At 38.7% G+C, this 71608-nt stretch overlaps 4 protein-coding genes across 26 annotated transcripts in view; 1 reads left to right on the forward strand and 3 right to left on the reverse strand.

Annotated features, from left to right (window-relative positions):
- The window catches only part of REPIN1 (replication initiator 1), an 8059-nt gene extending 2193 nt beyond the window's left edge, over positions 1–5866 (reverse strand). Inside the window, exons 1-4 of one of the 5 annotated variants that reach the window (XM_074267512.1) lie at positions 5691–5866; positions 4197–4302; positions 3801–3878; positions 1–3081 (exon numbers count right to left, since the gene is read on the reverse strand). The exon at positions 1–3081 is cut by the window's left edge and continues 2193 nt beyond it. In XM_074267512.1, the coding sequence (XP_074123613.1) occupies positions 1271–3081; positions 3801–3878; positions 4197–4302; positions 5691–5795 (2100 nt within the window). In that variant the 5' untranslated portion in view covers positions 5796–5866 and the 3' untranslated portion in view covers positions 1–1270. Of the gene's footprint in view, positions 3085–3800; positions 3879–4196; positions 4509–5060; positions 5326–5690 lie in introns of those variants that run through there. The other 4 variants (XM_074267511.1, XM_074267515.1, XM_074267516.1 and 1 more) reach the window with 4 other exon arrangements.
- A 7419-nt stretch (positions 5867–13285) lies between these two features.
- On the forward strand, positions 13286–18945 carry RARRES2 (retinoic acid receptor responder 2). 2 transcript variants are annotated; one of them, XM_074267547.1, is made up of 6 exons: positions 13286–13405; positions 15205–15430; positions 16513–16617; positions 18106–18204; positions 18414–18541; positions 18761–18945. In XM_074267547.1, the coding sequence occupies exons 2-5, from the start codon at positions 15233–15235 to the stop codon at positions 18528–18530; spliced, it is 519 nt and encodes a 172-aa protein (XP_074123648.1). In that variant the 5' UTR covers positions 13286–13405; positions 15205–15232; the 3' UTR covers positions 18531–18541; positions 18761–18945. The 2 variants fall into 2 exon arrangements, with proteins under 2 accessions (XP_074123648.1, XP_074123649.1); XM_074267548.1 differs by lacking the exon at positions 13286–13405 and adding an exon at positions 14543–14564.
- Positions 18946–23143: 4198 nt separating this feature from the next.
- On the reverse strand, positions 23144–37436 carry LRRC61 (leucine rich repeat containing 61). 18 transcript variants are annotated; one of them, XM_074267535.1, is made up of 5 exons: positions 37083–37223; positions 35925–36001; positions 26102–26152; positions 25028–25216; positions 23144–24523 (listed from the first exon to the last, which is right to left on the reverse strand). In XM_074267535.1, exon 5 carries the CDS (start codon positions 24303–24305, stop codon positions 23526–23528), a length of 780 nt encoding a protein of 259 aa, XP_074123636.1. In that variant the 5' UTR covers positions 24306–24523; positions 25028–25216; positions 26102–26152; positions 35925–36001; positions 37083–37223; the 3' UTR covers positions 23144–23525. The 18 variants fall into 18 exon arrangements, with proteins under 18 accessions (XP_074123636.1, XP_074123633.1, XP_074123630.1 ...); XM_074267532.1 differs by lacking the exon at positions 37083–37223 and adding an exon at positions 36815–37076; XM_074267529.1 differs by lacking the exon at positions 37083–37223 and adding an exon at positions 36775–37076.
- Positions 37437–51532: 14096 nt separating this feature from the next.
- Positions 51533–71608, reverse strand: part of LOC141542865 (uncharacterized) — a 22265-nt gene continuing 2189 nt past the window's right edge. The window contains exons 2-4 of the mRNA XM_074267510.1: positions 67586–67709; positions 63893–65935; positions 51533–53564 (exon numbers count right to left, since the gene is read on the reverse strand). Coding sequence (XP_074123611.1) covers positions 52720–53564; positions 63893–65935; positions 67586–67709 — 3012 coding nt within the window. The 3' untranslated portion in view covers positions 51533–52719. The remainder of the gene's footprint in view (positions 53565–63892; positions 65936–67585; positions 67710–71608) is intronic.

Consider the following 71608-nt stretch of genomic DNA (forward strand, 5'->3'; position numbering starts at 1 on the left):
CTGAATGGCTTCAGTTTGCCCTCCTAGAAAATTATCACAACCCCTAGGGCTGAAGTCGATGCATTTTTTAGAAATTCCCAGGCATAAGAAACTGTTAAAAGCCTAGTGCACTCTGGAACTCCTAAAGCAGGGGACCCCATTCTCCTTCACTCATCACTCTAAGTCCCATTGATGCTTACTTTCTTGTCTGAGTTACCTCTACACACATTTCCCTTGGAAAACAGCCTTCTCAGATGCCAACTTTTGCAATTCAACAAAGGAAGAGAATATGTTGTAGCCCTAACTGGAAATCTGTCTTATTCACTGGGACTTGAGGGAACCAGACTTACTTTGTATGGCTTGATTCCAGAGGACAGAACTAGAACTAATGGGTAGAATATAAGGAAATGCCTTTTCACTTAATGTAAAAAAGAAATTTCCAACAATTAGATATTCAGCAACAGAATGAACTACCTTCAAAGGATTCTCCATTCCCATCACTGGAAGTGTTTAAACAGAGGCTGGTTTGTTAAATATATGAGATGAGATAAATTCCTCTATTAGATGCAAACTGGATGAATTCAAAGATCCATTTCAACAAGTTAAGATCTCTTCCATGCCTATCCCATTCCTCTGTGTCTGTCTGTCTCTGCAGTACAGTAATGAAAGCTAGAAGAGTTAAAAGAAACTAGGGATTTAGACAAAGTCTTGATCTGGGAGGGAAGGCAAAAAAAGATGATGTGTTAAGAATTCAAAGCTGAAACTAGTTATGGGTAGAGAAGTTACATATACATTAAAAAAAAAAAAAAAAAGTGAAGGAAAGGGATAGATTTGAGCTGGGAGGCAGAAGAGGGTAGGTGGGAAAGGAAGCGTGAAGGGGACCAAAGAAATCAAATGCTGCCAAAAACTGACATCACTAGGGCATTTCCTTCCCTGGACATGTCTAAATAAATCCAAATGCTGCCTAACATATTGGAGATCTCTGCTTATGTCCCAGATGTTCTCATTTTCTCCAGCTGCTGATGCATCTTCTTTTCAAATACTTCTTCCCCAAGGGGCAAGAAGAGAAGAACTTCCAGGGAGGTGGAAACAGCCTGGGGTATCTGAAAACTTCTAACAGACGTGCTGGGGCAAGGATACTGAGTCCTTTCTCCTGGGTCCTGACCAGCTTCCAAGAGAAGCCTCCCATTGCTTACCCCATTACCATCACTAACATCCTCCATCATGACACCTTTGTTTACTCCTCAAAGTTTATCTCCTCTTTTGTCTTTGCTCTCCCACTCCTACTAGGTCAGGCCACATGCTTCCTCTGATGAGTCAGGAGCTTTTGCTCATGACTGAAGCTCTCACCACAGGTGGCACAGATGAATGGCCCTTCTCGACCATGGCTCTTGCGGTGTGTGATCAGGTTGGATTTCTGACTGAAGCGCCTCTCACAATCAGGGCAAGCATAAGGTCGCTCACCTGTATGGATGCGCCGGTGGGACACAAGATTAGATTTCTGGCTGAAGGCCTTGCCACAGTCAGGACAGGCATAGGGCCTCTCACCTGTGTGGATGCGGCGATGGGCTGCCAAGTAGGGCTTGTGCCTAAAAGACTTGCCACAGTCGGGGCAAATGAAGGGCCGCTCTGGGGCATGATCACGACGGTGGGCTGCCAGGTGACTTCCTTGTGAGAAACGGCGCCCACATTCCAGGCAGGCAAAGGGCCGCTCACCTGAGTGGATACGGATGTGGGCCACCAAATGGGTTTTCTTACTAAAGTTCTTTCCACATTCACTGCATATGAAAGGACGTTCTCCAGGATGAAGTTGCTGTTGACCACGCAAAGACTTTCGGTTCCGAAACGTGCGTCCACACTCATCATAGTTATAAGGGACAGCAGGATCCACTTCCTGGTCCTGCTGGGGATCCAAGACCTGGTCCTGCTGGGAGTCCATTTGGCCTTGCTGAACATCTGTGGACTGATCCTGTTGGGATTCTATGGGCTGTTCCTGCTGAAGGTTCATGGCCTGAATTTGCTGATGATCTACAACCTGGTCCTGTTGAGGGTCTGTGATTTGATCTTGTTGAGTCTCCAAGAGTTGAGATGGAAGCTGGAAACTCCCTTGACTACTGGTGGCCTCCACAGAACCCTGAGGGCGCCGGTGAATCTTGCCATGAGACAAAAGGTTGGGTTTGTGCCGGAAGCGGCGCCCACATTCAGTGCATGGGTAAGGCTTCTCACCAGTATGAATTCGCCGGTGGGAAGTTAAGTAGGGCTTATTAGTGAAACGTTTTCCACACTCAGGGCACTGGTGGGGACGTTCACCAGTATGTACACGGCGGTGAGCAATCAGATTAGGCTTGTGACGGAAACATTTGCCACACCAGGCACACTGGAAAGGTCGGTCAGCAGCATCACCGCCTGGCTGAGCAGCAGTAAGTGCTGGGCGGCCCCGGGGCCGCGGTGCAAGGGCTTTTTCTGATGCTTGTGCTTCAGCCACGTGTATCTGCTTGTGGGCAACTAGCTCAGCCCACTGTGCAAAACTCTGACCACAGCCACTGCAGATGAAACGGCGAGGTGGTGGAGCAGGTGGGTGGTTCTGTCGCAAGTGTGCGCGCAGCTGGGAGGCTCGGCTGAAACGTTTCTCACACTTGGGGCAGGCGACTGCCCGGGCAGATGAGGCATGAACCTGGCCATGAAGTGCGAGGGCTGCCCAGCTCCTGAAACTCTGCCCACAGACTTGGCAGAGGAAACCTGTAGCAGGTGGTATGGCTGTGGCAGCAGAGTGAGCCAGCCGGTGTAAAGCCAAGAAAGGAGCATGGTGAAATCGACGGCCACACTCAGGGCAAGGTAAGGGTGGACGGCCATGATGCCGACGAGTATGATGTCGCAAGGCTGCCCATCCAGGGAAATGTCTCCCACAGCGGGCACAGCGGTAGGCACTACCCTGGAATAGGCTTCCATGACTAGCTGCCACATTACCTTCTAATTTAATCCTACGCGGATCCTGATCTGACCCTTGGAGCGACTCCCGAAAGGATCCAGAGAAAAGCCGAGGCCGAGTTGGACCCATAGCAGAGGGTCTCCTGCAACGACGATCCAGCAGAAGTCTTTGCCCTGCTGGGGAGAAAGAAAGTTATTTTTAAAAGGTACTATGTGATCTAGGGAATTCTTAAATGACCTCTCTGGAACTCCATTTCCTCATCTACAATCACCTTTCTTAAGGAGCTGTTTCACTCTAAATACCATAGCCACCCTCAGAGTTAGAAAAGTTCTGACCTATGACATAATGGTGGTCTGACCCCAAGCAAGGTCTTTAAATCTTTCATGGTCCAGCCAGCATCACAAAGTATCACAAAGACCAAAAGTAGCTGATTTTTATTAGGAGGATAGCTCTCTGCACAAATGTAATCACAGGTCCAGTCCCCCCAAAATATAATTTTTCTTTTTGTCTTAATCATTTCATACCTTCTCTCTTTTCACAAAGTCAGTCCTGAACATTCCAAGTTCCAGTGCTTTCCCCCAGATTTTAAACTCAGACAACAGTGACTATCTACTCTGATCTAAGTAGCACAAAGGAAAAGCCAACACCAACCCTACTGCTTTATAAAGAAATAATCTCCTAACTCAATTAAGCACCCTTGAAAGTAGTCCTTTAAAGAAACCTGGGCCAGGAATAAGTCAGCATTCAGGGAAGTTCAGGCCTATCTTTCCCACTCTTTCCCTAATCCAAAAGAGGAACAGAACACCAACCCTCCAGGGCCACAGCAAGGTAGCAGAGCAAGAAGGTGCTCAAGACTCAGAGGACCAAGGGGACTGAGCAAAGGGACACTTACCTGTAGTGTTCCGGAGCACCCTGCCCCCACCAGAAGGGAGCTGCCCCCCACTGCCACATGGCTCCTCCCCAAAAGATCCTATAAGAAGAAAGAGCCATATTGAATAAGGGGAAAAAGTGGCAGGGACCTCGATTCTTAACAAGGCTTTCTTTATTAGGGTTCTTCCAGCTTCCTGCCTTGTCATCCTCTCTGTGTCCCTCCCTCCTCTGCTGCTTTTCTAATTTTCCTTTTCTATCTAGAGAAGCAGAGAATTGGCCCTTTCCCATAGATGGAGCAGTTGGGTACAAGATTAAATCCATCCCCACTGTAGCCATCATTTAAAATGTGACTCCCCCCCCCCATATATGTAACCCTCACCAAGCACAGGAGGGATCAGGAAGAAGCCCCAGACCCTACCCCTAGAATGCAGGAACAGTCGGTTCTCCTTCCAGCCTCGTTTCCGAATGAACCTACTTCTCCCTGGAGAAAGGTATCTCCGATCCTTTCCAGAATGTAGGGACGCCTGTAACAACAAAGACTTCCTCTACACCACTGCTACCACACTGAGGCGGTCAGTCCTCCCAGAAAGATTTGGAAGAAGTGTTTTTTGTGAAGCAGCTGCGAGTTTCATTCACAAGTGGGAGACGGGGAGGCACCTGAGGGACTCCATTTCTTGTGAATCCGGTTTGACATCACAGCCAAAAGCACCAAAGGCAATCTGAAGTGGAGCTAAGAGAGGAACATAAGAAGACATAGCGGACAGTGTTTTCCCTGGGCGAAGCACACCTGGAGAATTCCGTCCGCTCTGAGCACTCCCTTTGAGGAGGGAAGCTGATGAGTTTTAGCAAGTGCAATCAGGAACCCGATTGGGATGGGTCCGAGCTGCAGGACGGGCCCCTTACAAGAACTACCTGAGGACTAAGGAGAGTTAGCCTGGAAACTTAGGGAGAGGCCGGAAATACCAACGGCCTTATGGACACAGAATTATTTACAAACAATATACCCCTTCACACGTGTACGTGCACCTGCTTATACACAAGCACACAAGTTAATCTCTGAATTATGGGCCGTTTTCTTTTCTCTCCCCACATGCATCTGAAGTCCGCCCCCGGAAGCGTGCCAGCTTTTGGCTTCTGCAATCAAAACAAGTCCGTCCTCCTTCCCCGCAGTACTAGCCCGCACGTCCCTTAGACTTGCTCTGCTCGCCCCCAAAGGTCAGCAGTCACACTGGGCTGAAAACTGCACCGGGCAAGTTTCAGAAAGATGTAAAAAAGAAAACACCTCCCGCGCCCGACTCTGTGCCTGACGGAGGCCTCCCAGTGCTGTGTGCGAAGGGGACTCTGCGTCAGGCTGAGGGGGTTTCCAGCCCCGGATAATGTGGGCTCCGCCGAGGCTGAGGGCCGCCCCACGCCAAGAGTCTCTTATATGTCGTTTTCCCTAGGTGGTCAGAAGGCCAAGCCTGCCACACGCTCACGGAGCACCCCGGGGCGGGGGTGAAGAACAAAGGCCGGGCGGGACGCGGGGCACACCTCTCCCACGCGGGGCGTGCAGGTGTACGTGCGCATCCGCACATCCCGGGCCCCTCCCCCCGCATTTGCGCACAGAGATGTGTGCGCACACACTTAGGTACCCGCGCGTGCTTGGGTCTCACAAGAGTCGCAGGCGTTCTCTGCTCCCCATTCCCGTCAATACCCCAATTTCCAGCGTTCAAGACCCCACTCTCCTTCCTTCCCCCCCGCCCCCCAGCAAGCTCACAGCCGCCCCCTCCCTTCTCTTCCGGCGCATGCGCCTTCCCCGGCCCCGCACCCCAGGCATTGGTAGCCGCCATTCCCCCCCAACCACCAAATTCCACCCCGCTATCCCGCCATCCCGCCCCCGCTCCTTCTAGAGTTCTCCCCCGAAGGGTCGTACCTCCCGGTCTGTGTGCTTGTATGCGCGTCTCCCATCCATGTACGGGGACACTGGGGCCGCTTCCCCGCCCAGCAGCAGGCCCAACCTCACCGCCGCCAGGCCCATCCCCTCCCCACCACCTCCCGGGCTCCCTCGAGCGCTCCTTCCTCCCCCTGTCCGCGCTCCGACCCTCTGTGCCTCCCTCCTTCCCTGGCAGAGCCCGGCACCATGTGACTACCGGAGCTGGCGAGGGTCAGTCCCCGTGCTCGGGCGCAGGGCGGGGAGGGGCGGAGCTGCCAAGGCCTCTGCAGGGGGCGGGTGCGGGGCGGAGGCGGCGGCGGCCTCCCGAGCTCCAGACCGCCGGCCTCGGCCGGCCCGGCCACGCTCGGACTCAGGTGGTGCCTGCGGGTGTCCTGGCGTTCAACGCGAGCTCTTTACTAGGGCCCCGCTCCAGCTTAGCACGTGGGGAAACTGAGGGCCTTCTCCAAGGTCACGCGATTGGTCACAGCGGGGGTTCCAATGCGGGTCCTCCGAAGAAGTACAGGTGCAAGCTGCTGGGGGCGGACTCCAGGGTCCTCTTAAACCGTCTTGTGGCCGGAAAAAAAAAAAAGACCCCGCCCCCGAACTCAGAGCCAGATACCCGGGCGTTTTATCCGGACGAGTCCCTATGGGGCCTTGGTTTCCCCATCATCTGGCGCCACCCTTGCCATGCCCTTCTTACGCGGTAGCCCGTGGTTAATTACTTAGTGGGCGCCTGGCACTGTGGTCAGCCCTTGTTCTCCAGTCGTGACCCCACGGGGCGGTGTGCTGGCAAAGGTTCTAGAATACTTTGGCATTTCCTTCTCCAACTCCTTTTACTAATAAGGAAGTGAATTTGATCGATAGATACAGATCTACAGACTCTTCCAGTATGATCCGGGCTCCTCCTGATTAGAAATCGTTTCTTTTTCTTTCCCGGGTCAGAGTATAGAAAGCACAAGTAATTCATTGAGTGATTTGGTTACTGTCAATGAACAACAAAACTATATGGACAGAGGGACTAAATCCTTCCTCATGGAACAGAAACTAGGAGTTGGGTCTGGCCACGGAATCGGGGGAACGTGAGCAAGTGATTTTTAAAAGTTCCATCAGGTCCTAGAATCTGTTTTTCAACTCCTCCAATCTGTCTTTCTGCCTGTATTCTTGCTCATCCCTGGATCCTAAAGAGGCCCATACCTTCCCTCATCTCCGAGGCAAAGGAGCATAATGCCCAGAGATGAATGAATGATGGATAGCGTCCTGGCTAAGCATACATTAAGAGAGGAGGAGGAGGCAAGATATTGGTGATTGACGGGCATTAGAAGAGAGACTTTGGAGAGACCAGGCCCCTGAGAAATCTGCCCAAGGTTATAAAGCTACATAATTGCAAAACCCAGACATAGGTGGATGTATATGCATTGCAAGGGCCTGCCTTCCTTTCAAAGACCATCTTTGCTTCCTTACTACAGATTCCTTTCCTCCTTCCTAATCTGAAAATCACACCTTTAGATTCAACTATTAAAATCAGTCTTCACAAATCACCCCAAGCCACATGTGGCTCTAGACAACCCCAACTGATTGGGCAGAAGCTCTTACCTTTTTCAGGACAGGACACTGCCAAATATCTAGATTCATCCCAGAGTTTCAGAGCTTTAGGCGGATAGGGATTCCTTCATAAAATTACCGTCATCTTATTTATCTTCTTATCTCTAGGTGATATGACCTCTAAATCCAATACAGAACCAGAAAGGATCCTTTTCTTGATCCTCATCCAAGTCTCAGCCAGTATCTCCTTACCTTTGGGAAGTGATGACCTATAACCTCTACAGAAGTGATGAGCTATATATATATAAAAAGACTTCCCAAGGAGAAGGCAGCACCTGAATAGAAAGGATGTCAAATGATAAGATTAGCAGAAGGTAAAGGAATCCTTCCTTTCTTGGAACAGGGGACAGCACATGCAGGGAACAATACATGAGGACAGGGGAAAGAAAAGGATCATGGCATAAAGCTAAAGTAGGCTACAGTTAGATCATATATAACTTTATACAATATACAATATCAAGGAACTGAACTTTTTGGATTAGAAGTGTGATATGATCAGAGAAGTGCATTAGGACTATTACAAGTCTTGAGAAGTGAATAAACCAGCTGGATTCAATCCCATCTGGTATTTTCTTCGGTTGTGGACAACATCCTCCAGCTACTTGAGTAGAATCCCTTTCTGTATCTCTCATTACTATTTACCAGTGCAGAGTTTCAAGCCCCCCATTTTTTCTATCCTTAAGTATGAATACTTCATCTCTCCATTTCTTTCCTCTTTATCACCTAATATAGAGAATGGATCTTTCAATGAAAAACCTGCTTTGATAATTTGCCTACTAGAAGGAACGTTAGCGGCTATTCAATCCAACTTCCTTATTTCATAGACGAAGAACTTAAGATCCGGGAATGAAGAGATCTGAAAAGACACCTCTAGTCATCCTTTGTGGAGATAGTAGATCCACAGATATCACATACATATTGTACATATTTGTTAAATGAGTCTCTGGGAGAGGAAGGGATACTTGAAATAAAGATGATGCTGTAAAATAGAACTGTCAACCACTCTGTCCTGCCGGAATTATGGCCCTCCCCAGTGCAGCTAGAACACATTAAAATGTGTTTTTTTTGTTTTTTGTTTTCTGAGGCTGGGGTGAAGTGACTTGCCCAGGGTCACACAGCTAGGAAGTGTTAAGTGTCTGAGACCAGATTTGAACTCGGGTCCTCCTGAATTCAAGGCCAGTGCTCTATCCACTGAGCCACCTAGCTGCCCCCAGAACACATTAAAATATAATGGGATGGGGAACTAGATCAAGTGGATAAGCACCTGAGGACCTGAACTTAAATCTGGCCTTAGATGATTTATGCTTACTAGCTTGTGTGACCTTGAGCAAGTTACTTAACCCCAAATGCCTTGCCCCCCTGCCTCCCAAACTTTAAAAATATAATTGAGAAATATTTAACACAACAGAGGATGGTATTATCAATATGTAGTTTTCGAAGTTAATGTGCTTGCTGCCTGTAGGGATTTTTCTATATGGTTTAATGGATCAGATTTCTACTTGAGTTTGACAACACTGGTTTAAGAAATAGAATAAATAAATCAATAATTTGAAAAGAATCAATAATCCAAAAAAAAAGAATCAATGAAAACTTTTTTTTTTTTTTAAAGAAATGGTATTGCCAAACCATGATGGATAGAGAACAAGCTTAGAATCAGGAAGCCTTAGGTTCAAGTTTAGACTCTGACACAAAGGGTGAATGAGTTTGGGCAAACTACTTCACCCCTTTGTGACCCCAGGCCACTCTTAACATCAGAAATTGCAATGTGCCATATTGCAATAATAGAGAGTGCTTTCTCTAAGTCCCCTATGAAAACACAGATTTCATCCTGCAAAATGAATGGAGACAAATAGTTATAATACAAAGAGAGGGAGATAAGTATAAAGAAGAACGATTTCTTTCTACCTTAGCATATGACTTTTTAATTGGATAGACAATTACATCGTTCTCAACTACAGCATCATGAGGGGAAGCGATTTTTTCATTTATATATATCCTGTTAAAGACATATTTAGGATAATTGTCTGGTTTAGTTGGGAAGCATTAGAGCATTTGGAGGTTTTACCCCACCCAACCCTCAATCACTTAACTTTTTATGTGCCCCATTGGCTATTTCTGGGGACTTCAAGACACAATTCTTTCACATGGCCTTAGAAATTTGGCTTTAGAACCTTCTCTCCAACATCCTTTCATTTAGCTTTCCTCTTCACCCTTGTTTTCATACTTTTTTTTTTGGATATGGCTAAAATGAAAATGTATTTTTCTGAACTAAACATGTTTTTGTTTCCTTAGCAACAGCTTTTTACTAAAATGGCAAAGAAAGAACTATAAAATTATAACTATAACTAAAGAATATATTTTCACTTTCCTCCTCCAAACTTGGATCCACTCTTCTTTCCAGACACACAGAGTTCATGAGAAGAATGAGTAAAACTTAGACTTCACTGATAATTAAGCACTCACACAGGAAAAGAATATATCCAAGGTTACTCATGCCTCTGGTACTTTCTCTCTTTAAGGTGCCATTATGCAGATTGAATCTAGCCTACCTTTCAGGATTTATCCCCATCACATGTTTTGCTTTTCCCTGAACTTCACATTGCACCTCACAAGCTGTCCTACATGCCCAGAATGTATTCTGTCCCCACCTGCTTGCCTTAGAAGCAAACCTAGGCTTTCTCCAGCACTCTTCAGGTCTCACAATCTATGGCGCTTCCAGAACATCCTGTTTGCTAATTCAGTCCCAGACTCCAAATTATACTGTATTTACTGTCACCACTAGGTTGTGCTGTTGGAGTATACAATTGCCCAGTCAATCTTTTAAAATTGAGTCTAAAAGACATCAACAATATCTGAGTCCATTCTTGCTGTCTACTCAGGCATCTAGAGTAGAGGTTTCTAAATCTTTTGTGAATGTCATGGGCCCCTTTGGCAGGTTGAAATCTATGGGTTACTTCTCCAAATAATCTTAAAGTGCATAACATAAAATAAAGAATACATATTTTATTTTCATTTATTAATATATAAATTATTAAAATTTGTTTGGTAAACAGCAACACTGGAACACATGCAATATCATGGTATAACATTTCAAGATATTTGTAACAACTGTAATATGATGTGAAAAATATCAGTGACTTTTACTGGTGACAAAGTACCAGGCACTGCTAATCCTATCATGATAATCTGCCTACATTCGTAATGGGAGGAAAAGATTTCCCTTAGAAGTTAGGGAAAATTTTAAAAAATGAATTTTCCCCATACAAGTTCAGGTTGTCCAGAAATCTCCCCACAGCCGTGGATCCCAGGCCAAAAAACTCTTATCAGGGACATGCATGTAAATTGGTCTCTTAGCTTGTGTACCCACTACATTCTTTTACATGTCAATCAAAAGCTTCTGCCCCTTTAAAACTTATTCTCTTAGTAAACAGTTTAATTATATTAAATAAGTGGGTGGTAAAAAGCGGAAAGATTACTTAAATGTTACATAGATTACCAATTGTCATTACTTCCCATATCTAACTCTCCAGGCTCTTTTCTCCATTCCTCCCTTATCCCCTTCCCCCAACCTTCATACAAACGAAAATACTTGGGGCAGTCTTCTTTTCTCATCAGTGGCAATTTCCTTATTCAGTAAGGATCTAGATTTTAAAATTATAGGAAGTCACTACCAGGTCACAAACACTCCAGCTCTTGCTACAGCTTTAGACATAGGGGAAAACCATCTAATGTCAAAATCAGTGCAGAGTTTAAAGTCTGGAAATCCCCTTCTGTAATTCCATCTGCTACTTTCTTCCTAGGGGCAACTTGATGTCTCCTTTTCTTTTCACCATGGCCATTTTAGCTACTTACCCCTGCTGCCAGGGAACTTTCTCTCTCTCTCTCTCTCTCTCTCTTATCCTTTAGTTCACTATAATTAAATTCCTTTGTAATGTTTTCATTTTTATTTTATGCATCATTTATCTATCTATCTATCTATTTATTTGTAACATATTTTTTTGACAGTACATATGCATGGTTAATTTTTTACAACATTATGCCAGGGAACTTCTCTATCCTAGCAGCTTGGTCTTAATTGAGAATTAGAAATGTTTACATTTTCCTGCAGCTGTATGTTGGCAGAGGGACCAAAGTGGCTGCTGCTTTTTGTCCCCTACTTTACTTTCAAAAATTTTCCTGAATTCAATTGATTGACCTCTTATATCTGTTAGCTGTTATCAGTCTTGAAACTCAAAGGGCCAGTGAAATTATACTAATGAAAAAAGGAGCTGCTTTGCCTTTCTTTGTATCTGCAGAACTTAGCACAGTGTTTGGCACAAAGGAAAAGTATAATAAATGTCTATTGACTTCTGCTTGTTAATTGACTACAATTGTTAATTGCTCAGTTGTGTCAAACTTTTTATGATCCATTTGTTTTTGTTTTGTTTTGTTTTGGCAACACACTGGAGGGTTTGCCATTTTCTTCTCCAGTTCATTTTAAAGATGAGGAAACTGGGCAAACAAGTTTCATTGACTTGCCCAAAATAACATTAACTATTAAGTGACTGAAGTCAAATTTGAACTCAGACCTTCCTGACTTTTAGAACCAGCTTGCTATCAACCTTGCGACCTAGTTGCTGATAGACCAGTTAGGACATATGCAAACTAACCACTAACCTGTGGTCAGAAAAGGGATTAGGAAGGTGGAAGTCATCTAGATTTGAGAGTCTCAGTTTGCCATGAACTTCTGCTATATTGCTCTTGATGGGGTTGAAAGGAAAAGAAACTTCCCCTTCTCCACTCCCCATCCTTTGCTGAATTCTTCTTGCACCATATTCTGAGGAACCAAAGAGAGAGCTCTTACAAACCACACTATTCTCTAGCAAAAATCTGTATATAATCCTGCTCCAGGAAATCACCAATTATTTCACCAATTCCAGGCTGGGGATCCAAATCGGAGGAGCTCACTGTCCTTCTGCAAGTGACACGGATGCACCCCATTCTGACAACACTTCAGTCTAGGAGTATGTTGGTAGATGATATTTAATATATAGCTTCCCAAAAGTAAGCTTGACACATTTTAAAATTTAATCAGCATTAATCACATTTCCTCCATCATTTTCTTCAGTCTAGACAATCAAACAACACACCAAGTCCTGATTTGTTATCATTTGCCAATTTCTGAGTTCTAAGTATTCACTTTAAATTTAGCAGCTCCTTTTCATAAACCATTCATTCCAATACACCCCTGGTCTAGATGCTTTAATTTCATCAAGTTGATTGAGGGATTTACTAGGCTGAGCAGAAGCTCTCCTAATCAAGCTCTAATTACACCAGAATTATCAAGGGGACTAATATATGTCTCTTCTATAGCCTTTATTTGTTTAAATGTATCCTTATCACCAACATGGAATATAAATTCTTGAAATCAGAGATATTTACTTCCTATCTCCAGTGCAAGCACAGAGCACATAGTAAGGGTTCAGTAAATGTTTGTTGTAAAATCAAGGGATGGATGGCTTTAGAAGGAATTTTCTGATTAGATAGATATGTGTAAGATCCTGGAACTGGCAATGGAGAGGCAAGATAAATGTGATGTGTAAAGGCAGCCCTGTCTAGAAACAAGGAGAGAGATCAAACACCTGGTCAAAGTCTGGACTAGGTAAGGCTGATGTGTGGCAGGATTTACCCTAAAGGTAGGTTCATGGGTACAGAATTCCCTTTTGGATGTCATAGCCTAGTAGAGGAACTCAGCTAGCTGCCTGGACTGCGGTCCAGCCAGCTGGCCAGCTTCCCTGAATTTGGAAATGGGGGGTGGGGTTAGGGAAAGGGAAGAAGAAAAGGGAGGCTTGGGAGAGGGACAGAGGCCTGGGCTGCTGCTTGGGAGACCATTTGGATCTTTCAGAGTTAGGGCAGAAGGGCATCCCAGGAGTTGTGGGAGTAAGGACCTAGAAGGATTGGATGATGGTAATGGGGAGGGGGGTGTCATGGAGCCAGTGGTGGGAGGAGATGGGGGCAGAGACCAGATGCAGGGGAGGAGCTGGGGAGGCGGAGGTTGGGGGTTAAGGGGAGGAGAGGCAGACGGCTACCGGGAGCTTAAGAAGAGAGGTCCAGCAGCCCCAGCAAAGAAGAAGGTGAAGTGGGAAAGAGGTGGAGGGGAGTTTAATGAGGGATGTACAGGAGGGTGAGGAAGTAGAAGGGTGGGTCAGAGGGGAGGTGAAAAGCAGACTCTAGAGTCCAGTTTTATATCCCCATTTTTCTGGATATCGGATCAAACTTCGGAACTTTTATCAGGGATAAGGGGTCTGCCACAGTGGAACAAGTAGGGGGATAAAGAGCAAGGACAACCTGGTTCCCAGAAACTGGGAGAAAGAAAAAGAAAGCAGAAGTGATTTGGGCCCAGAAAAGAAAATAAAAAGGGGAGGCCTTTAGGGGAAGAGAAATAAGGAAGCCTTTCTGGGAAGGAGCTAAGCTAGAAAAGAAGCAATGTTTGTAGGAACCAGGAGGCTCTGCAGGGGGAAGGGGAGCTGAAATCTTGTTGAGATCCAAGATTTCTTGGATTGGACAGCCCAGTAACAGGCCCCAACATGCTGAGGGCTAAGCCCCATTGGACAGCCCAGGAACAGGCCCTAGCATGCTGAGGGTTAAACACTCGCTCAGTCCTTCTTCGGGTGTTTACGTCCTCCCCAAAATATTCATCTTCAGTGTGTGTCTCTCCTCTTCCCTCTCTATTCTCCTTCCCACCCAGGCCTTCTCAGTGCCAGGGGATGGGGGTGGAGCTAAGACCTCGGGGGAGCTGGGAAACTCTGGGGCACTGACCTGACCCCACAGGAGGGAGGGAGGGAGGGAGGATGAGGGAAAGGAGGGTCAGAGAAGGGAAAGGGGGAGGATACTGAGTGGAATGAACTGGGAAGAGAGACAGAGTTGAGAAAAAGGGGTGGCATGTTAAAGTAGAGTGAATAGAATGGGACAGAGAGTGGGAGGGAAGATAGAATCTGTTTCCAGGGCCTTAGGAACCTGGCTCTGGCTATGACGTCATTTCCAATTTCTGGGAAACTTCAGAGCAGCTCTTCCCAATCAGTCCTGCTAGGAAAGGGAGCTATTAAAAAGAGAAAGCTAGAAAGGAAAGAGAAAGAGAGGTTGCTAAAGAGCATCCAGGAACCCACATTATCACTTTCCAAAAGGACTCGAAAGAAGTAGCTCTTTTTGCATACCCCCCCCTCCCCTTACTCCACATTTAGGCTTTGATGAATTCAGAACTGGGAGAGATCTTTAATCTAGGGAAGCAAACAGGTGAGGAGGGGTATCTTAGGATGGTGCTAAAAACACCAGCTGACAGCCCTGCCCCTCTCTATTTCCATACAAACTCTGTCTGGTTCCCCAGCTATGGTTCAGTTGGTCCTAGGAACTGAGTAGCAAAGGACGTTGGAGAGCAATCACCCTTCCTCATTTTATTAATTAGGAATCTAAGATCCTAGTAAAACAACTTGGCCAAGCCCACTCTAATGAGTTTGCCGAGTGAGCAATGCTGAATTTCAAATCCAAGTTCTCTGATTACAAATTCAGCAATGGGCTACATTAATTGCTCCTCATTTCATGAAAGATGTCCTAGTTTTTAATTTTATTCTGTGTTCACTTTTCTTTTCATTAGGTAGAGTATATTTGCCCCCCTACTTTCCCACCTTCCCTGAGGATGTCCCCATCTAAGGTTATATCAATCTCTGCCTTCCATCCCCAGTCTATTACTTCTTCCCCATTGGAACCTGCTTCTTTCTGCACAACTGAAGAATGACTAAGAGCAGACCAGCAGGGACTGGCAGGGAACTATGACATTGAGTTTGGGCGACACAGGAGAAGAAACAGGGCTGGAGGGAGAATAGAGAATGTGGGATTTGGTGGGGGAATCTTGTATGGACAAAGTTTTATCTTGCAGGTGCCTGGCCTGGATCCAATTGACTGTGATGTGCAGAAAAGAAATGAGGCAGTTGCTATTTCCCTTGGCCCTGTGGCTCAGTACCCTGGGGCCCACAGGAACCAGAGGAGATGAGCTCTCAGTGCCACAACAACGTGGCTTGCAGGTGGCTTTGGAGAAGTTCCACAATCATCCACCTGTGCAGTGGGCATTCAAGGAGATTGGTGTGGACAGAGCCAGTGACATGGTGAGTAGGGGGGATCCCTTTGATTGTAATGAGAAAATTCTTAAATTTGCTTTGGGAGGGGATACATTGTGGGATTTTATTCCACAGATGTAAATATTTCTCCAGCAGGCAAGTTTCTTATTGTTTTTGTTTTTATGTAAAGGCAGTTAATAGAATAACACAGTAAAAACAAGTCACAATAGAATATTACACTCCCCCCCCCCCATCTAAGAAACACTATTTCACAAATACATAAAGAATTCATGGAAATAGTGAGCACACACATAGAGAAGTTATGGTCAGGTCACATGTGTGGAGGAACAACTCGTATTTATCAATGACACCTTCTGGTAACAATACCTGATGCCCAACAAGAAAGTTTGAAAAAGATTTGGGAATTTATAAGCCTCCAGATACCAAGAAAATATTATAGGACCACAGATGATGCAATTTAGTTCAATAGTTTCATTTCATAGATGAGAAAACCAAGGTCTATAGAGATAACCTCATGTTCAAGATCACAGAAAGTGGCAGAGCCAGGATTTGAACCCAAGATCTTCAGTTGCAAATCCAATACTTTCCATTGTGCCACACTGGGTATCATCTTCTCACAGCCATCTCACTTAAGGGAAAGCAATGCACTATAGTTGGGCAGGCAGGTAGCATAGGAGAGTGAGTGCTGATATGGAATCAGGAAGACCCAAGTGCATAGCCAGCTACAGGTATTTCCTAGCTATGTGAGCTTGGACAAGGCACTTAACCCTCTTTGCCCCTGAAAAATGAGTTGGAGAAGGAAATGGCAAACCATTTAAGTATCTTTGCTAAGAAAACCCTAAAAAGGGCCACAAGGAGTGATACATGCTTGGAAAACGACTGAACAACAATGGTGCAATATAGTAGCATTAAAAAAAAAAAAGAAAACCAGTAGAATGCAACCAACATTCATTAAACACCTCCTGTTTATGGAAACCTGTGCTAGGCAAGGAGTGGAGGGTGGTAAGATAATGCCTCTAACCCTAGAGAAGCCTACAAACCACAAGATAAAGGAGGTGAACAGGTTCCAGGAATGGTAGGAGTTGGTTCACCTTTGTGTCTATCCTCAGTCATACCCTGGAGGGACATTTGTCCGACTGGAGTTTGGGCTCCAGCAGACCAGCTGCAGAAAGAAGGACTGGAGGAATGCTGAGTGCAAGGTCAAACCCAATGGGGTGAGTGAAGGTCAAATGTCCCCTCTGCTATGTATATGTATTTGTGTGGTTTCAGGGACATAGATCTGAGTCTCTATGTACTTAAATATATACAAGGAAACACTTCTGTCTGTATGTAATGGGACAGAGGAATGTATGCGTTTGCATTTATAACTGATCCCTGTGTCATAATGTGTGTATATGTGATGAGATATTATTTTTGTATTTATAGACATAAGCCTTTGACTGCATCATGTATATACAGTGGAACTTGTGTCTTTTTGTGTGTTTAGAAGTATAACAGGACATGCATTGCATGTATGTGTAATAGAGAAATGGGGAGGGGTTATCTGTATAATAGAATACGTACCTCTTTTGTGTATATCAAAGAGATAGGGCATGGAAACCTGGCTTTTGTGTGTGTGACAGTGTGACTTGGGGGAGAGGAAGAAGAATAATAAGCCTCATCTTGGAAGGCAGTGACAACAGCCCCATAGTGGGAGTGGGGAGGGGTGGACAGGCAGCTTTCTGGAGGTTAAGCCAATTGCAAATGAGTTGCTTCGATGGATGAGGGTAGGAATGAACTTAGTCTTCAAGAATAACAGTGAAGAAATATGATTGTTTATATAAGGAGCAATTTTGATGTAGTATGGGACAGGTCCTGGGTGAAGCTTTGCTTTAAGGTCCCCAGAAAGAAAGATTGATTCTACCTACCACTTCTATGTTTCAAGACATTAGATAGACCAAAAGGACAGGATTTGGTTTCAGATCTCCCAAGACTACTGAATTCCCTAAGCTTCCTTGATCCTTAAAAATGAGGTACTCCTAATCTAGCCCCCTGAGTAAATCCAAGACAGAACTAGTATAGACCTAAATACCACAGCTTAACTAGAACTAATCAAGCTTAGGGGAAGTGAAAAGAATATAGGACCAGATATCTATAGACTTTAATTCTAGGCCTAGCTCTGTAGTAACCATAACAAGTCACTTTATCTCTCTGGGTCTTAATAACCTTTGGACTTGTAAAATAGGGGGGTTGGATTACATTATTTCTAAGATCCTAAAGCTGGAGGATGGAGGAGGTTATAGGCACTAACTAGCTTTAGTGTTCCACTTATACCAACCTGTCATGGATAATGCCAACATCCCCTTAATTTCTGGTGCCTGTTAGCCAAGAAATAAGCCCATTGTCCCCAGTGCTCTCCATCTCAGCACAGCTGATCCCATATGTCTTTTCCCACAATTCCAACTTGCCATGTCCTCAGTGCATTCCATTCCCTGGCACTAGCTCATCTATTATAGCCAATGTGGCATAGGAGAAAGACTGCTGGATTGGCAGTCAAAGGACCTGGGTTTGACTTTTATCCTGGCCAGTTGCTACCTGAGTGACCTGACCTGGTCACTTCTTCTTTGGGTCTCAGTTGCTTCATCTGTAAAATAAAGAGGTGCCTCAAGATTCCTTCCAGCTCTAGCGCTACAATCCATGGACTGTTGTTTCTATGATTCCAGCGGAAGAGGAGCTGTTTGGCTTGCATCAAGTTTGATTCCAAGGACCGGGTCTTGAAGCAGATGATTCACTGCCCTATTGGGCCCCCATGGGGTCAAAGGGTAGGCCTTGATGTTGTATTTCTAGGGGGGAAGGAGGAAGGGAGAAAGAGAAAAGGGAACTGTAAAGCCTGAATTACCAGAAGGTACCTGGGTGAAAAGTGCAGAATTGGGTAGAATGGTGAGAGAAGAGGAGGAGGCAGGGGCAGAATAGGAGGAAGTGGTTTTCTATTTAACCCTGTGGTTGAGACCAAGCCTAAGTGTACCCACAGGATCCCGAGGGGCAGCAGGAAACCCAGTGCACTCAAGTGGAAAGAGCCGGTGAGGAAACGCACAGCTATTACTTTCCTGGAACATATGCCTTTTCTAGGAGTCACAACTCTGGCTAAAGCCTAAGCAGGTAAAACTTCCTTTGGGAGGCAAGAGGGAAAATGGCTGTATACTGGGCAGGGAGAGCCAGGGATAATGGGTTTAAGAATTGGGAATAAGGCTAGGATTTGGATCTAAGACTGAGAATGAAGTCAGAGTTAGGCATTGGGAAAGTCCATTAGAGGTGGCAATGGAGTTAAGAATATCTTTTTCATCTTTAACTCAAGAATTTCTCTTCTGTTCCCTCCAGGGTGCTACATTGATTTCATTGCCTTTGAAAATCAGTGAATAGTTCAAAGGCTCCCAACATCCCTCCTTATCCACCAGGGCAAGCATTCCCTATCCCACCTCACCTGGGAAAAAAGGCCAGGTTCTGCTAACCCTGTGCACAGCACCTTTGCTCCTTGTTGTGTTAAATAAAACTTCTCGAAAATCTCCGTGTTTACTTCCTTCCACCATGTCTTAGAAGTAAATGGGCATCATAAAAAAGGCATCAGAACTTAGACAAATGGCAGTGGCCCATTTCCAGTCTTTGGGACAGAGGATGAAACTTGCCTTTCTTTTCTCTATAGTGAGGTGGTGGCTTATCAGGGTGAGGGAGGGAAAATGTTGCATATGTTGTGAAATGACTTGTTTTATCAGCTGGTTTTGATGAATTGTCTTTCTTTGTTACAAGGGAGGATTCTCAAGGTGATCAGAATAGTATATATCAGGAAGTAATTGCACTTTTAAAAGTTGAGGTCACAGACCTGTGTCATGAGGTATCTCCAAAAAATTTGCAGACTTGAACCCATTTCTAAGTTAAGATGCAAAATTTATTGTAATTGTAATGCCAATTGAAGAGATCTAAATTCCAAGAGAATTTAGCAAAGAAACAGGAGACACATTTATCTAGTTCTTCATGTTATAAATACGCTAATTTTATAGCCTAGGGGTAGAACCAAGGAGTGGTCTCTAGAATTTGGTTATCACTGACCAACAGACAGTAATGTTTGTAGGACTATTCTAAAGCCAGAAGACTTGAAATCATTGGCAAATTGTTAGAACAATAGTCTCAGGATTACTAATATTGAAGAAGTGACCTGAAACTCTAAAAATCCTTGAAGGAGAAAATCTCCCTTAACTCTGCCTCAGTGAGGGACCCTGCCCTGAGAGAAAGCAAACAAGACAGTTTCATTCTGTTATCTAGGTGGGGTCGATTCATTCCTGAAACTCATTGAATTCTATTCAAATTCCAGCCCAAGCTGAAACCCAGCTTGTAGAACTCCACCCACAAGCCCCCTTCAGCTTTTAGCCAAAGTTCCTATTATAAAAGAGCCAACCTAAAATCCTCTCTTTGCAGAGGTTCCAAACATGCCATGCTGTGTCATGCTAGGCTATACCATGCTATAACCAAGGAAACCTCTGCCCGCTGGAATAATATTTTCCAGTGTTATCCTCTCTTTATTCTCACCTATTTCCCTAACCAGACTTTATGCCTCTCTGTCAGGATTTTTAACCTTACTTCCCAATCCCTATAATTAAACCTTTTATCAATCTAGGTTTTCGGGTCTGTAAATTCCTTTACAGAGAATCTCTGCACCACCAAAAGGGAGTTTCCCCAAACTCTCTACCTTTGTGCCAAATCCCAAGGGGGTGCAGGAGAGCCAAACCTCTCCATTTGGTTCCTTGAACCCTGAACCTGCCACCAGACCTTATCATTTAACTCTCTGACCACCAGCAACCCTAATCTCATTTTGGTTCCCTAAATCTAGACCTTATCATTTGGTTCCCTACTAAAGGGAACCCCAAAACCTAAATCTCATCAATATATCTTCCCTAAAGTCTAAGAGAAGAAATATTATTATATTCCTAGTCCAGAGGACTTTTATAATTATTGACAGAACTCTTAGGTCAGAGGGCCTCAGGATTACAAAGCCAAAAGATTTAGAATCACTGACTTGTTAGAACAGGAGGCCCCTAAGGTTAGGGGACCTTAAAATTATTGCTGTCTCCCCTAGAAGCTCTATTACATCAGTATTAATGTTCCAATAAGGGGAGAAGAAACCAGTGTTCCTTCAGAACATTAATGTCTTCAAAGGATGCTGAGCAAATTAAATAAGAAATCCAAAGGTCCTGGGAGAAGAGCTAGTTCTACTTTGAAGGTTTGAAAAGGGAAGAGAAGGGAATGAGTATTTATTTAGAGTCTACTATGTGCCACATTCAGTGCTAACAGCTTTGAAAATATTAAGGAGAGGAGCAAGAAGGAGAGGTGTGGAATTTTGTATTTTTCATAATTGGGGTGTGTGAGAAGAAAAGTATGCAAATGTTGAGGAAGGGATGAAAGGAGCAAGTATTCAGGAGGATGAACCTTATTCATCAATTATTATTATTATTATTATTATTTTTTTTTTTTCTGAGGCTGGGGTTAAGTGACTTGCCCAGGGTTACACAGCTAGGAAGTGTTAAGTGAGATCTGATTTGAACTCAGGTCCTCCTGAATTCAGGGCTGGTGCTCTATCCACTGAGCCACCTAGCTGCCCCTAGATGAACCTTATTCTTAATTGGAAATAGACAAAAGAGGGCTAAATAAACACAGGGTTTGGCATAGAAATATACCAAATTCAACTGCAAAACAAATAGGGATGATTCAAAAAGGATAATATAAGTGAAAGAATAGCTGCAGGCAAAACTAATCTGATCCTTGAAGAAATAGTATATGGGTAAATGCTCTAGGAAAAAAATGTTTATGGAAACTTTTTTCTGGTTATACATGTACAATCATTGCTTTTACACATTTTCTTATGAATCATGTTGGGAGAGGAAAATAAAAAAAAAAAAGGAAAAATCTGTAGAGAGAAAGAAAAAAAAAGGGAAAACAAAAATGAACATAGCATGTGTTGATTTATATTCAACCTCCATAATAAAGAACATTTTCAAATTTAGTCTGCATTATTAAAACATTTTCTCCATTACTTTGTTAAGTCTAGAAAATCAATAAAACACCATGGAAATATGTTGAAAAGGTTTGTACATATTTATATTGGATTGCTTGGGGAATGGGGAAGGAGGGAGAAAACTTTGGCATACAAAAATGAATGTCTTACAAAAAAAGGAATATTGAAAATTATCTTTACATATATTTGAAAAAAATAAAATACTATTGAGGGATAAAAAAAGAGAATCAACAAAACAACCAAGGCCTACATGAAATGGAATATCGTACTCAATCAACTTTTCTGTTTTCTGCTTTGTATATGGAGGTACTGTTTTGAGTGTTCAACATAAAGATACTTTTAAAAAATAAAATCTCCCAAATAAAAAGTAAATTAAAAATAATTACAACTTTTCAAAAGTTCATTTCATATCCTTGGAAGTCTTCTAAACAGAATCTGGATAGTAAGTTTTTTAAGAAGACTTAAGAGATCTCCATTCAGATACTGAATAGACATTTCTTTCCTATTCTTTTTTTCCCTTTCCTTCTCTTTGCTCACATAGAATTATCCACATACCCTTATCTGCAGGTATTCTGTCCAAAGAAATATAAATCTTTATTTTCAAAAAAAAATTTTTTTTTTGTTTTTAGGAATGTAAATTGCTGAAATCTCTAAATATATCTTGGGTTCTATGGGCTAGCTTTCTGAAGGGCAATGCCTTAAACCCAAAATCACTCTGGCTCTCACTTATTGGCCAACAGTAGGGGACCAGGCCAAAGTCCTCCTTGGTCATTTTTGGGGCCTCACTTGTTTCTGTTTTGGCCAGAAACCCTGAGGGTCTTCCCCTACCAGATTGATTTTTTTTTCTTTTGAGTAGGTAAAAGAGGTTATTCTCTGCCTCATTTCTTATCTAGCCTTAATTGCTTACTAGGTATTCCCTCAGTCCAATTTGAGACCTGCTAAAAAAATCTTAGCTTAAATTAAGGTCAAGGAGCTTAAATTAAGGCCAAGGTTTCCCACTATATCCGGGTTCATCACTAGTCTTCCTGATCTGTATCTGGCCACTGGACTCAGATGGCTCCAGGGGAGAAAGTGAGGCTGGTAACCTTGCAGAGCCCTCCTTCACTTCAATTAATTTGCATGTCATGGCATCACCTCCCTGATGTTATGGTCCACTTCAAGAAGGACAAACAAGAACAGATTGGACTAGATGTGCTCTGAGATCCCTTCTGGTTCTGAGGGTCTGTCATTCAACTTGTAAATCAACAGACATTTCCTGGGTTTGTATTACATATTCAATCTGTTGGGATGATGAATCAAGTCAGTTCCCTTTAGAAGTGAAACAAGGCAGAACTATACAAAACAGTAGATAATTATACTCTCTGCTCTGCAGGTTGTCTACTATAAAATTTAGGAGAATTTTAGAGAAGAGAGGGTGACCAATGAGGGACTATGCTGGTCTCTGAAGATTTCATGGAAGTGTGACTTAAACTGGGCTTTAAAGGATGCATAGACTTTGGATAGGCAATTCTGAGAAAATCTTAGAAACTTAGAAGTCTTTCCCCTCCATCCCCACGTTCAGTTCTCTTTGTCCCAAGATGTATCATCTTCTGTCTCAGTATCTTAAGAAGGTATGGCCAATTTCCTCCACACCCTCAAGTCTGGTAGGCAGGCAAGCATCAGATAGGTATAAGATACCAAGAAGACAGAGAAACTTCTTACTAGCATAGTATATTTTATTTTTTCAAGAAGCCTTTACATATCCCCACTGGGGGTTAGAGAATCAATTTAGGTAAAAGCACCTGCTCTCTTGGTATCAATCTTGTGAGAGTGGGGGTGGAGGTAGGCACAACATACTCTGGAAGAGGTCTGGAATGTTTGGTTTCTCTATGAGTACATACAGATAGAAAGAAGGAAGAGGGTTCAAACTATCTCCACAAGAATGAGACTCTAGATTTACTTTTCCATGAGAATATGTAGGAAACATAATAAGGGAGACAAAACTAATTGGATACAATTTGTGGGGTCAATAATGATTGTGATTCTTCAAAGCCTGGTGCCCTGGGGAACTTCCCTCTCAACACTGGGTATTGGCTGGGCTTAGAAGACAAAGGAAGTTGTGTCTCCCCTGGCAGGTCTAAGAGCTTCTTCCGCCTGGGCTAGAGTATCATCAGCCTTCTGGCTTAGCTCTTTGCATTCTTGTACTGTGTCCTGGAACTGGCGACACGCTTCTTCCAGAATGGAGTTGCCCTGGTCCTTGGGTGGCTTCCAGTAGCTGGGCTCTACCCAGGGCTTAGCCTCAAAGGGAGGGACCGGCCCCGGGCTCCGATGCAAGCATTTGTCAAGGTCCCGGCACAGCTGGTAGAATTCACTTCCCTGACCTGACACTCGCTCCCCATCAATGACTTTTAGGCCAGGCAACAGCTCCCACACCGCAGCCCTGTAAGAAGGACTCTTACAGAGTGGGTTGCTAAGCCGTGCCAAGGAGTCCTGAAGCCTCAGATGTTCCAGGCGCTGAAGTCCTGCCAGACACTTCAGTTGGCCCACCCCAGCCAGCAAGTTACCAGCTACATTGAGACTCTGCAGGTTCTCACAAGAGGCCAGTGGTTCTAGTCCTGTCAAACGGTTGGAGGAGACGTTGAGTACAGCTAGCTGCCGGAGAGAGGATAGGGGTCCCAGGTGGGTGAGGGTGTTACCAGACAAGTCCAGCCACTCCAGTCCCAAACATTCTCCTAAGCAGCCCAAGTCCACCAGCCCTAAATCACAAAGTTTCAACAGCAAAATGGATTCCAAGGAAAATTCACCTGACCAGGCTTTAAGCATTTGGGCTGTAAGACGTACCCTATCACCCTCTCCTGCTCTCTCCCCATGGGACTCCATGATAGCTAGGTGGCAATGGTTGGAAGCCAAAAAAGACTTCAATAGGCTGGAGTCTGGTTATTTAGAGACAGTTGGGGTGAACTGGGAAAAGTATTAGTTGGTGGAGATCTGTCTTCATCCAAGGGTCAGTTCAGGTATTCCATCATGATGTACACTGTCCCTTGCATCAATAATCACCTTGATGTAGGCCAAGTCCCACTTGATCTGTTTCAGGGTCCCTGAGATAAGAAGACAATCAACATGTTACTGAACACCTACTACAGAAGTAACTTAATGTGACAGAAAGACCAACAGAAGATGTAGTTTTAAAATGTAACTCTGATGCTTGCGGTATGATTTTTAATAAACCACATCCTCTCTCTAGGCTTCAGTTCTTATCTGCAAAATGGAAAACATCTCCATTATGTACCTCACAGAATTATTATATGTTGTTTAGGCTCTAAGCACTATACATGACTTTAGAAATTGGAGAGATCTGTGTGGGTTGAAATAGCCCTTTCTTCAGAAGTTATGTTGACTTTGGGAGCAGGGGTGTATATCTGAGGAAGGATATTTCAAGCTGGGAATAGGAAAAAAAACAAAAAAACAAAAACAAACCCAGTGTAAGCTAACAGCAAGAGGAAAGAATGAGTCATGGGTGGAGAGAAGAAATAGCAAAGAGCCTGACCTGGATGGAGGGAAGGATTTGCACTAAGGAAAAAGGGTTGGAAAAATTAAAATACCTCTGCTAAAAGACACACTCCAAGCTGTTCCTTCAATGCTCCCTTATGGCCCACATTCTCTGCATAGTTGGACTAGTTTCAGTCTAAGATACTCAAGCTGGGTCCAAACCCAAGAGTCCTGGGCTCAGCACAGAATCCTTAATCCTGGTGGCTTCATTAATCTTGATAAATTAGATGTGCCCCAAAGGCCTGTAAAGGAATCAGGAGTGGCTTTTGAGTGGAGGGGAGGAGCCACTCACCCCAGGAATTTTAGAATCTGTGATTTCAAATGTGGCCACTTCCCAAGATATGCTGCTATTAATTACAACAGTTACCACCTTGTGAGCCATACCTAATCTCCATGGAAACCAGGCCTTCTGCCAAGGCAACCAGATCCTCCCATACATTTAAAGGGCTAGATTCATACCCAAGTAGCAGTGCAATAGGGAAGACCAAAATCCATCTCTGAGGCAAAAAGCTGGAAGGCATGTTCATGAATATTTCTATAATTATTTTTCCTTCCCTGCTAGTACCATTGACCTTGGCAAACACCCTCACATTATGAGATTTTCAGCAAGATTCTGTTAGCTGACCTATTCCCCTTACCTAAAACATCTACCCCATAACAACACAACTCACAGTAAACACATAACCTCTCTCTTCTGCACATAACTATTCCTCTCTCCATTTCTACATCTAGTCTAAACAAACATTTATTAAGTCACACCAGTGCTGCCCTCTTTCTAAAGGGTCATCTCTTCTATGAAGTCTTCTCAGACGCCTAAATGCAATTTAATATTATTCATCAACACTGTGAGGAAAAAGTCAGTTACACTTTAAAAGAAGGTTAAAACGTAAAATAAGTGATTTATTTTAACTAAAGACACAAGCCATTGGAATCCACTTTTACCACTTTTCAATTTTTACCTCACTCTCTATTCATTTTTAGATTACTCATGCTATTGCATATACCATGCACCCTGGAAGGGATTTGAGAGGTCATCTAGATCAGTCTTTCATGATGAGGAAGCTGAGGCACAGGGAAATGAAGTGATGCATTCAAGATAATACATCAAGTTAGTGGCAGGGGCATACCTGCCAAAAGCCCAGGTCTACCACTTCGGGTTCTACCTGTTGTGATGGTTCCTGGAAAAAAAAAAAAGATGCTTCTCAGGAGGGTTTAATTGAGATATTTCAAGTCTGGTTGAAATAAGGAAATTTCATTATTATCTTTAGGCCAAAGTTGAATTAAATTTGAACCTAAGTAACTCCATCTTGCTTTTAAGTAACTATAAACAGCTACAATTTACTGAGGAAGTACAAATGCAGAACAATGTTACACTCCATGTAACAATCCCTCACTCCATGTGAGATAGACTAAGTTTTTTCCTTAAAAGGTATCGAGACCATCTTTAAGTTTTGGTTGGCTCAGGCTGTTGACATCACTGAATGATCAACTAAACACAAATTCGAAGGCACTCTAGGAGCATTCTAATGCTTTACTCGTACATCAAGATCAAGTCTAAAACAAGAATTTCATTCCTCTGAATCAACAAATTGTTAAATATCTTTCTTTGCTATAAACAAATCTATTTATTAACTTGCTGAATGAGCAATAAAATATGATTTTGCTCCAAATTTAAATCTAAACTACTGGGATGATCCCAAGTCAGACCTTTTCCAGAACAAATTGCATTGATGAAATATCTTGAACTTTTTATCTTTCAGTAATTCTCTAAACAAAGTATCACCTAAACAATGTATCACAAGACAGATGTCTTATGAGCGGAGGTTGTTGCTACTATATATCATTTATATATTTAAAAAAATTATTTCTTCACTGAATTTGTTTTTCCTGTATTCTCATATATACTTGTACCTTCTTAGTGAAGCCTATCAAAATAAACCAATTCTCAAAGTGTGGTTCATTCTTGGGGATCCCTAATACACTTTTAGGAAGTCCAAAGAGGTCAAAAGTATTCTCATAATACTAAGACATTTTAATTTCTGAATATCAATAGATATAATCCACATTAAAAAAAAGTTCTTGAGAGGTCCTCAAGAATTTTAAAGAGTTTATAGTAGGATGCTAAGACAAAAAAGTTAAAAATCATTGGAACAAACATTTCTTTTGATTGCTGATTTTCTGTTCAAAATAAGTCATATAATAAAATCAAATTGAGCTTGTACACAATACTGTTCATTAAACTTGTTTGGAAGTAAAAGGTAGTATATTTAGGCAATTATTTTATTAGAATTTTCTTTTTTGATTTCCACAATAGATCTAAGTCTCAGGGGGTTAGTGTGTGGCAAGAGAATAGCATACTGAATTTTAAATCTGAAGATTTTAGGTTGAAAGTCTTGTCTGACATTTACTATTATGGATCATGGAAAAATCACTTTTGAGCCTCAACTTCTTATCTGTAAAATTGAGATAATACCCACCTTATAAAATTATTGCAAAGCTTAACTGAGATAATATGGAATTCACTTTGCAAATTTTAAAAATGTCATGTAAATATTACTGTTATTATTACTGTTATGTGGTCTATAACAGGGAGGTTTGGGAATCAAGAAGCTCCTGGTTCTTGTTCCTGTATTAGTTGGTTATGAAGTGGTTAGGTCATGATGCTATTGGAGAAAACAGAGTCATGGATTCAATTTTTGAATAGGTAAATTGGTTTTTTCATAATCACATACTACTAGCCTCAACAAGACCTGTATAGATCAGTACAAATTTATCTAGCACTGAAAAAAAGCTCAAAAGTACATATGCACTGATGGTTGAACAATAGCACTCTCTCTATATTAAAAAAACAGTATTCTAGAAGGATCTCAGTAGCTATATGACAAGGGATAGAGCCTATTTTACTTTCTGTACAATGAAGACAATGATTCCTGCAGAAGTTAGTTATTTCACACAAAATAATCTAAGCATAATCAATATAATAAAAATTAAAACTGTCTTTTAAATGTTTTGTTTCCTACTTTACAAATGAATGGCTTATGTCCTTTCTTTATAGGGAATCTACACTGGGGAACTATATGATGTAGTTCCCTCTCTGAGTCCCAATTTTCCTATCTCTAGTATAGTGCCCACAATATTATTTTTGATCTGTCAGCAAGAGAAACAACCAGCACTAAGAAGGATGAATCAAGATCCTCTCATATTCAACTGGTCTTGAGATAAAGGCAGTTAATCTACAGAGCCATGTGTGTGTTGGGGATGATTTCTATGAATGCTGCTACTCCTAGAAAACCCTTCAGCCCTTTTCCTTTGACAGGTTTTCCTTCCTGAACAGTCACCCACAGGGGAAGCAAGCCAGCCTAGCTGAAGCAGCACCTTACCCATCATCTTAACTCAAACCCTGATGGAAACAAGATTTTAAACCTCAAAGTACTGGGAATAAAAGCATCCCCCAGGCTACCAGACTTGCTTTGAGACCAATACCTTGAGCCACTGCTGAGGGGAGAAATCATCATGGAGAAGTCCATCAATAACAGCAGCTGGTTAACTGACACCCAAAGAGAAGATTAGTGCAGGAGTCCTGGATGTGGATACAATCATCAAACTAACGTGAGTTTTGTCATCACAGCCAATAAGCGAGGCAATGTCTATACAAATGAGGGCAACCATCTTCAGCCAGCACTATTTCCCTCCAGACCCTGTTGAACACTAGCGAATTCTGAAGCCAAGAAACTTTGGAAAAGAAATGCTTCTATTCCAGAAGTGGATATGATTTTTACTAGTGAAAATGACTTCAAAGAAACATTAATTTCCAGCTGCTTAGTTGCTGCACCCTAGAAACCTTTCTGTCAGATTTATAGATGAAACTTTCCATGTATGTTGTTTTCCCGTTAGAATGTGAGGCTCTGGAGAGCAGAGAGTATCTGACTTTTAAAATTCATGTCCCTAGAGTTTAACACAATGCTTTGCAGGAAGGAAAAACAGGTAGGTTCAAGGGAGAGTGGGAGGAAGGAAGGAAGGAAGGAAACAAGGAAGGAAGGAAGGGAGGGAGGGAAAGAGGGAGGAAGGGGAGGAATGTAGAAAGGGAGGGATGGAGGAAGTTAGGAAGGCAGGAAAGAACAGAAGGCATATGCCCTGATTATTATTATTTTTTTCAATCTGAACACATTTAGAGAAAGGGACCTTAAGAAAATTATCTTCTTAAGCCTACAGGTTTTAGAACTGCAATGGGCTTTAGATATCATCTAGCTCAGTGGTTCTCAGTATTGTAGGGGTCCTGCTGGGGGTACCTAAAACTCTCTCAGGGGATTCTCTAAGCCAAAATTATTTTCAAAATAATACTAAGACATTTTATCTTGCAATACAAATAAAATTTGATAGAAACAATAAATATAAACACATAAACAAAAGCTCTTTGGGGAGTCAACATTTTTTAAGAGTGTAAAATAATTCAGAGACCAAAAGCTTTAAGAACTATCGATATAGAATAATCCCCTAATTATAAGGGATACTTGCTCCAAGCCCCACAGTAAGTAGTAAATAGTAAAGTAGGCATTTAACCTAGGTCTTCTGATTCCAAATCCTATGCTCTTTCCATTATGCCACTATTGCTTATAGTAATATAACTATCCATATATGAACATAAGCATACATATACACACAATTTTCTATCTATTAAGGAGGTGGTGAAATATCTGAGTAGACTAGTGTTCAAAAAAACCCACACATTTTTAATGAACACATTACCTCAAAATATAAAATGAATTTAGTATAATGAAAAAAAAACAACACATGGCCTTGGGAGGCCCAATTCTGTATGAACAGAATGGATTAGGGGGCTTGAAAGGTAGGGTCTGGATTCATTAACCCATTAGAGCCTGTGTAGGGTGGTGAAAAGAGCTTTGATTTGAACTTTAAGCGATTTTAACCCAACTCTGTTGTGAGTTCATCGTGAAAACAAGGAAAAATAACTTCACCCTTCTTAGCTTTAATTTGATTACTCACATCCAGAATGAGGGAATTGACTGGCTGGTCCTTCAGGTCTCTTTTAGTTCTGATAACGAGGAAAGGGAAATGCATCCCCAAGGCTATCTTCCTTAAGCTACTGGACCATGTTATGAAGGCCTTTGGATCATGCCCCACCTCATTTTTCAATCTTCCTCTCTGCCTTTTAGTACTGTCTATACCAGATGCCCTAAATCTCAGGAAGCTAGTCAGAGCCCCATACTTTGGCTGGTCTTCCTAAGCTATCTCCAACTTTCTCTTTCTTTCCTTAATTCCCTCATCAAAATACACCTGGCTGGTGACCCATCCTTTTAGGGCCTCTCTTATTGAGCAATATGATTCATATTAACATAACAAATGAGTTTTTCTCACTTCTCCCAATTGAGGACTTTCCCCTTTAGTAGTTCTCATAAAACATACCATCTTAACCTGCTGTTTTATTTCATTCTACTGAATACTTTCTTTTCAGGATGCACTGTGGTGTAGTGAAAAAACAAAACAAAACAAAACAAAAAAACACCCAACACTGAATTTGGAATTAAGAGCCTTGGAATCCTAGGTCCATCCCCTGGGAGACAGGTCTTTTTTCTTAATTCCAGTTCTCTCACCACTAAAGAAAGGAATAGCCTGCCTCCCTCCTCTCACCCAACTTGTTTTGGCAAGAGTGACTTATGATTTCTCTCACTTTATTCTACTTTTATTAATATGTCATATTGTGCCTCTAACTATTAAACTATAACCTCCCTAATATCAAGGTCTATATTTCATTTGTGTATTTCCTTGTATACAGTAGAAAACACTAAAAAGTCATTAGATTCCAATTGATCACAAGAAATGAACTTTATGGGTCAGATTGGTGGGGGAGATACTCTGTGTATTGGGTAGCTCCCAATGTTTACCATTTAGGTTGTAAGTGCTCCCAACAATCTCGAGCATAATCCTTTGCAACTTTGTGGATCCATGAAGACATTAATGGGTGAATACATTAGAATGGGGTTACATATTTTCATTTCCCTTTAAAACTGGTACATTTTTAGAAGGATTCCTAAAGTAATTTTGAGAAATTCTCTGTTGGCCTACATCTATTCTTATCATGCAAAGTACCTCTTTGCTGTTGCCTGTCCCTTTATTTGAATACATCTCCTATGATACTGAAATAGCTTGGTAGATATATGCTTGAAAAGCTATATGATGCAAGATGTCAACTGCTTCTACGAAGTAATAAAAATCACACAAAAATGATACAAATATTCCTACTCATATGTGATTGTTAAAGTTATAAATTTTAAGTGATCAAAAAAGAAAACTGATAATCTTCTGATTAAGCATGGAGATAGAAGTCTGAAAGCCATTTCAAATTTTCATCATATGCGTATAAAATTTCTGGTGTTCCCACCAGAGGGAAAGGGCATAATTCTCAGAGATTAAGGTTCTATCAGGTGATACTGATCAGAGCTGAATGCTCTGTGCTGTCCTGAGCTCTCTGAATTAGCAGAAGTAATACTAACAGCTTCCAAATCCTCTAGTCTTTCCATGTCCTAAACACTTAAGCTGGCTATGAATGCTGGGCTAGAAAGGGTCTTCTCTTCCAACTGACTATGACATCCCCAAGGTTGATCAAAAGCTTGTTCTCTGAAAAGCTTAATACTCTTCATCTCCAGGGAAAGTCTCTGGTTTAAGATGACAGGACGATTTGGGGAGTAGAATATGCAGAGAAGATTCCAGAAGGTGGGCAGGACAAGCAAAAGAAGGCTAGCAGGGCAAGGGTTGGTCACATATTTTTCCTTAGTGGAACAAGCCCCCCTGGTCTGGTTTCTTGACCAATTCTCTGTAGAGAGGGGGCTCCACTTCCAGGGGAAGCTAATGAATATAGTAGTAAAGAGGTACAGAGCTGCAACAGCACAGAAAGAATGATCTTCCCATTTTCCTGAGCCTGAAAGTACAAACGGATCTTCAGGAAAGTATGCAGAGAGTACACTTGTGGCAGCACCTGACTCATTGAGGCTTTGGGCACTCAGATTATCATTTCAAAGGGCTACAGGAACTTCAATAGACTTTCTGTAAGGCTCTAAAATCCTGGGGAGAAGATCTTCACCCCTATTTATCAAGCTAATACCTTTTGGTCTAATTATAAGAATGGTGCTTCTGTTCTACAAATCATTTTACATGTGAAAAGTGGAGTCCTAGTGACCTGTCTCTCTCAGTCATGGTATCATGGTGGAAGGCTACTCTTATCCTATAAGGACTAGAAGGTGCAAACTGAAACAAGTTGGGCCTCTGATAGAAGAGAACAAGATGAAAATCCATTAGGCTTCCCTAGAGTCACTTCTAAGCTGGGTGAGACAAGCCATCTACATAAAAACAAAGTTAATTCAAAGATTCTCATGTATGATAAAATTGTCATTGCTATTCAGTTATATAATGCATTATATGGATTTTTTAAAAAAAATTACTGCTAATTTACAAGTTTAGTTATATTATTTTTTGGTTAATGATAAAATTAGTTTGCCTTCAAGTAGAGAGTAAAGCAGTGCAAGAAGAAAGTCCAAGATTTAAAATGTTACAGTTAATTCATAAGATATATTTTTAAAAACTCAAAAGCTTCTTTTTTTGTTTGTTTGTTATTTAGGAATAATAGAGTATTAACTAGGTTACTGACTCAAGTTCAGGTCTCTATATAGTAAGAATGAGGATAACTTGACAAAGAAATGAGATGAGAGAAATAAAGATAACAAAAGAATAAGAAATAGATTGGGTAATCCAACTTCATTTATAAAAACAGCAAAGAAATTAGTGTTAATTTGAAAAAGAGCAGATCTAATATAGCTGTCAAGTAGATGAAAAGAAGACAAAATTATACCATGGAAAACCCATGAGTGCTTGAAAAGAATGAGTCAGAAGACCTGAATTCAAATCCTAATACTACTATTCACTGCTTGTATAACTTTGGACAAATCATTTCAAATCTGTGGATCTTAGTTTCTTCATCTGTCAAATGAAGGTCTTTGACTTGATGTCTTCTTGAATCATTTCCAATTCTGAACATAGGAGCCTCTCACTTTGAAATGGGGAAAAAAGAATTGAAATTATATCGAGTGATTGAAATTAAATATAAAAAAGTACCTCCCAACACAAAACTGCTAAAAATTGAAGTGTGCCATTCCTTCAGCAGGTCTCAGAATCATGTGATTTTAAGATGGCTGCTGTGCTTGTTATTTCTATCAAGTAGGATAGATCAAGGATGGTAGGTCATTGTTGGGAAAATTCTCCAGCTTGTTCTTTGAAAAGTAGGAGAGGAAACACTAGATGATCTTTGTTTTGAGGGTCTTGAAAGGGAAAGATCCAATACTTTCAAGTCTATTCCTATCCCTAGCTAATACCTATCAAGTCTATGAGGGACTTATTTGAATATTTAGTGTTTGTTTAACTGCCTATTTCCTCAATGAATCTTTCTCAATATCTCCCTCTTCCAGTCCCTAGTGTGGTATATCAGAAAGAATGATGAAATTACAATCAGAGGACTAAGGTTCAAATTTCAGTTTTGCTGCTTTCAACCTATGACCAAGAACAAATTAAAAAATAAAGAACTAAAAGATCTCTAAGATCCCTAAACTTAAATTGTGGTTATATGAATTTTAAGCTTGTAAACCTATGAATTAGTGGTAATCTCTTTATGCTATGGGCATTTATAATACTGTTAACATATATCATGCACTTATCTTTTATTTTATATTACAGTTACTTGATTTATATTCCCTGCTAATAGCTCACATTTATATAGAGGCTCTAAAGCAGGGGTTCTCAAACTGCAGCTTGTAGGCCGCATGCGGCCTACTGAGGACGTTTACATGGGCCCTCAGGGTTATGGCAAAAGGACTGAGGGGTGGAGACAATGTGAGTTTTTGTTTTTACTATAGTCCGGCCCTCCAACAGTCTGAGAGACAGTGAACTGGCCCCCTATTTAAAAAGTTTGAGGACCACAGCTAGGTTACAAAGCACTTTCCCTACATCCTATATGATAAATAGTATAAGTATTATTATTACTATTTTACAGTTGAGGAATGGGCTCAGAGAGAGTCAGGGCCATGATCACAGATAGCAATCTCTAAATTCTCTGAAGACAGAGAGTAATCTTTATTTACTTCAGAATCACCATCAATGCATTGTTGATATTATACACTGAATTATTTGTTGAACTCAAGTGTAAATAGTATTATTCTCTGGGTTTGTAGGGAGTGAGATACCAAAGAAACTAAAGATCACATCCCTGCTCAAGAAAGATGTCAGAACATGAGAGTTAGTAAGGATTTTAGGAGTTATCTATTCCAGTCTCTTCATTTCACAGATGAAAAAAAAAACTGAGGCCAGGAGAAATTAGACCAATTACTCAACATCACACAGTAGATAACAGAGCTAGGATTAAAATCCACAGCTGGAGGATCTAAGTCCTGAGTTTTTTCTTTAACACCATTATCAGATAGAACCTAAAGGAAGTTTTTGATTTAAATAAAAAACAACTAAACAACTACTGAGACTTTCTCACTTATCACAAAGGAATGGGAAAGAGTCAGGGTATTGGTTACCTCTCCAACCCTGTATTCTAGAATCATGATATATTTGTTTGCCACAAGTTAGACCCCTTTTTGTAAACTGTCTTTTAGCAATCATGTAAATATGTTTGCCTGTATTTCAGTGTTCACAAATTTTATCTGCACTATATTTATTGGTCGTCCATTTAAAATTGCTTTGTTCTTATTATCTTTTTCAACATGAATATATAATATCTTCCTGAATTATTTTCTCCTCGAGGGCAAGGACTATGCTTCTATTTGTTTTACCTATAGTCCGATCCCAACTGTCCCACTGAAGGGCTTTGGACAGAGTGAACACTGTTAAGCTCTTTGCCTTTTGTCTCAGTCCTCCTTATTTAACATTTGCTTATTGTCATACTTCCAAAATCTCAAGGCCCCAGCCTAACAGTTTCTAACCAGAGAAACATAGAATACTAGATTAAACAATTTCAGCATTCCATCTGAGGCATGAAGCCCCTCTAAAATGTTTGACAAATGGTTTTCCAACATATACCTGAAGATATCTTTAGTGCACAGGGGATTTTGAAAATTGTGTGTTTTGTGACATTCTGTATTGCCAATTGTGACAGTAATTTGGCCAATTTGTGACAGTAATAATTAATATTTATAGAATTTTAAACTCTACAAAGCAACTTTCATAATTTTATGTGGTAGACAGAATAAGTATTTTATTTTATTTTATTTATTTTTTTTTTTGCAGATAAAGAAAAGGAGACACTGGTAACCTGTCTACAGTCATACCACTAGCATCCTAGAATTCAAATTGAAGTCTCCAAAGTCCAAATTCAGAACTACATAAGTATAAGCCTACTTACAAAGGGAAGAGCATTTAAAAAAATGAAGAGGCAGAATGGCTGAGATAGTGAGTGCATTCACACACATAAAACATATATCTACATAACAGGCTGAGATAACAATAACCAGTTACTTTTTTTCCATTTAAGAACTTGTCCTTTATAAAGTAAAAATAAGCAAAGAAGAATATTTAAAATCACAAAATCAAATATACCTTGGTTTTTCATTAAATTTTTATTTTCCCTTTAAATATGAACCAATTACATCATACAGTTTTTTAATCATATCTTTTTATGATAACCCTGATTATGTGCATATATATGCACATATGGGTAGGTGTATCTTTACTAATCAGAGCTGTGTGACCTCATCAGGATGGGTACTTCTTTAGCTAGAGCTTAGCAAACCCATTTCATAGTTTGTGAGTTTTGTTCAATTATATCTTTCTGTGAAGAACATACTGAAACACTTCCTCCAACCTTTTCATTATGAGTTCTACCAATGTGGTATTTGAGTTTTTCATCTGAGGCTTCTCACTCTTTCGACATTAATGGCTTACCTGATTTCTGCGAAATTCATTCTTCTTCCACTTTGTCCTTCCAGTACTAACAGCTTAATAGGATATCTTTAATGTAACTGTTGTAAGGGATGTGGGGAAAGAAAAAGCAATAGCTTTAGAGCAGATGACAAGATAGCATCTTGGTTCAGCTATGTAATCTCAGATAAACCTCTTCACTAAATTTCTTAATCTGCAAAATAAGAAAGTTGTACTAGATAAACTAATATCTATTTAAACTTAAAATCTTGTGAATTGTAAATCTTATGGTGTCAGAGGGCTAAAGGCAGACAAAAGCATTTATAGAAAATCCCACTTGGGTATGATTTTTTTATTATTTAAGTCCCTATTCTCCATGTGTAGTTGGGGGAAGCACTATTATGATTGGAAAAGACAATAAACTAGCAATTCGGAGATCTTGTTTTTTTCTTCTGGTTCACAATGCCTGTGTGATCTTGGACAAAAATTTATTAATAAAAGAGTTTGGGAATCCTCCAATCCAACCTTTCAGCCCAATGAGGAATTCACTTCTATAATCCTGGTTATCTAGCCTTTCCTTGAACATTTCCAATGAAACATCACTACCTTAAAGGTAGAATTGGAATCTCAAAGATACAAATGTGTATGTCTATGTGTATGTGAAAAGCGTTCTGCCAACCTTAAAGTGCTATATAAAAGCCAGCATTTATATATTGCTACATTTTAATCATATAGTATATAGCATAACATTATAATTTTTTATTTTATATGGGCTGGAAGACAGTCCCAATACAATGACAATTACCCTTTTATTTTACAGATTAGGAAACCTAGCACCAGAGAGGTTGCCCATGGTCACACAAGAGGCACTCACTTGTCACCTGAGTATAATCCTCGTTCCTGCTTCACCTTACCAATAGCAGGACTGTGTGAGTGCAGAATGGGCTCAGGCCGTGACGATGACTCTCCCGGACTACGAGTCTCGTGTACCCTGTCTTCCTGGGTGGGCAGGATACGCCACAGGCCACTCCTTTTGAGCAACCCGGCCTTAAACCACTTCTCTGGTCCCTCACCGCGAGCACTGAAAAGGCGTCAAGGAGAAATAATGCCCAACCTCTTGCCCCGCTTCCCCTAACCGTGACCCCAGCCGTAACTCGGTCTCCCCGAGCCAGGGGCCCTTACCCGACGCAGCTGGGGAAAGTCTCAGTCTGGGCGGTAACCAACTGCATCCAATCCAGTCCGCCCACAGAGGCGGGCCCGACCTCGGGAGCAGCTCACGCCCCACTTTCCCCGGTCTAGGGCGCTCTGGGGACGCAGCCACGACTAGCCTATGATGAAGCTTGGAGGGAGCCGTAGACCTGGACCGGCTCATCGGAATGTAACTGGGGGGGGGTTATCACTCAGAGATACGAGAGGGGTAGTTAAAAAGAATTGAGACCGAAAAGCCAACCTTTTAAGACTCATCCTCCCCCGAGAAAATAAACAGGATGATACAATCCAAGTGGAGGATTCCCCCTTCCTCCGTTATCTTGCAGTGCTAGTGAGAAGCGCATGCGCTAGTTGTCCTGTTCTTCTTTTCCCCAGTCTCTGATCTCGAGCCTCTTCTAGTGAGTGATGCTATTTCAAGTGGTCTGGGCTTGCACCAAAATCCTGTTGTACAAAAATGCCCTTGGTTCTTTCAGTAGAAATGTTTGAAATTAGAATATAAAAAAGTCTCTTTAGAAAATGTAAGGTCAGTGGTGACTGCCGCTTGGAAAGTATTTATTGTACGTTATTATTCACCATGTTCTCCACTAGCAAAATCTGATCCAAAGAATAGCTTAGAACTTCAAAAACAAAACACGGTTTCTTTATTATTATTTTTAGTTGTTGATGAATTGACTTAAGTGTTTATTGACTGACTTTAAAAAAATTATGCTGGTTACCAACAGTGTTAGAAAGTTGAATTGGAAAAAATTAATTTTTAAAAAAATTTTTTGTTATTGTTTAACAAAAACACAAAATCTTGTTAATGAATGGGAAATAACCAAGAAAAGAATCGTAAAAAATTGGAGGAAAAGATCAAACTACATGATCTCATCCTATGACCATGAAATATATATGTGAATGCACATGAAGTAGATATATGAATGCACATGAAATATGCAACTTCCAACTTGCAAAGAAAGTCTTATAAAAGCAAATTGAACAGAAAAAAACTAGAGAGATATAAAGGAGAGCAATTCTAGTGGACTGGGGTTCAACTGAGGAGACTTATTTGAAATAGTGGATGAGGATTGTGGAAAAGAACTGGAAGAGACATTTGTATTTGGGAAAATGCCATAAACAGAGGTACAAATGTGGAGTTTAGCCCATCTAGGAATGGGAAAGGGACAATCAGGTAGAATGAGCAAAACACCCTGAAATTCAGTAGAAAAGATGATATAAAGAGAGGGGGAAAGCTCAATACCATGTTACTCAATAATTTAGTTCAACAAATACTTTTCAGCTCATCTGCTAAGCAAAGCCTTAGAGAATTTGGAATCTGAGCAAATGGATTCCATTGTAATTCTAAAGAATGGCAGTGGAAAACGTGTTGAAGCTGAGCAGCTGTGGTTGTTTTGCTTTGGACAACAGGCTCATTGCATAGAACAATCTATTAAGCTTTCATCTAACACCTGTGGAGATATAGTAAAAGTATTCTTTTTGGTTCAACTAAAAATATTAAGAAATATTTATCCAATCTTTCTAGACTTTTCCTTTTAGAAAAAAATTTTAAATACAAAAACAAAAGGCCTAGGAAAAATAGATTAAGAGTGGAAATCAAACTGAGAACAAAAATACCTCCTTTCTTGTTAAGATGTTGCCTTCTCTGTCCCTCAAAAGAACTGGTATTAAGATTCTTCTACAGTATCTTCTTTCCCATTTAAAAGGGATGCAGGAGCTTAGCAAATCTTGCCCTTAGCCTGTTTTTACAGCCCCCTTGATTTAGGATTATTTTTATCTTTTAAAATAAAGTTATTTATTATTAAAACAATATAATATTATTATAATAGTACATATTATATATTAATGCATTATATCAATATTAATGATTATACACAAGACCAGTTTTATCTATAATATTCTATATTACATATAGTATTATTATAATATAATAATTATTATAAAATATTTTTAGTTCTCCTGGGTCTACAATGTATAAAAATAGCTGGCTAGCCCTCCACAGTAGTTTGCTAACCCCTAGATTAGAGCAATGGTTGTTCTGGGATATCCATAAGGGTTCTAAAACCAAGGTCAAATTGTTTTCAATATAGTATGGTAAATATTAATAGATATAACATACCTAAACAAAAACTTTTGGGGAAGAGTCTTCAATAATTTAAAAATTCTTAAAGAGTCTTGAGATAAAAAAAGTTTAATAAGAATCACTGGAGAAAAGTATTGATCACAGAGAAGAAATCCTTTTCCATTGTTGAGGATAATGGTCATTTAATTCCCCAACCACTTAATTTGTTAAAAGAAGATTAAGTGATTATTCTTCTATTGAAGTAGAATGTGTTAAGGTGTCCCCTGAACTTATTTTGAGTTGTCATATTTTCTAGAATCATTGGATCCTGCAAAAGGCCCTGAATGTGTCAAGGACAAAGCCCCCTCCTGAGCTGACATAATTTGTTGTTTGTATCCCAAGCTGAATTCCTGTGTGTCCTTAGAAGGCAAGACAGACATCAGCCAATCTGTACCAGGCTGGGAAAATGCTTGCTCAATTGGAGTCCATTGCAGATAAAGTGGATAGTTCTATATTCATAGTCTAGCAGTTCCCAAGGAAAAGAATGTGGCTTTTGCCATCTTTTGTTGCTCCTCCTTTTTGAGAGGAGTTTTGTCTTTTTCTCACCTTTACTGCATTTTTTCCCTCCCATATTGTTCCTTTTTCCTGGTATCTCCTCCTTTCTTTGTTCTACTGTCACAAATATGCAAACTTCAGTATGAACTGTGAATGCTGAGTTTCACATGCATATTCATTTCTCTTGTAATAAACTTGGTTTTCACATTGTGTTTGACAAATGTTAAACCTAAATTATATATTTAGCATATTGTGACTTTCCCCCTGTTTTGAGAGTCCTATATACTTACTTCAAATTATCTTGCAGTAAGAACATGCCTGAGGCAAGTGAGGATTCTTCCAATTTGGGACACCCCTTTCCTCCTCCCAACAAGGAATGCTTAGATTTAGACTAAAAAACATTAAATTGTTAATATTAAGAATTGTTTCTGGCAGACTTGTGCCTGAAATGCAGAGTACTCTGTGTGTGTGTGTGTGTGTGTGTATGTGTGTGTTTTTTCTTTGATACTCTCCCCAATATTTTACAGTGGAATATCATGATGTGAGAAATGGATGGGCATTCTGGTTTCCACCATTTTAAAAATTAAATTGGAGAAATGAAACAAATTAGAAAACTGAAATCCACAAGGACATCAAGGAATAATCAAGGGTGGAGATTACCTTCCTCCAAATGAAGGTAAACTCCTTGGGGGCAGGAACTGATTTTTTGTAATCAGGGGTGGTAGCCTGAGATTTGAAAAGAATCTTTTAGTCTTTGCCCTCATCCCTCCTCTGTTAATCCCCCCCCCCCTTCAAGAATGGAAGCTCCTTTGGAGAAAGGACTGGTTATGTAATGAAGGGTGGAGATTCATGTCATGTAATATTCAATTAATGAGGAATCAGGGGAGGAACTTGTGCTTCAGGGTAGGAAATAAAATGTTGCCTTTGGAGTTTCAAAGGTATGTCTACTCACCCAGGGACCCATTCTTGCAACAATGTAAAATAAATCTTTCCTGCACTCATCAGTAAGTCAGTGGAGTTCTTGATAACATATTTTGTTTCCTATAAATGGGGGCTCATCTGGGATCCATACATTATGAATTCAGACCTGTTCAAGCACAAGGGGACTCCTCCCAGTCATTTCAATAACCTTATGTTTCAGCTCAGGTTTTCCCCCTCATAGCCTGATCCCAAGATCCCAAGACCACGTTGGTAAATAAGGTTGCTGATGAATCTAAGAATCAGGAAGAAAACTAGATTTTGCAGCAGCCAAGCAAACTGTTCTCAGACCAAAGGTCAGAACATGGACTATTTAGTATTGTCTTTGGTAGCTGAGGCCATCTTACAGGGTTCTGAGGTGTCAGACAAATTAGTAAAATAGGGAATATAATGGTATCAAGGAGTAAGAACTCATGGGACATTCTTCTCATTTAGTCCTAGGAAAGGGTTGTCAGGAAATCTAGAGCTGAGTAAATATTAGTGAACTGGGATCACTGGAGTGTGGAGATCTCCATAATGGGGGGCAGGAAGGATCTTCATGAAAGAAATTTACAAGAAACTCTAATAAAGAAAGAAGTAGGATAGTTTTCCAGGTAGTAGGGAAGGAACAACTCTGTACTAGACAGAAAGAAAAGAAATTTAAAAGCAGTTTGTGTTTGTGTGTATGTATGTATGTTTTGTCTTCAATATTTCAGGCAGCTGAGTTACAAAGGGAAAAAATGTGGCCATTTTGGGATTTAAAAGCACTTGTAAGTCATCTTGTTGCAAATTTGCTGAATTTTTCTGAAGCTTTCAAGGTTCTCTCTCTAGAGGAGATTAGGAATGACCAAGGCCATTGTATGTGGATTTACACCTTGACCAGCTTTTTCAAAGGATGATAGGCTCCACCAAACCCCATGCTCTGAAGTCAGCCTTGGTTTTTCTCTACATGGATTCTATGTTCTCCAACCCCCTCCCCAGAGTCCCCAAACTCTTTTCAGGGGACTCTGGATTCTGTAAGAGGGTATCATCTATTTCCATGTGGCTTGGGGAAATCTAGGGAAATCCACTTTACATTTTAAAATCTTTTCCCCTTCCCAATACAGTGGTCCACATAGGGAAGAGTACATAATTTAGGTAGGGGGAGATAGGTTCTATTGCCATTTTGTTTCCAGGGGCCTGTGTCTGCATCTCAGGTTTCAAATAGTTTACTGCCTTTTCAAAGATTTCAAGCACTCTAGGAGAATAGAGTTTTGAGGAGGAAAGAGTTTTCTCCCCAAAATGTGACTTTATTTACTGTGTGTTTAAATTTAAATGGTAATTTAAATATATTTATTTAGCATATTAAATATATTTTAAAATAAATTAATATATTAAAATAATATTAAAATATTTAATAAATATATTAAATAATATAGAATTATTTTCAATTGTTGCATTTGGGATAAGATTTTTTAAAAATGTGTGCATTCATGTTGTAGTATTGCTACTAGAAGTTTAACTATGTATTTGATTTGATTTTAAGTTTAAATTCTTTTAGGGTTGTTTTTCTTTTAACTTTGAGCAACTCACCTTCAAATAACCATCACTAGACAGCTGTACTGGCCAGCTTCAGGGATCTCATTCAACCCACTGGATCTTCAATTAGTTCAAGCCTCTTCAAATGAGACCCTATAGGATGACCCAGTTCAATGCCCATTCTCAGCAAAAAGTAGTTTCAAAAGATGAGATCATTTCTCTATACTCCAAAAGACTTTGGGCACCATTTGTTTGGGAAGAAACTGGAACTGGTTGATGAATAGACCTCAAATTACTCAGTGTCTAAGTGAAAGGCGTCTAGCAATCCTGTGAAGAGAGGAGGCTATCAATGCTACTCCCCTGCTACAATAGCAGTTGGGACTTAGGATGGTGACATCAGATTAAGATTTGTGTTAATATTGTTGAAAAAGGATATCCCTTAAATAATTCAATTTAATGCTTGCCAAATTATAGAATTGTAGAGGCTTGACTATCCTTGACAAATAAGTACAACTGTGTCCTAATAGAGAAAGAGGAATTTTTGAATTGCTGGTCCAATTTGGAATAATGTTTGGTTTGCTACAAGGACTGGATATTTAGAAAATGCAGATCAAAAAGTAAGTTGGTAATACATTAATAGGTATAGATCTCTTAAGAGGATTTGGAATCAGATTAAGGATTTAAGGCAAGTGATAGATACCAATGCCTGGGTAGAATTGGTAAAGTACTTTGTAAAAAATCTTTACAAAAAGCATTTTCTATGTCTATACTATGGGTTCCCCAAGTCCCGATAGAGTATCATTCCCCTTGAGTATGGAAAAATGAGAGTGAATTCCTCCTGTTCCTAAAATAACATCTCTGGGGAGAATTGCAATGCATTATACTAGCCCCTTACTTCTGGAGTAATATATATTGTCTCTGATGGCAGGGTAAAAGATACCAAAACCTAGGGACTTATGTGGCCTGTACCTGAGTCTGAAATGTAACTGATGGTAGTTTTGACAATTTCTTGAATGAGCATACCCCAAGCATACCTTGGATGGTATTATGGAAACTGCACTTTCAAACCTGCTTTATTAAGGCGGCACTTGTGCACTGATCTAATTGACTATTTCTTTTACACTGGCATTTGACTGAATCAGGAAAAATTAAATCAAGGACAGTAACTGATGAATTCAAGGCCAGAAATCTAGTTCTGGAGTTGGGTTATTCCTACTGTGATGAGTAAATATTATTGGATAAGTTAACTCAGAGAGGCAATGAAGGGAATAGCAGAATAGTTAGATGCCACTAGCAGAATGACATGGGAAAATAGAATGACTCTAGAAAAGTTATTGGAAAAGAAGGAACATGTGTTACATTTGGAAGTAGTTTCACTCCTAGTACAGCCCTATGAGAAGAATGACCAGAATTCAGGGATTATCCATCTATGTAAAGAGATCTGTTTAGGGATTAATAGATTTTTAGGAGGTGCAAAATTTGAGGGGTTAGAAAAGGATGTGGAAATCAAATGATTAAAAAGAAGAAAAGGGACAAATTGTGAGAAATGGATGGCATTCTGTTTTCTACAATTTAAAAAATTAAATTGGAGAAATGAAACTTAAATTAGAAAGCTGAAACCTTTGGGGACATCAAAGAATAATCAAAGTGGGAGGTTATCTTCCCCCAAAAGAATGTAAGCTCCTTGGGCAAGGAATGACTTTTGTAATCAAAGGTGGTGGCCTGAAATTTGAAAAGAATCTTTTGGCACCCATTCTTGCAAGAATGCAGTTTTTTTCCTGCATTCATCAATGAGTCAGTGGAGTTCTTGGTAGGTAAGAAACAAAGCATCTTACAATGAAATATTCTTTGCTCATACATGGTTGTACATGGTTTGGTAGCAACTATGTATTAATAGTTTTTGGAAGAAAATAAATAGAAATAAGGAATAAAGAAACAAATAGAAAAAAAAGGAATAGAGTTATCTGTGTACAAGCAAGGAAAGAAAGCAGAAACATAGTAGAAATACCTACTCAATACACAACTCAATGAGCCAGGGAAAGTCTGTTTCAAAAAAACATATAGATCAGGAGATTTGAAAATTTGCCCTAGCTAGTATGTAACCAGTTTATTCCTCATTTAAAATTTTTTGGAGTGACTATATTATCTTAAGTTTGATCAGCAGATTAGTTCACAGTGCTGATGAATCAAAGTTTGAAGTTAGATTCATAAGTGGACCTGCTAGCTCTCTGTGAAATTCAATTCTGTGATTATAGTTAACTCTCTGAGATTTGTTAACCAATGAGGAAATTATTCTGTATCATTTAATAATGTAATTGACTGTATTCCCCATTTTATCAAGCTAAATTTCTGTATTCTGGTATTAACTCAAGAAAGTTGTGGTTAAAAGAAAATGTTGATATCATTCATGCCATTGGAGGCCCTGGATCATCTACTCATTGTAAGAATAGGTTTAATCTGTTGCCATTTCCCAAAAGACAAGCCATCTGTCCTTGTCTCTCCTTGTGCAATTAGGGGAGACTTGCTTACCCTAAGAAGACAACAAATCTGGTGGTTCTGGTTATCTAAGAAAGATTACAAAAGGCAGATGAATTCCATAAAACAATGAACATTCCTTAGTTGTTAGAAGAGGTCATTCCTGAATTCATTTTTCCTAGTATAACTAATGATAAAGTTCCAAAACTATCCAGTTGCCCTCTCTTTTCCTGTATATTAATTAAGAACATACTCCCCTTTCTCATTGGGATCACTGTAAACTCCGAACTAGCTCCCTGGAGGCCTCAGGATCAGCTAGAGTCAGGATTAGTAAAAGTCCTTGGTCTTTAGGGGGAGAAGTGAAGGAAATGGGCAAAACTGCCACAAGCTTGCCACCAACCTCCCTTCTCATGATCCTGCTACAAAGTGAAGTTCTCTGGCCTCTGTCACCCCACCCCCTAATCCTTCCCTACAATTCTCTTAACCCCAAACATTGAGCTAGCATTAACTGTGAGAAGAGCAATTCTAAACATGCTAATAGAATTATTCATTGCCCAATAAGTAATTAACCTTAAGTGCTTGGTTTTCTGATTCAAGTACATCTTTTAAGAGTTTCAGCCCTTTACAAGTCACTAACAAAGGTGGCCAGTCTAACTGCTTTGTAAACAGTTATACAGGTTGCTGTTAATAAAAATTATGCTTGGAGTATGATCTTTAGTTTACCTTCCTTACTTTAACTCCTCCACACCAATTTTGAGTAGCCAATAGAAGGAAGACTGGCCACTATTAGCTACACTTTATCACTATCCCTAGGAAAAAAACCCCAAACCCTCAAAGCACATTTTCTTGAATAGTAAGATATTCATGTACAGATTGAGATAGGGAGAGGGGGAGCAGAGTGAGATTGAAGTATAAACACATGTAATCCACAACCAGAAAACCCTAAACAATATGTATCCTGGAAGAATTTTCATTGCTTTTTTATATTATGTAGTTCACAATTATTTTTCTGTGTTTACCATTTCTAGCTTTTGTCTCAGCTGATGTTACTGTACTTTCTTGATGTGCTGTTACAATGCTTTTTTCTGCTGGGGTACTATTTTGCTCTTTCAGAAAGGTCATGATGAAGAAACCCCAAAACTCTTAAAACATCCTTGAACTCTGCCTCAGGGAAGGGACTCCACCCCAAGCACAAACAGTTTCATCCTTATCTAGCTCAATCCCAAAACCCATTGAATTCTATTCAAATTCTAACCCTGGCTGAAACTTAAGCCCAAAGCCAACCTGGGACTCCACCCACAAGCTCCTTCAGATTGTCCAAAGGCCCCCTATTATAAAAAGAGCCAAACTGGAGTCCACTCTGCAGAGGTTCCAAACTTGGCATCCTTACACCTGCCATGTCAAGGATTTCTGCCCACTGGAACCAACTCTGGCTCTGGTGGCTTCCTACTTTTTAACCTTATTTCCAAACCCTATAACAAACCTCTTTTATCAACCTAGGTTTTTTGGGTCTGTAAATTCCTTTACAGAAGACTCTTGCACCACTACTAGACCTCATTTAACTCTGTATTCTCGCGCCAAATCCAAAGGGGTTGCAGGGGAGCTCTATTTGACTCCCTTGCCCCGAACCTTCCACTAGACCTCAATTAAACCTAATTTCATTTAGGTACCCCTTATCTAGTTCTCATCCTCAGAGATTCTTTGTATAGCATTGATGATGGGTATGTTAAAGACTGATCTAACCCACAGTCAAATTTGAAAAATCCTACAAATCATAAATTGATTTATTGTCTTGTTCATTGCTTAGACTTAAGAAAGTAATGGGAGAAATGGTAATAATGAAGATGAAACTTAAAAACATGTCCTATATATATTTATTTTAGAAGTTAGGATCTCAGGTACTGACAGGCTGACAGGTGAGGTAGACCTTATCCTGTCTGAAAATTCCTTGGTCCAAAGTTGGTTCCCTTAGTAAGGGACTCCTCGCTGGCTTATGATGTCCATCCCACTTAAGTTCTCTAGATTTCTTTCAGATTTTATATAAATAAGGGGCTGGGGGCAGAGCTAGTGAAAGTAGTCTATGCCCTGAAGGATGATCTCTGTAGACTTTATATACATATACATATATATATATGTATGTACATGTATATATATATATATATATGTATGTATGTATGTACATGTATATATATATGTGTATATGTATTATAGAATGCTTAATTTACATAAAAGATCCTTACCTTCATATTTCATTGTCTTTGTCATTGTCTCTTTAAATATTTCACTTTGATAAAATCTAAATAGAGCACACACATCATCAAATTCTCAAAATTACTTTGTATCTATATTTTTCTTACTTTTCTATATGTTGTATCCCTCCTCTTTTAGTAGAGGTATCCTTAAAGTTAAGAAGTATATTATTTTCCATTTTGTATCCCTAGTTTTGGTGTAGTACATTTAATGTTGTAGGCTCTTAATTATGTTTGTTGAATCAATGCAGTTATTTTGACAGAAGTGAATTAGTCTTGTAATTAATCTGCTGGTATGCATTTACATTAGTACTTAATCTGAAATGCAAGTAGATAGGAAAGAAGTATAAGGCAGAGTCCCTGCTTTCAAGGAGCTTGGGAAAAAATGAATAGGATTTAGATAGAAAAAATGCAAAAACAGAACAAAGAAAAGGGAAGCAATCAGGTCTGGGAGACATGAACAACATGAGCAAATCATAGAAATAAGAATGATTTTGGTAGATTTTGAGTAGACTGAGGAGACCAACTTAATTGAAGTAAAATATAGGTGTTGAGGAGAAGTATAAAATAGGTTGAGACAAATAGGGTATAATCAAATGGTGGAAGACTTTAAAAAAAGGAGGAAAAGAAGTCTAACTTTCATGTAATAGAATATAGGTAACTACTGAAGATTTTAGAGCATGGGAATTCCATGGTGAAACTTTTTAAGAAAGATTCTAGAGGCAAAGGGACCACCTGGGAGACTCCTGCCAATAGTTCAGGCATGAATTGGTAAAGACAGAGATTTAGGGTAATAGCAATTTAAATAGCAATGAAGAGATGAATAAAAGAGAACATTTATTACCATTTATTTTTACCATTATTTTGAACATTCTTTCTCCTTCTTTAACTTTTTCTTTACCCAATGAGAAGGCAAACACTATCATATGAATTATACATGTAAAATTATACAAATAATTAGCTGTGTTGCAAAAAAGCAAGTCTTTCACAGTATTGTTACAGTATACAATAATCTCCTGGTTCTGTTTATCTCACCCCAACACTTCATAGATGGTTTTCAGTTTTTTTGAAAGTGCCTTGCTCATTATTTCTTATAGTACAATAATATTCCATCACAAATAAATACCACAGCTTTTTTAACCATTCCACAATTGATATATATCCCCTCAGTTTTCAATTCTTTGTACCACAGAAAGAGCTGTTATATTCTTTTGTATCTTGAGGCCATTTTCTTTATTCTTTGATCTCTTTGATATATAGACCTAGTAAAGATATTGCTAGGTTAAAGGTTATGTTGTGTCCTACTCTTCATGATGCTATGTGGGGTTTTCTTGGCAAAGATACTCAAAATGGTTTGCCATTTTCTTCTCCAACTCATTTTATAAGAGGAGGAAACTGAGGTAAACAGAGTTAAGTGACTTGCCTAGGGTCATACAACTAGTAAATATCTGAGACTACATCTGAATTTAGGTCTTCCCAATTCCAGCTCAACACTTTCTCCACTATGCCACCAATTTGCCCCATAGCCTTGTCCAAATTGTTCTCAAGAATGGTTGAATCAGTTTGCAATTCCATCAATAGTCCTTTAGTGTACCTAATTTTTATACATCCCCTCCAGAATTTGTCTTTTTCCTTTTCTATCATGTGAAAATGTGAGGTAGTACCTCAGAATTGTTTTACTTCACATTTCTCTGATCAGTAATAATTTAGGGCATTTTTTTCTTGTGGCTATAGACAGCTTTGATTCCTTCTTCTGAAAACTGCCTGGGCATTTATAAATTTGATTCAATTCCCTATATATTTGAAAAACAAGATCTTTAATACAGAAATTTGCTGTAATTTTTTTTTATATTAATTACTTCATTGTCTGGGGGTACCTTTTAGCAAAATGTGGTTTCCCTGTTTTTGTGTTTTAATTTAATTGTTTTTAATTCCCTATTCATTGTCTTTTTTTTTTTTTTTTTTTTTGCTTTTGCTTTGAGATCACAATTGCTATCTATGCCTTTTTTTTTTTTTTTTTTTTTTTTTTTTTTTTTTTAGCAGAGATATATAACTCTCCAACACATATATTTTACTTTAGTTAGATTGGTTTCCTCAGTCTACTCAAAATCTCCAGCCTCTAATTTTAAATCTGTGTATTTCTGTGACAAAGAATTTTAAAGGAAAAATCAATGGGACTTCATGACTTATATGAGAGAATGCAGGAAAAGTAAAGAATCATAGATTATAAAAGAAAAAAAGGAAAGTCAACATGGTTTATATTTTTACAAATAAACTAAGTGATAGTAATCAAAATACTTTTGATTTATCATAGTTTAAAATCACTTATTGAATGCCTGCTTTATACGTGATATGACAAGATTGCTAACTAGGAATTTTTTTATGTTAAAATATATGTTAAATTCAATATATATATTAATATTTATACAATTATTTTTCTGCACAAGAAAAATCGGATCAAGAAGGGAAAAAAAATGAGAAAGAAAACAAAATACAAGCAAACAACAACAGAAAGAGTGAAAATGTTATGCTATGATCCACACTCAGTTCTCACAGTCCTCTTTCTGGATTTAGATGGCTTTCTTCATCACAAGATTATTGGAACTGATCTGAATCATCTCATTGTTGGAAAGAGCCACATCTATTAGAATTACTTATTGTATAATCTTATTGTTGCCTTATACCATGATCTCCTGGTTCTACTCACTTTACTTAACTTTCCCTGAGGCTGGGGTTAAGTGACTTGGGCAGGGTCACACAGCTAGGAAGTGTTGTGTCTGAGAACAGATTTGAACTCCGGTCCTCCTGAATTCAAGGCTAGTGCTCTATCTACTGCGTCACCTAGCTGCCCCTTAATCTTGTATATTTCACAATATACTATTTCACATATTATTTACAAAATAATACATTTCATAATCTCACCAAGCTCTAGGTTTTTATAAATAATCATTAAAAGTCCTTTAATTCTTTAAAAACCCATTTCCTTCTCAACTTAATTAATCTTGATTGTAAATCTTTTATCTTTTGGAATATTCCAAGATCTTTTTTTATTTATGTATGAAGGTACCAGTTCTTACATGATCCTGCCAAAAGTTCCTTAGTGCTTGAACAACTTTGTAATATTTTTATTTTGATATGGGAACTCTTTTGGTTATCATGATATTGGGAATTTTTTCTTTCTTTTTTTTTTTTCCAGAAGATAATTGGTGAATTCTTTTCCCCCTTTGGTTCTAATAGAGCTAAACAATTTTTATTTGTGATTTCTTAAATATGGTGTTCATCCTTTTAAAAATGATTTTCAGGAAGTCTGAAGTTTCTTTAATTTTCTCTCTGTCACTTGTTTTCCAGTTTTACTTTTTTTATATCAATTTTACATTTTTCTTCCATTTTTTCATTCTTTTGATTTTTTCCTAATATTTCTTAACTATATTATGAAAACATTGATATATTTGGTCCATTTTAATTTTTGGAACTCCATAATTTGCCTAAGGTATACCATTTTCTCTTTTAAGTTGCTTATTCTCATTCTTTTCTCAAAAATTCTTATTTCATTTTATTGTAAGCAGGTAGGTGACACAATGGGCAGAGCCTTGGACTTAGAGTCAGGAAAAACTGAGTTCAAATTCAACCTCACACAATTCCTAGAGATGACCCTGAGCAAATTACTTAACTTCTGTATGCCTCAGTTTCCTTTTCTATAAAGTGGGGATAATTATAGTCCTATCTTCTAGAGTTGTAGTGAGAATAGAAATAATATTTGCAAAGGTTGTTATAAATCCTGAATCTAGCTTAAATACTAGCTGTTCTTCTTATTATTTTTAATACCTTGCTACATTTTTTCTAGGTATTTTCATAGTTCTTGCTGAAAAATCTTTTTTTTTTTTTTTTCATTTGATTCTTTGCTTGTAGAGTTGCTCATATTTCTAGAGGATATCTAAATCTACTACCAGTTAGTGTCTTCTTTGATTTACTTACTTTGGGCTTCAGTTCCTGAAAAGGGACTTTGTGCTAGGATTAAGCTATGCCCTTTGTACCCTTTTGGATCAAGTCGATTACTACTCTCACTCTAGTTCCCTAGAGTTCTTGTGTTGACCCCCATTTCCCATGATGAGCCCCACACTCTGGATCTTTGAGGCCCTCTCTGGAATCTCAATACCTATATGGAGTGTTAGGGAACTCAAAACTTTTAGGTTTGGTTTGTCCTTGCCTGAGCACCACAGCAGCATAATGGCTGCTGCCAATTGATGATCCCAAAAGCTTCCAAGGTTCCTTCTTTGGAATTTTTTGGAAAATTTGAAGTTTTGTGATCACCCTGGATAATAATCAGGCAAAATATCTGTTTCAGACTGTATCCCTGATACCATCCTCAGTCTGATTTGTAGACATATTTTTGCATTTCCTATTGTGGTATCTCATCCTCACATAGAGATAACCTAAGGTCTGGAAAGCTCTGTAAAGAAAGTACCTATTTGAATACAGGGCCCATCACAGATGATACATGTTTTATTCAAAGACCAGCTTCTGTTAGGAGAAACTTATCCCTAAGGAGGTGAACTTTGAGTTTTTTTTAAAAAAAACATGATAAAATATATATTAAATACAATATATGTATACATATTTATACAATTATTTTGCTACACAAGAAAAATCAGATCAAAAAAGAAAAAAGAGAAAAAATAAAATGCAAGCAAACAACAATAAAAAGAGTGAAATTGCTATGTTATGATCCACACTCAGTTCCCATGGTCCTCTCTCTGGGTGTAGATGGCTCTCCTCATCACAAGATCATTGGAACTGGTTTGAATCATCTCATTGTTGAAAAGAGCCACATTCCTCAGAATTGATCATCATATAATCTTCTTGTTGCCATGTACAATGATCTCCTGGTTCTGCTCATTTCATTTAGCATCATTTCATGTAAGTCTCTCCAGGCCTCTCTGAAATCATCTGCTCTGAAATAATCATTTCTTGTAGAACAATAATATTCCATAATATTAATATACCATAACTTATTCAATCATTCTCCAACTGATGGGCATTCACCCAGTTTCCAGTTTCTAGCACTATAAAAAGGGCTGCCACAAACATTTTTGCACATGTAGGTCCTTTTCCTTCCTTTAAGATCTCTTTGGGATATAAGCCCAGTAGAAACTATGCACATTTTGATAGCCTTTTGGATATAAGTCCAAATTGCTCTTCAAAATGGTTGGATCAGTTCACAACTCTACCAACAATGTATTAGTGTCATTTTGGGTTTTTTGGGGGGAGAGAAGAGAGGTAGGATGGAATGAATAAGAATTCAGAATGATTGCTTACTAAAGAACCTTTAAAAATTGTGTTCTTTCTTTGTAGAGCAATTCCTCATACTAAGATAGGAGAGAAAAGGGTCCTTGTGGAAAATATTTATCATTGGAAGTGGAAATCTTCAACATAAAGAAGATCCAATTCACTTCTAGTTGATCAATGATGGACAGAAATAACTACACCCAGAGAAGGAACACTGGGAAGTGAATGTAAATTGTTAGCACTACTGTCTATCTACCCAGGTTACTTATACCTTCGGAAGCTAATAATTAATGTGCAACAAGAAAATGGTATTTACACACATATATTGTATCTAGGTTATATTGTAACACATGTAAAATGTATGGGATTACCTGTCATCGGGGGGAGGGAGTGGAGGGAGGGAGGGGATAATTTGGAAAAATGAATAAAAATAAAAAAAAATAAAAAAAAAGAAAGAAGCAAAAAAAATATTTATCATTTAATGTTTTCATCATTAGCAAAAACTACTATCTTAAGAACAAGTATCTTTTAAAATGCTTTTCAATTCAGAAGCATTCTTCTGGATAAAAGCACAAATTTCTTCCCAAAGCCATCTGAAAAAAGTGATAATTTTTGAAATCAGACAGTTTAAGAAATTGTCCTCCTTTTTTGTTTCTTTGTTGTTTTCATGACAGACTCTCTCTTTTTCCTGATTCTCTTTTTCTTCTTGGATAATTTTCTCAATCTGAGAGTAGATCTCATTGTTGTAGTAGGAGTTTCTATTGACCTTCCTCATGTTTTTGACCATCTCTATGAACTCCCTGACCTGCACTTCCTTCTCTTCTCCTGTTGCATTATTGTTGAAAGTGCAGTACCGTCTCCCACATCTTTCCATCAGTTTCACAAAGTCCTGATCATCATATTTTTTTATGAAATCATCTATGCTCTTCTCCTTTAGCCCCTCTTTTTTAGTGAATAAGAAAATGACATATTGCAGTGCATCATCTCCAAAAAGTTTTTGAATGAGTTCAATGGTTAACTTCTCTTCTTTAGTATAGCAACCCAAAGGTATTACAAGAACAAATACATGAGGCCCTGGGGAGGAGAGAACCAAGCACTTAACAAGTTCTTGTAAAGTTTCTTCAATGTTTTTGTGAGTATCAAAAATGCCAGGTGTGTCAACCACTGAAAATATCCTGTTATCCCTCACGCTTCTTGCTTTTGTACATGTCTTAGTTATTGAGACTGGGGATAATTCAGATTTAAATGCTTTCCAGCCAAGGATAGTGTTTCCTGTTGCACTTTTCCCAGATCCAGTCTTCCCCAAAAGGATAATTCTTACTTCCTCAGAGTACCAACTGCCAGGTCCAGGCCCTCCTGGGAAAAAGAAAGACATTCATATCCTTTCATAGACTGCATTGAAGTTAGAAATGACGTAACTATTAAAATTTATTCTTCAGGTGAGAGCCAAAGTTTGGGTTCCTAGTTTAACTTTGTTTTTACCTGTTACCTCTCAAGGAGGGTCTATAAATATTTTCTTTATTTTTCTAAATACATTTCTATTGATATCTTTTGGATTAAAAAAAAAAAAACTATCACATGATTCAACATCTCTTCCTTTTTTGTTTCCCTTTCTTTTTCCTTCCCAGAGGGCCATCCTACTTAACAACACTTTAAAAAGAAAAATGAAACCAAAATGAAATTCAGCATATCTGTCCAATATATTTTTTACTTAAGTATTTGCTGTTAGTAGGAGCCCCTAAAACAGCTTTTCAGTATTCTCCTTCAGACTCTTTCTACCTCTGCTGTCATTGTTGTCTACTTCACAATGAACCATCCCAACATCAGAGTAACTCAGGCCAGGTTTTGCAACTCTACCTGGCATGAGTTGAATAAGACTTTGCCTCAGGGTACCAATATTGGGGAAGGGAATAGGCTTCTTTTCCAAGGCTACAATACCAGGGTCTTAAGTTCCTTTTTCCACCTTCTTCCCTGAATTCTTTCCCCTACTATTGCCAACAAAGTGAGAAACAAAAGGGTAGGCCTCCTGTCTCCCAGCTGCTATATCTGTATCTATAATTAGACTATACTTTATGTCCAACCCTGTCTTTAGTCAGAGCTATATACTGGAGCCAATTCATACTGACTGCCAAGAGCTGGTTATTAAATTTTCACTTTTACCCTTTATACCTCAGAAATCATTAAAAGCTATAAATTAGGGCTTTGTTTTGTTGTCTTATTGGATGTCTCAATTTGAGAAAGTGTGATGGAGAAAATGTTAATATGCAGATTAAATTTTCAAATATATCTTGCATTTTGGGGAACAAGTTATGAAACATTTACTAACACAACACTGCCTCCAAACCAGCTCTAATTCTTCCATCTTTCTTTGTAATTGTTCCAGAAAGTCAATGCCTCTCTTAAAATGTGGTGACCAGAACTAGACATGGTTCTCCTGATGTGGCCTCCTGATGTGTCAGATGGGATTATTATGTCCTTCGTTATGGGCCCTCACCCTCTCTGAATACAGTTTATAACAATTCTTTCTTTTTTTGTCAGTTGGGTTACACAGTAGATAAAGTACTGGCCTTGGATTCAGAAAGACCTGAATTCAAATTTAGCCTTAGATATTTATTAGCTATGGGATCCTGGTCAAGTCACATAACTTCTCTCTGCTATTTCCTCATCTGTAAAAAATGGCGATGAAAATAGCACCTTTTGGTTTATTGACCTCTTGGGTCAAATAAGATAATATTTGTGACATGTTTTTACAAATTTACATGTTTTAGTGCTATCTAAATACCAATTATTATTGCTGTTACTGTTATTATTGTTGTCAACTTGTTACCTCAGAGGGAATTTATTGTTTCCTGACATCTGTAAGTCTTGGACTAATGCTTAAACACGCTACCCACATCCTGTATTTATATTATTGAGTTTTTGAATCTAGAGGAGTTATGAAAGTACAAGACTTCCTTTTAAGGAAGGTTTCTAGTGTGCCTTTGCTGAAATTTTGGAAAAACCCTATTATTGCTAGCGACATATCTTGAGGGTGAGCTATTTCTGCTGACTGACATTTTCCATTTTGTGTTCATCCTCATTCCTTTCAGTTTCTGAGTGTGCTATCACCTAACAGAATAAGAGAGAAATTCATGAGAAAAAGGTCTAGAAGAATGAGCTGTATGTTAATTTCTTGTGCTTAATTGTACAAGAGAGGATCCTGAAAGGAAAAAGGGAGGAAACAATATTTATTAAGTGCCTGGTACTTGTTCCTGGCATTGTGCTAATCACTTTATAAATATCTCATTGGATTCTTTTTTTTTTTTTTTTTTTTTTTTTTTTTTTAATTTTTTATTTTATTTTATAATTATAACATTTTTTGACAGTACATATGCATGGGTAATTTTTTACAACATTATCCCTTGCACTTACTTCTATTCAGATTTTTTCCCTTCCTCCCCCAACCCCCCTCCCCCTGATGGCAAGCAGTCTTATATATGTTAAATATATTACAGTATAATTTAGATACAATATATGTGTGTAGAACCGAATTTTTTGTTGCACAGGAAGAATTGGATTCAGAAGGTAAAAATAACAGTTTACATTCATTTCCCAGTCTTTTTCTGGATGTAGCTGGTTCTGTCCATCATTAATCAATTGGAATTGGATTAGCTCTTCTCTATGTTGAAGAAATCCACTTCCATCAGCATACATCCTCGTACAGTATCATTGTTGAAGTGTATAATGATCTTCTGGTTCTGCTCGTTTCACTCAGCATCAGTTGATGTAAGTCTCTCCAAGCCTCTCTGTATTTCTCCTGTTGGTCATTTCTTATAGAACAGTAATATTCCATAACATTCATATACCATAGTTTACCCAACCATTCTCCAATTGATGGACATCCATTCATCTTCCAGCTTCTAGCCACTATGAAAAGGGCTGCCACAAACATTTTGGCACATACAGGACCCTTTCCCTTCTCTAGTAGTTCCTTGGGGTATAAGCCCAGTAGTAGTATGGCTGGGTCAAAGGGTATGCACATTTTGATAACTTTTTGGGCATAATTCCAGATTGCTCTCCAGAAATCTCATTGGATTCTTACAGCAACTCTGGATTATTATACTCATTTTAGGGTAAACTGAGGCAAAAACTGAGGCAGATAGGTTGACTGACTTAACAGAATTGTCCTTCTGAGAGCAAGGTAAGGTAAAAAGAGATCATTGAAAAGTGACCATGATGTAAAAAGAGGTAGCAGAGATGAATCATGTATTAGTGTCTTCAAGTGCAAAATAATTTTTCTAAGGATGTCCCATTAAGACTTATCATAAATCAGTAATAAAGAATACTACTATTAAAATTACAGCAATCATTTAAAAGGCTTAGGGGTTTTACTGAACTAGGTAATGTCTAAGGTCCTTCTCACTCTAACATTCTAGAATTTAGAATCTGGATTAAGGACAAAAGAGATTTAGGAGGCTGGATATATCCATACTAAAGAAGGGTTGCACCTCCTTAGAAAGTACTTAGGAAAGAGTCTGATAAAAACCATTTATATTGTAATATAACTGACTGATATGTCTCAGTGTCTTACCTGTCCTGGGGTAATAATAGAGAACCAGGTAAAAAGGGAATGAATCTTTTATTTTTTTATGTGTGAGGCAGCTGGGGATAAGTGACTTGCTAAAGGTCATATAGCTAGTAAGTATCAAGTGTCTGAGGCTGCATGTGAACTCAGGTCCTTCTGATAAATACTTATTTCTAAAACTGTTAGTACTCAAGTTAAGGAGATTTTTTTTTTCCTGTTGGCATAAAGAGGGAGGGGCTTTTTTGAGGTTCTAAAATTTCAACATTAATTGAGCTGTCTATGCTCAATTAATATATTAATATATATTAAGTTTATATTAATATATATTAATATATATATAATTAATATAATATATTAATATATTATATATTATCAATTAATATATAATATATATTAAGTCTAATATATGTTAGAAGTTTAATATTACCTATGTAGAAAGCTCCCTATCTCCTTTGTCTATTTAGCTAATGATGGAACCAGAGTAGGGCACTGACTCTATCCCTGTTCTATAGGTTCTATGAGAAAACATATGGGGGTTGAGCCAAGAAGGTGGAGTGAGAGGAAGCAATACAATATAGCTGTTCCTAACATTTTATAACTATATGACCTAAATTAGTTTATTTATTCAGTATCATATCAATCAAACCATCAGAGAATTACTTCACTGAGTTAGAAAAAAAAATTTCATCTGGAGAGGCAAAATGTCAAGAATAGCACGGATGATCAATGGAAAAAATGGGGAGTACCTGATTTCAAACCCTACTACAAAGCAATTTGCTACTAGATAGTAACCAGTAAAGCAATTTGGTACTAGGTAAGAAATAGAGCAGTTATCAGTGGAACACATTAGCAAAACAGTAATGAAGTGTTTCCAAAGATCTTAGCTACTGGAGCAAGAACTCATTCTACAAAAACTGTTGGAAAACTGGAAAGTAGTCTGACAGAAACTAGATATAGTTAAACATCTTACATCATATAATAAGACAAAGCTCAAAATGGGCACATACTCTAGACATAAAAGATGACATCATAAGCAAGTTAGTGGAATATAAAAAAATTACCTGTCAGATTTGATCTCATGATCAAACAAGAGATAGATTCATAAGAGGTAAAATGGACAATTTTGATTTCATAAAATTAAAGTTTTTGCACAAGCAAAACTAATACATTTAGAATGAAAAGAAAAATAGAAAACTGAACAGCAAGTTTCTCTGGTAAAGGTCTCATTTCTTTCTTTCTTTTAAAAAATAATAATAGCCTTTTTTCAAAATACATGAAAAAATAGTTTTCACCATTCACTCCTATGAAACCTTATGCTCCAAATTTTTTTCCTTCCTCCCTTTTCCTACCCCTAGACAGCAAGGAATCCAATTTCCACATTTGTCATGCTGCTGGAGAAAAAATTAGATCAAAGGGTAAAAAAAATCAGAAAGAAAAAAACAAGCTAGCAAACAATAACAACAAAAAGAGTGAAAACACTATGTTTTGATACACATTCAGTCTCCATAGTTCTCTCTTTGGGATGCAAAAGGCTTCATCACATGACTATTGGAATTGCTCTGTATCAACTAATTGTTGAAAAGAGCCAAGTCCATCCTAGTTGATCAACATAATCATGCTGTTGCTGTGTACAGTGTTCTCTTGGTTCTATTCACTTCACTCAGCATCAGTTCATGTTAGTCTCTCCAGGCATTTCTGTAATCATCCTGCTGATCATTTCTTATAGAACAATAATATTCCATAACATTCATATAGCATAACTTCTCAGTCATGGCTGATAGACATCCACTTGCCATTACAAAAGAGCTGCTACAAACATTTTTGCACATGTGGGTCCTTTTCCCTTTTTATGATCTCTTTGAGATACAGACCCAGTGGAGAAGCAGCTGGATCAAAGAGTATGCACATTTTGATAGCCCTTTGGGCATACTTCTAAATTGCTCTCCAGAATGGTTGCATCATTTCACACCACCACCAACAATGTATTAGTATCTCAGTTTTCCCACATCCCCTCCAATATTTATCATTATCTTTTCCTGTCATCTTAGCTTATCTGAGAGGTATGAAATGGTACCTCAGAATTGTCTTCATTTGCATTTCTCTAATCAATAGTGATTTAGAGCATTTTTCAATATGGTTAGAAATGCTTTTAATTTCTTCACCTGAAAATTCTGTTCATATCCTTTGACCATTTATCATTTGGGGAATGGCTTGTATTCTTATAAATTTGAGTTGGTTCTCTATATATTTTAGAAATGAGGCTAAAGGTCCCATTTCTAAGACATATAGATATAAGATAAATAGGGAACTATACAGGGAATAATTAGAAGAATGCAAATAAAAATAACTCTGAGGTATGAGCTCATACTCATCAAAATAGCTAAGATGACAAAAAAGAAAAATAAAAAGTGCTAGAAGGGCTGTAGGAGGACAGATAAATTAATACACTGTTTGAGCTGTGAACTTGTTCAACCATTTTGGAAAGCAATTTCAATTATGCCCTCAAAACATTCTGTACATGCTTTTGAGCCAGAGATATGCTACTAGACTTACACTCAAAGGGATCAAAGAAAAAGGAAAAGGACCCTTAGTACAAAGATATTTATAGCAGCCCTTTTTTAATTTTAAAGAATTGAAAACTAAAGATATACTTATCAATTGGGGAATGGATGAATAAATTATGGTATAATAATGTGATGGAATGTTATTGTTTTGTAAGACATGAAAGGGATGATTTCAGAAAAACCTGAGAAGATTTGTGTGAACTGATGCAATATGAAATGAATAGGACTAGAACAACTTACATAACAACAATATTGTAATAATAATGCTGTTTGAAAGACTTAGCATCTCCGATTAACATAAAGACCTATTGCTATTCTAAAGGACTTGTAATGAAACATGTTATCCCCAAATATCTTCTAAATGAGACTTAGAGTGAAGATTGGACTGTATTTTCTTTTCTTTCTTTTCCTTTTTGGACGTGTGCAATGTAGAAATTTATTTTGAGTGACTATACATATTTATAATCAGTTTTGTTTTTCTTGCCTTCTCAGTAGGTGATGGAAGTAGATAAGGAACAGAGAGAATTCAAAAATAAAAATTAAATTAAATAAAACAAGTCAAGTAAAATTTTTTAAAAATGTAAATAATATTTGTTTCAGTTAGCTATTATCTCATGAAGAAAAATGAATGATATCATAAGGATGACGTGTATGATAATGTTTATCAATCCTATGGAGGACAGAATCTCATAGAAAGGCAATAGGAATGTTGTTTTTCTAAGTTTCTCTTTCCACCAAAATCTTGCCTGAGGACTTGGTGACTCTCTAAGGTTTTCTTACTCTGGAGATCCCTTAAAAACAGAAAAATGTTTTTATCTGCTTTGATTGTTGGCTTAGATTTGTTTTTCAATCTTATAATTCTGTGAACAGAATGACCTGAATGAGTCCTAGGGTATATAATTGAAATAATAGTGTTGAATGAATACTACATAACAGTGGTTCCTATTTCTGATTTTGGGTTGTTTTTTTTTGTTTTGTTTTGTTTTGTTTTGTTTTGTTTTTGAGAGCACAATGCTTTTCTACTAGAAAGTATATACCTCAAAGTATATTCTACTGTATACAAGGTAAACTCAAGATTTTAATAGGAGAAATAGGAACTCATAGTAATCACTGAGACTTGTTAAAATGTGGCTTTTAACATAAAGGACATATCTTGTTGAAGAGTAATAGATTTGATAAAAGGGACAGAGAAGTAGTAGTATTTGTCAAGATAATAGACATATCCCTCTACCTGAATGAGAACAGAATAATAGAGAACATTTTGGTAAAGGCAAAAAAAGTAATTTGGATGAAAACATAGATGGCATGGTCATCAAATTTTGAAGAGATATGAATCTGGGATCCATGGAGTATAAAAGCATAAGGAAAGGGTAAAAAATGGGCTTACTCTGATGAAGCAAACTTTAACATGGTCCTCAAACTTTTTAAATAGGGGGCCAGTTCACTGTCCCTCAGACTGTTGGAGGGCTAGACTATAGTAAAAACAAAAACTCACACTCTGTCTCCACCCCTCAGCCCATTTGCCATAACCCAGTGGGTGGCATAAATGTACTCAGTGGGCCTCATCTGGCCCACGGGTCATAGTTCCAGAACCCCTGCTTTAATATGTATGCATATGAATGCTTACCCTTAGGTTGAGAAAATCAATTTCATAAGTCCAGAATGGAAAATATTTTGCTAGTAGGCAAAAAGACCATGTTCTCAATGAGATGACATTTGGTAGAGGGACAACATGTAAACAGCTATGTGCAAGCAAGATATGTACAAGATAAATTAGGGATAATGTTAGAAGGAAAGCACTAAAATTAAGGAAGACTGGGAAAAATTTCTTATAAAAGGTGAGATTTTAGCTGAGATGTGAAGGATGCCAGTGAAGCCAAAAAGCAGAGATACAGAGGGAACATCTAGATATTGTGGTCAATCAGTAAAAATATCTGGAATAGGAGATGGAATTTCTTGTGCAAAATACAGCAAGAAGTCTTGTGTCATTGAATCACAAAAATACACAGATGGGACTAATGTAAATTAGAAGGTAAGATTAGAAATAATTCACATAGCAAAGGTTTTAAAATCCAGACAGAATTTATATTATATTCTAGTGGCAAGAAGGAATCACTGGAGTTTCCTGATTAGGAAGATCAAGGAAAAGTTCTAATAGAAGATTTTTCAACTAGAGACTGTATGACTATTTCTTGTGGATATTGATAAAGGAATTCATGCTTCAGATAGTGACTGGTTAGACTAAATAAAATCTGAAGTCCCTTTAAACTCTGAGGTTCTAAGTTACTGTTATAACACTAATCTATAGCTTGCCTAGCTTGATAGAGGAGACATTTGTGTATTTACATATACAAGTAGGTATGTATATGTATTATATGTAATGTGACTATTTAAACATAGCATAAAATTGTCAAAGAGTCAAATATGGAAGTTGTGGAGATTAGGTAGAGGTCAATTATCTTGTAATCTGCTGGAAGTTTTATTCTGTTTATTAGGATATATGATGAAATCTTTTTTTACATTGCTGACAATTTCATCTTTCAGAAAATAGAGAGAACAGGAAGAATGAGTTTTTTGTTTTGTTTTGTTTTGTTTTTGCTGAGGCAATTGGGGATAAGTGACTTGCCCAGGGTCATACAGCTAGGAAATGTTAAGTGTCTGAGGTCATATTTGAACTCAGATCCTCCTGACTTCAGGGCTGGTTCTCTATCCACTACACTACCTCGTTGCCCCAAGAATAAGTTCTTAATACATAATTTTGATTGCTAAAGAAGAGCTGAGTAATGAATAATAAATCATGGGAATATGGGGATAGAGTGATTATGTTATACTATACTGGATATGATCTAATTTATATAGGAAAGTACACTTCAGACAGTTAGGGGAAAGATCTGATTTCATCTCTAGAAACACTAAAAAGGAAGACAGATCAAAAGTGGTTAAAGATTCTCAAAAATGTGTGACCCAAGGTTCCACCTTGGTAGATACAAAGATTCCTTAGAGCTTTGTACCTACATGAAAGGAAGAGTTGACAAGAGCTTGACAGATGAGGAAGTACTCATTCTCTTTCTCAATGAAGTTGCAAATGCTAGTTTTGAATCCTGGGTCACATATGAAATTCTGATAATGTAATTGTGAGCAATAATAATAAAGAAGACAAAAGAAATTAGATCAATATGTTTCTCATGAAACTTTCTCATAAGCTCAGATATTTAAACATTATTTACTAAAATCAAGCAAAATAGAGCCTAACAAAATGTTAACCAGCACAATGCCTTGAATGTTTTGGGTGCTTAATAGATGTTTATTAAATTGAGTGAAAGAACACAAATGAGTGGCATAAGTCTATAAGGAATTATATTATTATGTCTCTTTCCTTAATTCCGTCTGTTGTCCAGAAAACTGTTTTCCTTAGTATTTTTAAACAGTTGCTATCCATCATGGACATGATATTATTCCTATTGATTCCAAAGAACTCATGATGAAAATGCCATGTATTTCCAGAGAAAGAACTAGTGGAGTCTGAATCAAAGATCAAAGCATAGTGTTTGTCCTTTTTTTCTTTTTCTTTTTACTCTTTTTATTTACAACATGACTAATACAGAAATATGTTTTCCATGACTGAATATATGTATATATACATATATACATATATACATATATATATATAGCATGCTTAAAATTGCTTGCTGTCTTAGGCAGGGGAAAAGGGAGGGAGAGAGTTTGGAAAGCAAAATTTTAAAAAAATGAATGTTAAAAATTAATTTTTTACATGTTTGGGGAAAAATAAAATGTTTTAAAAAAAAGACATGGAGAGTAGGGCTATGATAGCTCTCTTTGATATTTTAAAAGCTACTGTGTATAAAAGTGATTACAAATTTGTTTTGCTTGGCTCCAGAGAAAAATACTAAAATCTGTGGATGTAAGTTATAGGATGATAGATTTTAGTCTGATAAAAGAACTTAATGATCTGAGTTCATTAAAATGGAATGAATAAGCTGGATCATGAGAGAGTGAGGTTCCTATTAGTGGCTTTTTAATCACTTTTTGGAGACATTATAGAGAGGACATATGATGCAGCTAGGAATCAGAATCTTTATGACTCCCCTCAACTTTAGAATTTTTTTTTTTTTACTGTATTATACTTGAGTATCTAGAAATTCTGAAGCAATTAAAACTGATTTTCACTTAAAATATACACCAAACACTACTTTTTATTTACCTGGAATAAAAAAAATATATAGTTCAGAAAAATGTGGGAAATTACTTTTCACTGGGTATGATTTTCAATGATACAAATTTCAGGTACTTAATAATTTGAATTAGTAGATATCTTTTCTACTTGAGATTCTTCTGGGCGGAAGTGGAATTTGATTGACCAACCTCCTCCTTTAAGGGTCAATGGACCCTTAAAAACTGCAAATAAATCAGCATCTAATCCTTTGTAATTTAATTAAATGGATTGTGAAACTCAATGAGAGTCTCCTGATCAATCCCTGAAATTCTTCAAGTAATGAAAACATTCTTATGAATTCTGGTTACTAAAAGCCCCTTACCAGAAATTGAAGCTTCCTCTGTGTCAGGAAGGGTCCTCACTGGATCACTCTTGTCACTGCTGTCACTGCTCCATCCATCATCATACATAACAGAAACTTGGAACCTGTATACAGTCTGAGGTCTCAATCCATCAATGTCACAATATGTCTGGTTATTTCCTGTTCTGTATTCATTCCATTCTCCTTCCCCTTGCTCACTCACAGTTTCATTTTCCTCTCTATACTCTATTCTATATTCTTTGATCTTGATTCTTGTTCCAACAATTCTTGGACGCTTCCAGTTAAGGGTAACAGACTGAGGTCCCACCACAACAGCTTTTGGCTTCCCAGGAGGGCAGGTTGGGGGATGTATCCTGACAGTAATGCTCACATCACTGCTCTCACTGAGCCCCAGCTCACTGATCTCAGCAAACCTGAAAAGATACTCTGTGCTAGGTACAAGGCCACTCACTTTGAAGACATCTGGTTTTCCAGATATAGGGATGGCAGTCCAGTTCTCTTCCCCTACGACTTGGTACTCTACCTGATAGCCAATGATCTTCTCCTCTCTCCCACATTCTGGGGTCAGTGTGAGCTCAACACAGTTATGTGTGACCTCAGCAATCTGGGGAGGAGGAGGTTTGACTGGGAGCTCAAAGTCGGAGCTGACCAGCAGTCCCTTTTCATAAAGATAAATGGAGACCCCCTGCTTCTCCTGGTCTGGGACAGATGCCACAATGAACTGAGTCTTCTCAGTGGAATGATTGGCCCTGGCAAATGCTGAAAAGGATTCTGCCAATTGTATGGCTTTTCTCCTTGTCTCTGTGTCCTTGACCCATGAGGAATAAATCTTTTGCTCACAATCAGGAGTAAATGATTCTGGATCCCGAAGCCACTGTTTCCAATCTGCTAAGTAGGGTTCTTCCTTCAAGGAGGTGAATGCAAATACCAGAACAAATCTGTGGGTAGAGCCTAATACTACATTGTCCAACTCTTTCCAATCAGCTATGACTTGTATCTCCTTCAGAAGCGCGAGGTAGGACTTTACCACCTTCATCTCACTGAGCTTCTGATCTAGGAATTCTGAGAGTCTCCTGGTACTAAATGAGGATTGGCTTTCCCTAGCTAGAATACTGGTTAGCTCATCTTCTTCTGCTCTACCCTCCCGGATCAGGGGTAAGGTCTTTACTATTTCCTTCTGTAAAAGCTGTCTGTGCAGCCTATTTAACTCCTGGAATAGCCTGATTTTTTCCTTGGTTGCAGAAAAGACTGAGAGATCTGGTGCCTCCAGCATGTCATTGCACCTCTTGTCACACTCACATAACTTCTCCAGAGTGTCCTGGGCCTCCCATATCAAGTTCATGCTGATCCCTCGAGCCAGCCTGGCAGCCTTGGAGCTCAGCTTCTCCAGAGGGTACAACCAGACTTGGAGGGGCACACCACGGCCCCTAAGCAGCTTAGGAAGGGAGGCATAGACTTTTACTGCATCTTCATAAGTCACTGGATTGCTCTCAAGAACAAAATCCCCATAAAATTTACAGCTGAATTCTTTAGTTGATTTTGTCTGATTGTCTTCCATTTTCATCACTCCCTCTACTTTTCCTGATACTTGAGGAATCTTTTCTACGTTAGCCTTCAATGCTCCTTCTATATCCTTGATATTTTCATTGATGGAAACTTTCTGATCAAACACAAAGAAAGCCTGGGCCCCATAGAGCACTGCAGTGACCACGTGGGTGGCTGTTCCATTATCAAACACATCATGGTAAGAAATATTCTCATGTCCTAGGTGGTTCATTGTTAGGTGAAAATACTGTGTAGTCATACTGTACTTAAGAGTGACCCGAGCTTGCTGTTGGGAGGTCTTGGTGTCACATAAATATTTGGCAGATCCTCCTATTTCAACCAAGCCTCCAAGGATACTTGCTTTCAGTTCTCCAGTGATGTTCATGGCATGGGTCTTTTCATCCATAGAGTCAGAGGTGATTATCTCAAAGTTAGTCTTGTATTGATCTTCTGTGGTTACATTTCTCTCGAGGGTCTCCCTATCCCACAAAGTGATGCCTAGAATGGGACAGAGATATTAGGGAGAAAATGGCAGATTGCAGAGGGAGCACAGCTTATCACCTTAGGGTGTCTTTTCCAGAAGGAGTAGTGGAGATAGCATCTGGAAGGAGGGTAAGTAGGACAAGAGGCACAGATGGCAGAATCTCATTCCTGCCCTGGAAAAACTTCTCAAGGCCTCTGAAATTTCCTTGTTCTATCAAGCCTTCTATGTATGCTGACAGAACTCTTACAAAGCCTCTCCCCATTCTAAATGCCTGAATCTGGATCCTTATCCTAGAGCTCCAGTACACAATTCCTTATCCAATATACAAATCCCTATGCTCCTTCTATAAGTAAAGAAGCCTTTCCTCCTCTCAGCATGGGAACTGCATCCCTCCCCCCAAAACCCCAAAAAACCAAACAAATATTGATTTAGATTTCACAGCATTGACAAAGTACTTTCTCTCCAACACTTTTATAGGGTAAATCGTGCAAAATTCCATTAGTCTCATTTTACAGACAAATAAAGTTGAGACTCAGAAAGATGCTGGTTAACTTTTTGGGAAACACATAGCCAGTAAGTGTCAAAGTGAAGCCTTGGTCTTTGGACTGCAAGAATAGCCCACCACACTGTCTACCCTAAGTAGAAAATAGGTGACCAAGGGTGAGGTCAATACCTGGTGGGGATTCTAAGTGGCACTTGTGTTCACAGCAGGTCTCCAAGTGGCAGCTGGGTATGCAGTTATTAGAATTTGCTCTAGAGCTGAAAAGTAATAGCATACTACAAAGAGAGATGGCATGGAGTAGTGAATAGAGAGCTGGCCCCCAGGGTCAAGAAGCTTGATGTCAAAGTTCCTTCTTTAACACAATATGACTGTGGGTCCAGGTGGGCAAGTCACTTCCTTTCTCAGTGACCCAAGCAATTCCATAAGCCTGAATTTCAAAGAAGCTGTGGGTCTGCATTGGTAATAAAAGTTTACTCACTGGGAGTTTCCTTTACCAATGATCCCAAACTATGCCTCTGAGCACTCCTTTTCCAAGACCAGCTTCTTGCCTTGGATGCTTCTTCCACAGACTGGTAGAGCCTGAGAAATCCATTTATATGCAAACCATTCCCAGTCCTCACTTTAACGAAGGGAAAATGAGGTCACTATCTTTTCCTCTTTCCACAAACATTTCCTTTCCTTTTCAAGGATACCCTGAATATTAAATGTAACTTGATTTGCTATCATGTCTAGGTTTGTTGGGTCCCTGTAATGCAGAATATGCCTGACTTAATTCAGCCACTTTGCAACAATCATGGACTCTGCTGGATCTTGTGAAGATTGCAACTGTTTTTGATTTTTATCTGATGTGATGAATGACTTCCTTTTCTAACTTGTCCTCGTAGGCCATTCCCTCCTCATATCTGGAGTGCTTGGCATTATGGTACACTAATTCTCTGATGGATTGACATTTGCCAGTAAATAGGCTCTCCTTTAGTTGGATTAGAGTTAAAAATCTAGTTGACTTCTGTTTGGGAGAAAGGACAAGGTAACAAACTATACTGCCTGGCACTTTCCCCCAATCTGATCTTTTTACACCTAACATTTTCCTCCTCTTCCCCTTTTCTCATGTTCTCCTCCCCTGATTTCTGGTATAAAATTTTGGTTTTAAGTGAATAATTACCTGGTATGAATGTATCTGTGCGGCAGTCATAGAGTGTCCCCAGATACAAGGGACGGCCAAGAGCTGGTATCTGCATTGTTCTCTCCAAGGTCATTGTGCCTGATGTTCTCTCACTGAAATTTTCCTATGGAAGAAAATTGAGATTTGAGGAAGTTGTCTTGAACTTATAGCCTAACCTGCTAGATCACAGAGAAATTCCCTATTCTTCCTCCTCATAATGCTCCCCCAAATTCTGGTAATCAAGAGCTCTTCAAGAAGATTGAAGATATTCTGGAGTAGAATGACATTAATTTTTTTTGAGGATAACAAAAGAGCCACATTTCCTGGAATTAATTATCTGCTTAGATTAAAGTTTCTAAATCTTTTTTTGTTTGTTTCATGGACCTTTTGGCAGTCTGGTGAAGTCTTTGAATTCTTCTCAGAATAATATATTTAAATGTTTTAAATAAAAATATGTAGGATTACAAAGAAAATCAATAATTCATGGATCCCAGAGTAAGACTATCTGAATGAGATAATCATGGATCCAAACTAGATCAGAGGGTGCTGATAATAATCAGGAAAATTAGCTTAGATATTTTAGTATCATCCAGATAGCACTAGATAAGATAGGATCTTTGATCTGTCTACCTTGCTTTTTGTGTTTTACTTCTGAATTGATATTTTCTTTTTCTGTATAAATAAATATTCTTGCTTAAGGCCAAGGTAGCTGGAGTAAAGTAAGGAAAAGAGAATATAGGTACTAGATGCAAGTACCAAGATAAAGTGTAATTCGTAAAGAAAGAAGGAAGGAGTGATGTAATGTAATATAACAATGATTTTGTGGTCCTTTGATTTTAGGGGAGAGCTTCTGTTCTAACAATAAGTCAGTAGTCCTAAATCTTCTGACTTTGGAATTTGCCTCAGAAAACTCCCACACCCATTCTGTCTGATTCTGAATGACTACTCTTCAGTCATATAGCTTCTATCCTCAGGGTAGTCCCACAGACCAAACTTCTGAGATAATAGTGAATAAACCACTCCTCATTTCATTGCTGACTATCAGATAGATAATCTGTTGGTCAGTGATAACCAAATTCTGCTACCCTCCTTTGGGTCATAGAATTAGCATATCAGAGATAGAAAGCTGGATAAATGTGCTTCTTTGTTTCTGTTTCTTTGCTAATTTCTTTTGTAATTCAGCCCACTTGTAATGGTGTTACAATTACAATAAACTTTGCTCTTTGAGTAGGAAATGGATTCAAGACTGCAAGTTCTTTTGAGACACCTCAGGACACTGGTCTCAACCTCAACAGGAAGAAGGAAGAAGGAAGGAATGGGAAAAAAAGAAAGAGAAAGGAAGGAAGGAAAATAGGAAGGAAGGGAGGGAGAAAGAGAAAGAAAGAAGGAGGAAAGGAAAGGAGTGTGTGGAATTAACTGAATGAAAACACTGTCAAGGAAATATAATCTTAAATATAATTGTGACTTGAGATTTTATCATAGCAAATAGAGCTATAGCTAAAAGTTGCAGGTGTTGTCTCCTGTTTTCTCACTACATTTTAATTAGCATTTAAGTACTTCTTTTAAAGGTGATATGGCTTTGAATTATATCTGCTTGTATAGCAGTTTTCCAGGGAAACTTAAATTAAGAATTTGTTATTATTTACTTGGATTCTTTTGTTTCTGGGTTAGATTTCTTTGATTAGAATGTAAGTCTGGACTCACTCAAACAATGAGAGAGAAAAGCCAGCCTGGAGGCAGTGTGTGAGGGTTTGGGGTGTTTCTACATTCAGGGTATTTAATCTTGTGTTTCGAAGTTATGCTTGTGTGGAAAATGTGAAGAACTTATAGATCAAGAACATATTGATCAGAGACGATTAGCTACAGCCTTAAAGGCCTCAATTTAGGAAGTATGTGATTTTAGATAGGGCCTAGACTGCATTCCACTGTCCAAAAGAGGATAGTAGTGAGGAAGCATGCGATTTTTAGATAAAGCCTGGACTATATTCCACTGTTCAAAGAAAGATACTGGTGAGAAAGCTACATGCCTACTGCATTCCACTGACCATATAGGGGAATAGAGACTTATGTGACCAATCACACCATATGGTGAGATTTAGGAGGTTCTTTGTCTGAAATGTATAAATACTGTGAACATTTTCAAGGGAATGGCTCTCTCTTACTGTGAAATTCGGCTCACAGACCAGGAAAACGGGTCTGCTTCTAATAAATAATTCTGCTTTTTATGAGTAACTTCTGAGTAAATTTGGGTAGGTCTCTTCATCCCAAACATGATTTGCATTCCTTTTACTGACAAACACCTTGTTTGATGGGAGATGCCCTTTCTCATGAGATCATAACAGTCTCCCCCACTTTGCTTTTTCTAACTCTCAGAGTCTCTGATTGATTTTGTGGTTGTTACTGTCCCACAAAGGAGGAAGGAAGAGAAAGAAGGCAATTCGAGGTAGAGGCTGATCTTTTTCTAACCCAGGGAACCAAGTAAGTTCTGGAACCAAGAAGGTCAGGAAGCCATTGCTTGTTTTAACTTGGGATTTGGGGATCAGCAAAGTTTTAGTATTTAGGGTCGAAGACAAATATAAAAGCCTGCATTTTGTTGTTGTTGTTTTGGCTGAGGCATTTGGGGTTAAGTGAATTACCCACGGTCACACAGCCAGGAAGTGTTAAATGTCTGAGGCCAGATCCTCCTGACTTCAGGGTTGGTGCTCCATCCACTGCACCACCTAGCTGCTCTCTACATTTGGTTTTAATGCTCTTCATAATCTGGCCACTTTCTATCTTTTTAATCATTTTACTTCCTCCCACATACTTTGCAATCTAGTGATTGACAATAGTTAGCATTTATATAGCACTCTAAGGCATTTTACAAATCAGATATCATTTTATCCTCTCAAGAGCTCTGTTGCTATTGTTATCCCATTTTATAGATGGGGATAGTGAGGCAGACAGAAGTTAGGGGACTTACTCAGTTACACAGCTAATTAAGTGTCTGAGGCTGAAGTTTTAATTTCAGGTCTTCCTGAACCCAGGTCAGTGCTTTTATCTTTTAAGTGATCAGGTTTCAGTGACAATGGACTCCTTGCTATTCTTCAGCATGATGTTCTCCATCTACAACATCCGATCTCCCATTTCCAAGCCTTTGTAAAAGCTCTTCTCGTCTGCTCCCTGCTCATAGTCTTGGTCTTGTGGAATCTCTACCTAAAAGCTCAACTCATATGCTTCCCTACAAGAAGGCTGTCCTGATTTTTCCTGTTTATGAGTATCTCTCTGTCTGTACTTTGTACTTTAGTGTATACAAAATACTTTGTACCTATTTTGTATTTAATTTTCTGAAGATACTATTTCCAAAGAATGCAGAGATCTGGATAATGATACTCTTTTATTCAATAATTTTCAATGATGCCTATCATCTTTTGTCTACCCATCAAACCCTCCACCATCTTGTGCCACTTCACCATAACCGCTTTATCTCCTAGAGCCCTTCTCCATGCACTCTGTCCTCTGAACAAGCTGTATCATTTTGCCTGTATTCTCATGCTTGGGTCTTTGCACAGACTGATTCCCATCCCTGGAAGAGCTTGCTTTCCCTTCTCTTCATGTTAAATTTCCCCCAATCCTTTAATGGTCAAGTCAAATATCTCCTCTAGTGAGCCTCTCCAAATTCCCCTGGTCAAAGACGACCTTCACATATATTTTACAAACACTTTATGTATGTAATTATGTATACACATATATTTACACTTGGATGTGTGTGTATTTACATATACATATACACACAAATATACTTTATTTATATATGTATAGACATAAAAATGTATAGCTTAATGGAGGTTATGTCATATGTATATATAGGTATATATATATAAATTTTATAATTTACATGTATGTGTGTATATATATATACATATATATATACATATATATATACATATATATATATATATATATACAAATATTCATGTACATGACATTTTTCTGTATCTATTTAATATAATTATATACTATTATATAATAACATCTGTATTA

Source organism: Sminthopsis crassicaudata, chromosome 5, assembly GCF_048593235.1.
Source record: "Sminthopsis crassicaudata isolate SCR6 chromosome 5, ASM4859323v1, whole genome shotgun sequence".
NCBI classification, from domain to species: domain Eukaryota; kingdom Metazoa; phylum Chordata; class Mammalia; order Dasyuromorphia; family Dasyuridae; genus Sminthopsis; species Sminthopsis crassicaudata.

Excerpts from the sequence above, each read along its gene's own strand:
- RARRES2 (XM_074267547.1), top strand. The coding sequence starts at position 15,233 with ATGTGCAGAAAAGAAATGAGGCAGTTGCTATTTCCCTTGGCCCTGTGG. Across the intron at positions 15,431-16,512 it reads TGGACAGAGCCAGTGACATG|TCATACCCTGGAGGGACATT; the intron begins GTGAGTAGGGGG and ends GTCTATCCTCAG. Across the intron at positions 16,618-18,105 it reads GCAAGGTCAAACCCAATGGG|CGGAAGAGGAGCTGTTTGGC; the intron begins GTGAGTGAAGGT and ends CTATGATTCCAG.
- LRRC61 (XM_074267543.1), bottom strand. The coding sequence starts at position 24,305 with ATGGAGTCCCATGGGGAGAGAGCAGGAGAGGGTGATAGGGTACGTCTT.